Source organism: Astatotilapia calliptera, chromosome 14, assembly GCF_964374335.1.
Source record: "Astatotilapia calliptera chromosome 14, fAstCal68.1, whole genome shotgun sequence".
Classification (NCBI taxonomy): Eukaryota; Metazoa; Chordata; class Actinopteri; order Cichliformes; family Cichlidae; genus Astatotilapia; species Astatotilapia calliptera.
Genome location: NC_137435.1, coordinates 33601571 through 33673659, shown reverse-complemented (window position 1 = coordinate 33673659; position 72089 = coordinate 33601571). Strand labels below are relative to the sequence as shown.

Below are 72089 nucleotides of genomic sequence, written 5' to 3'. Positions count from 1 at the left end.
AGGCTCGAGCTCTTGGACATGTTTGGGCTTATGTCACTGTTGGACCTGGTGAGGAACGTGGTATGGTATGATGTCGCACATCCCTATGGTTTCGCACCATTACAACATCACCTGCTCATCTGGTCTTGCCAAGATTTTCCTGCAAAACAATGTAATTTGAGACAGAAGAAGTGGGTAGATAATATCTCTGAATGGATCGTACTCTAGCTGAGCGAGATGCTACAAATAGCTAAAGATCAGGAGGGACGGAGAGCAGTGGTTTATTAAAGATTTCTAATGCTTATCTTTTGTTCACAAAGCTGCCACTGAAACTACATGAATGATATCCAAGCATTGGTGAAACTTTTTATGGGACCCAAGTGTTTGGCTCACCACCAGACGTCCTAAGATGGACGTTTCTGCAGCGCAAGCATGAGCACACACAAAGTAGGACAAAGAAAGGAAATCAATTATGAAGCAGAGAACATTTCAAAACATCTACGGACCCTGGAGGGAACATAATCAGTGTTTTCCTCCTACCGTTCAGCAAAAGTTCATAAAAACAAATTGGGATCAAAGCAGCATGGTTGGCTATTTCCCATCACGAAATCATCCAATTAGCACCAAAGACTTGGTGATCATGACAACAGGAGGAATATACATGTTGGGGATGGGGGCTGGAACAATGGAAATAAAGCTGTGTAATGAGAAAAGACAAGAATTGTTAACTGTGTAAATACAGCAATGGAAACCTGTCAGCAGATGAAGTTAGATCAGATGTGGCACAATGGGAGAAAGAAATCGAATGAGAGAGACGATCAATAGAGAGAGAAGCTGCCAGATTAGGGAAGAGACGGAATCAGGGGAGGAGGGAATTCAGCAAGGTCAACGAAGACGAGGGAGAGAGAGTGAGCTACAGACTGAGAGAGAAATAGAAAGAGGGTGGGCGAGCAAAGAGTATCAGCCAAAAAACGAAATCTGTACTTTCAGATATGAGGACAGAAAAAAAAAGAAATTCACTATTGGTTTTTACTGCAAAAGAAAATTGAAGCGGCAACTATTGGGGTCTATCAATTACAGATTCCATCATGACTTGACAAGGTTGAGGCACCCCAGGCGCTTCAACATACTAACACACACTCACACTGTACGCTGGCTGGATGAGCTTGACACCTTACCGCTGCCGCCCTCTGCCCCGTCACACTAATAAACCTGTTGATCCCAGCTGAATAGATACGTGTTCATAAACCCATCATACTGTGTCATGTGATTACAGAGGAACTTAACCTCCTGAGCCATGACTAAATCAAGCCTCACAGGTCTGTGGAAAATATGCGGACAAAACATTTGAAGCCCTTCCTTCCGGTCTCCATGACTACGCAGTTAAACTGATACCACGGCACTCTTTGGTAGTTTTTGTACATCCTGTAACTCATGCGGACATGTCTCAGTGACTGTAACCATTAAACGTCGTCACTTAAAACTGCGTTCACCACAGTGCATTAGCACGGCTTGTGGTGGGTTAACACCCGGCGCTGTGGCATTAAGTGTCGATGAGAGATCATACGACTAATACGTGTTTATATTCTGTCGGCCAGCTTGCTCTGTGAAAGAGAGCGAATGGGAGGGGCGTGAAAGTGCTCCATCAAAACTATGTCAACTATTTAATTCCGCGCATTTGAGAGCTGCGGCAGCTGTCAAACAGAGACTTCAGCTGTCCTCTGCTTCTCAGGCTCTCCCAGAGTCCCCATCTGTGGCTCTCTGTATGCTGTCAGAGCTGCAGTTAGGCAGTATCCCCTTACTCAGTAACACATTAGACTAATGAGGGTTTTTTTGTTTTCTTTTTTTTTTTTTTTGATTAATTAAGTATTTGAAAGTCATTAACTGCACTTACAAACCTTGGTATTGCCTTTCTTTTACATGTTCATGGTTTTAGACCAGGAAAGGGGTATTAGTGTTGATACTGCTTCCCTTAAACCAGGGGTGTCCAACTCCAGGCCTCAAGGGCTGGTGTCCTGCAGGATTTAGATGTGTCCTTGATCCAACACGGCTGATTTAAATGGCTAAATCAACTTGTCTTGAAGTTATCCAGGGGCCTGGTGATGAAGTAATCATGTCATTCAGGTTTGTTGACCCTGGATGATATCTAAAATCTGCAGGACACTGGCCCTTCAGTCCTGGAGTTGGACACCCCTGCCATAAACCAACCTTACCCCGTCCCAAATGCCTCCTCTTGTGACCATCTTGTGTTGTTCGAGGCCATGATGGTCTAAGTTGCTATTTCCCTTTAAAAGATGTTCATTTACAACTAAGACGTCATAATTAATGTAATGTTAAAAAAAATATCATTGGTTAACTCCAATTAAGTTTAACTCATTCTTTTTGCTTCTTGGCAGAGAAGAACTGGGCAAAACGTCTGCCAGAGAATCACGAATGAATTTGCCAAAGCCAACGTAAGCTTAAACAGACAAACATCTCTGTCCAGAAGAGCGCAGTCCTGGGAACAGCTAAGATACTGCGCAGGACCCTCAAGCTCCCAGGCCTCTGGTAGAGGACCCAAGCTTGAAGTATAAACCACCAGCAGGGGCGTGCTGGGTGTTTTATATATATATATATATATATATATATATATAAAATGTGGTTTAAAACATTATCAGTATGTAAGCAGGAGGTCACAAGATATATAGAATAATACACTTGTATGTAAAACATGACACATGCTCTTACAGGGTTTGGAGATCCAAGCATACTCCCAATGCAGCAAAATCATACTGGGATAGAAAAATAGAGTGAAACCCTATCATTCATGTATTGGTATCCCCAGTATTTCCAAGGATGCTTGTCCACGTTTCAAGTCACTGCAACTCTTTCCCAAATGAGGGGTGGCTCGAGACTTTTGCACAGAAATGTATGAGTTAATATAAGAGATTTAAATCATGAAGCTTTATCATGAGTAATACATTTCCCATTCCACAGAGAAACAGGCATTAAGTAAATAAAGATTTCTCCAGGAAACATGGTTCTGGTTCATATTCCCCATGTTAGTGTCAAAAATGTGCAACACCACATATCTACATGTACAGCATGCTGATAGTGTGCACATGTACAGTGTTAATCTAGGGTGGCCATCTAAATGACCATAATTCCTTCAAGTCAGCTAAGTTTACACAGAGATCAAATCATGTCATGTTTCCATTGTCAGGGCAACATGTGCGCAGTATTAACTCCTCTGTGTTTGGACGTTTACGTTCAACATCACCTTCCTATACGCTTAATTCACCCCTAATGTTACTGATGTGTGTATATCTGTGTTAATGGTGTTATGTCGAATATCGGTGATTTGTTATGATGGGGGCTGTAAACCAGACGAGGACAGAACGGGAGGAGGGAAGTGGAAGCAGGGTGTTGAGAGAGGCTTTGAGCATGTGCTGAGAAAAATCTGCCTATGTGTGTGCAGTCTGTGACCAGAGTGACAGGCGGATGACTCACCATCAGGACACAACGGGGTCAGGACACATCTACCGGGAGATGATGACTTCATTACCTCTTGAAAGATAGATAGAAACATCCCTCCATTTCCCCTCAAGCCACTCGGAGTGTAAACTACTCAGAGGAGCCAACGGAGGAAGAACTATTGAATCATACTAATCATAATACAGCAGTTCTTTTTGGTTTTTTTGGGGCTTGACCTATGCTGGGGGCTCCACGGGATGTGCTTTGTTTGCAATAGCCATTGATCTACTCTCATTGTTTCAACAAACTCCCACCCCTTTTAGCAGGGAAAGGGAAAAACAAGAGCAATGGATTTGTAATAATAGTTCAAAACAGTGCTATAGATTTATGCTGTAAAGCCATGCTCACTAGCAGAATTGAGACTTATTGATCTTACACCCATGGCGCTTCTTATCGGCAGAAAAGAGCATCAGAATTTATTTGGTAGCGGGAGGGGGGGGGGGGGGGGGGGGGGGCAAGCCATGCAGAGCAGTGCCATTATTTCATATTTTTAATTCTCATTTTTCCTTTCTTTCCATGTGCCTCCTTTTCTTTTTGACATTTGCTTCTCTACGCATAAATTACCCTGACATTTCTATCTGGACAAATTAAAACTGGTGTAATGCTTTTTTTCCTTATTCCTAACAGAGAAATATTACTGATTGTAATTCTATTAAATTAATAGCACTTTCCATGGAAAACACGGGTATATTCTACATTCAGTTCAATTCAATGTAATTTTATTAAGATAGAGCCAAATCCCAAAAACAGCTGACTCGAGGCCTGTTATGTTGTGGAGGGCTTTAGGGTTTTTTCCTACTATATTACAGAGAAAACCTCAAGAATGAGCAAGCACTTGTTGGCAACAGTTGGAAGAAAAAACTCCCTTTTAACCGGAAGAAACAGCCGGTGGAACCAAGCTCAGGGAGGGGCAGCCATCTGCCGCAACCAGTTTAGACTATGGAGAGGAAGACTGCATAAGATAAGATAAGAAACACCGTGCAAGCCAGAGTTTAATCATTAAATGCAAAGTGGTGTATAACCACATAGAGAGTAAGCATTTTTGCCATCATCATCTTAGTCTTTTGAAAGTGTGGCACTGACATAGGTTGCATTGCACTATGTAGGCTACATCAGCTTGATAAGAACGATCTAAAATCCTCATTATCTACCAATCTGTAGCACTTCGTGACAAAAGAAGCTAAAACCCATGTGCCCCTTTGATGCTAGCATACCTAACAAGACATGCACGCCAAGCACATAAAATCTGTGAGAATATTTCCATGCATTAAAAATATTTTATGAACTCACCTATTAATGAAGCACATTTTTTGAGGACGAAAATGAACCAAAAAGGCAACATTTTTGGTATTTCTATACGTTACATGACAAGTCTGCATCTGAAAAAAATCACAATTTTGTGTCAATGTGTAATGGCCCTAGAAGTCTAAATCGTAGGTAATAGTAAAGGGCTTAATCCTAGCCTTATAAACACACATCATAGATCAAAAACCTGATGGAACAAAACAATACAATGTTGTACACACCCTGACTTGCTAACACATTAGCCATTAGCTCACCAAGCAGTTCACAAACCAGCCCCGAAGTCACGATATCACAAAACTTTGAGAAACATACATTTCATGATGACCTGCAGAGTTTTTTCTTTTTTTTGTCTCTTCACCAATATGATTCATCTTCCCTTGTTGTCATATGACTGAAGCAATGATTGTTACTCAAGCTTCATAAAGCACAGAAACAGAATAAATTGAGGAATTGAGACAGAGACAATAAACAGTGATTACATCGCCTGAGTTCAAGGTGAGTCTCACACAGCTGAACTATCAAGCATGTAGCTCGGAAATGATTTTAGAGTGAAGGGGCTGTTGTCTCTTGGTGAGTGGCAGACTCATTAAAGCGCTGTCTCTCTTTTGTTTAGTCAAGACTGAAATAGTTTGGGCCCCATTAGCCTGCTGGTTTGACGGGAGATTATTGCTTTGGAGTTTTCACTTTGTTCTCTCTTTTATTTGACCTTGAATTGATTTTTACTTACCTAATTCTCCTTTTTCATTTGCGCCTTTCTATTTAAGCGTTACACTATTTAGCAATTTGATGCAAAAAGCTAAACAAAATTACAGACGTTGGATAAAAATGCAGATATCAAAGTCTAACAGTTCATCTTCACTACCACCTCCCTTTCTTGTTCCAATGCAGTAATCTTGGTCTTCTGAGGCTTTGTTACACTGCTGATGCATTCATCCTCCTCACTCCACCCACAGTGGTAGAAGTGAACTTTTGTTTCAGTGCGCTGCTGGTGAGAAAGCCATCTGCGGGGAGGCTGTTCCTCACCAGGGTGGGAGTTCTTCTGATGTGTTTTTGTAAGGCCACGTCGGTGTGAAAATACCACAGTAGCCTCATGTGTCACAGTCTCTGTTCTTTGTATTTTGAATGCTTAAAAGGCATACTGTGATTGAAACAAAGTGTTATTAAATCACATCTGAAAGCAAACATGTCTTCTGCTGTTAGGCGTGGAAAGTCTGTTGTCTGTTATATTTGTAGAAGTTGGATAAAGATGGACATTAATTTTAAAAACATAAACTGTATATAAAAGATTTTTGAGTGTCCAGCTATCAGCTAGTGTGAGCTGACTTAGTTAGAAAGCTGTATCCACAGTTATGCACTGTTACACTTTCACAGTTGTTGATACAATGAAACATACAATGAAATAAATAATTAATCACTGCCTTTTTTGGGTACCTGTTGAAATCCAGGCTCTGGCTGCTGAGCTGGGGTCGCCATTCACTCAGCTTTAACATGACTCCGGGTTCTTGGCTAGCTTTGTGTTAGCATGTTGTTGTTTCTGTCCTACCTGCGGTTTGCATTACACCAGCAACATCCAGCTGTAGGATGCTCCACCATTTATCTCCTCGCACACACGAAATGAAATTATTACAGTAACATGTTCACATAAGTGAAAATAGCGCATTACTTTGGAAGCTCTTAGAGACTTTTACCCACACACAAAGAGAAGATGTTGTATTCTTTTCCCAGATTAAATATAAATTAATTAATTTCCATGTAACACGTGGATAATATCTAATAACCCACGAGAGTCCGTTCAGAATTGACCAGCTCCTCTGGGCCACCTTCTATAATCATATACAAGGTCAGAAAGTATGAGGCTCCTTGCTCCCCCCTGTCTCTTGGATCTCTCTCCCTGCTTGTCACCGGCTGGCTGCATGAGAATGAAATCACGGTGGCTGTATTGGCTTTCTGGAACATTCCTCAGCTCTGAATGGGAAGGTCACCCACAGCGCGGACAAGAGAGATTCAATTTAAAATCTGTGCAGCTCGCCTGTGCAAATGTGTGTGTGTGTGAGAGGGGGAGATACTGACATGAATCCTTCCCCACGACAAAGTGATTGCCACCTCACACCAAAATATAACACCACTGTTGAATTTCTGCTATTACACCAGCAGGAGTGCAAATAATGTTAGCAAGAGTTCTATTTCAGGCCACAGAAAACAAACTGCAACTTCCTTTTTGCACCATTTTAACAAACACACACACACACCCTTCCACCAGCCCCACAGTGGCGCCATCCAGGGCCGTGGCAGAACAGGTAGTGTCACCCAAGGGCTGCATGCTCAATTCGCCAGGGGCCAGTGGGGAGATTGTCCCTCTCGGCCAGGAACCTGCCCACAAAGACAGGAAGTGGAACTCTTCCACCTGATACCGCAGCACCGCAGGGCCCTGCGGGAGAGAAACTTTTCAGCGTGACGGCCGTGATGGATTAACTGATATTCACAAAACGTGTTTACCTAGGCACATACAGACGGTACGCAGCACGCTGCTGTGCATACAATGGAGACAAACAAGGCAGAGTGTAGCAGAAGCAGTACGGCAAATAAAGCCACGCATCAGGAAAAAAGAAAAAAAGTGAAACAGCGTGAAGGTATGGAGGGGAGTGGGAGGCTTTGGAGTCATTACTCATTGTTGAGTGTTGTCAAATGATATTAACCCTTTCATCTGTTCAAGCCAAGCAGCCGCGGAGCAGTTCTCACTTCAGTGACAGCCTGGCTCGTTTTCCTTTCTTCTCTCTCTTTTCTTTGATGCAGTTCCAGTCCACCAAACAAACTCGCCCGCGTCCTTTCATCAGGCGAGCAGCATACCATAAAAAATGACTGGCGCGGCCTGAACAGCAGCCGGCAGAACCGCATTCAGCATCGCGGGTCAGAGTCTAACGCGAGGCTCTTTTAGTCACAGGTCAAAACCAACTTCCTCCTCGTCCCGTCAGACCCGTCATTCAGAAATTTAATGACAACACATGAATGAAAAAGAACTGTGGTGTGATCTTGAAGCTAAAAGCTAAGGTTGTCTTTTTTAAAAAATACTGTCCAGCAGATAAAGAAGCAGGTACACTGCTTTAGTAAGAACAGATTTCATCTTCTTGTACCTTTGCCCATGAAAGAATACCTGTCATCAAAATTAATCCAACTAATTTAAATCTGCAAGAAAGTAAAAATCACAGTGGTCATTAAAATGTGTTCAGAATTTGCAAACTGATAATAATTAACCTTATAACTCATTATATAAGCTGCCTTTATATGTTAAAAGTATTGATATCAATATTAGTATCGGCAATAATGCCCTGCCCTTGGTATTGGATTGATACCCAGATGTACAGTATCACACAGTCACCTGACATCTCCACCATCCCCGCTTCCCACGACTATACAACTGCCAAAAAGGTGAAAACTGAGAGTTTGCTGAAAAATCACACAGCCAGTGCACAGTGAATACAGCAAAGCTGCAGTTCATCAGCTTTCAGTCATTTGAAACCTCCTGCTTCGCCTCATCAAAATGACTGAGTGCTTTCCTGTGTTAACGTCCTTAACCTGAGTCCTGCGAGGGTGCCACTTCTGAATTGAAGTACTTTGTTTTCCTGGGAAGACGTTGTTCTTGGTGTAAACGGAAATCTCAGAGATCTCAACGTGCACAACAGATAAACAGAATCACTTTAGCCTATAGCGCTATAGGAAGGCACGTAAGAACATATTTTTGTGTGATTTGAGTGAACTGCAACTTTCATATCTGAGCTCATCTCTGTTTCCATGTCTGTTTTTCTGTGATCCTTCTACTTCTCCCTCCCCTCCTGCCGTCTCTCCTCTCGGCAGCATGTTGTACAGTCTGGGTCTCTCTCTCGGGGTTGCACACTGTGTGTATGTGCCTGGTATGGCAGACAGGCCTGACCCATTTTACTGAACGCTTTTATCCCCACCATCCCATCCCCTCCTCCTCCTTCACTCTGTCTCTGAGTCCCTCGCCGTTGACTTGCTGTATATTTGTATGCGTGTCTATCACTCGACTGTGTTTGGTGGTCATTCGTCTGCCTGTCTCATTTCCCTTCTCTTCCTGCTTTTCTTTCTTGAAAGATGCAGAGGGGGGTTGTTAGCCATTTACATTCGAGAGGGTGTTTCCAGGGATCTTAGACACACACATGTAGTTCACGATTTTTTTGGCCTCATGGTAACATAATGCATTGCTTCATAACTAAAAGTCTAACCCCACACCTAACCTACACCTGACTTTAACCTGAACTGTAAAATGCGAGCATGACCTTGAAATTTTTTGTCTCTAAAAGCACTAAAACACAGAGTACTTTCCAAAAAGTCCCATCATACGAGAGCTGTACCAATAGACTGTATATAAAAGATGGAAGTTGTTACTGTGACATCACATTGGTTTCTGAAAGTCTGAAGAATACTGAAGTTGGAACTAAGAGTTTTAGTCGCTGCTGTGGTAGGTTTTTTTTTAGCACTATAACTGGAAAAGAAGGGGGAGTGTTTAGTTAGCAGCTAATGCTAGCAAACTTGGTTAGGCAAACTTCCACGTTCACCTTGGCTGGAGATTGCTGCCTATCACCTGCTGAAATTGTACACATAAAGTGTGCCAACCCAAAAATCTCCTTGTAAAAGCTTTGGTTGCTAGCAGATTAACCCAGTCACCTATAGTCTGCATGAAAGATGCTGCTTTGTCTGCAAACACCTGTCTTCAAATTGAAAGCTGTGCCTTACTGCTCGTTTTTAAAAATTGTGTCACATTTTTCAGTTTCACTACCATTTGGTGAGCAGTTTGCAAATCTTTGCAGACAAATCAGCATGTGCCATGTAAACTACCGCAGCAACCTGCTAGCGAACAATGCAATCGCAAGGAGGTTTTTGGTAGAGCACGGTATCAACCACTTGCCAACCAGTTGTGGAATACACTTTTCTCCAGCAACCTGCAGTTCCCAGTATCTATGACATGTCTTTAGGCCTGAGTAAATGAAGGTTTCATAGTCAGCGACAGGAGTGACAGCTGCCTCCAGCAACCACTCACCAACTGATGAGAGAAATCACGTTTTGGCCTACTGGTTGTGCCTGGACTAAATCTCAAATTGGTCGTTATAGAAAAAGAAATACTACACCTACCCTCCACACACAAACACACACACAATGACCTGGTTTGAGTAACAGCTAACAGTGGAAGACGATACAGACAAATACAGGAGAAGATAATAAAGTTGCAAACATCACAGACGGGCAAATGATGTCAGCATGGACATCAGGGGAAGACTAGCGCGAAGACAAACTGCTCATGCGGAAGCCGAGAACACTTTAGACATGCTCAAAGAATGTGTGTAGAGAGAGAAAATGTAAAAAAGCACAAATTACTCTAAAGTGTGCGTAACTGATGAATGATTGACTGAATGAGCCTCGATGGAGGAGCGAGACAGTGATGAGCAAACTCGGTTAGCCGGGCTGTGTGCGCCAGTGTGGGGATCAGCCTCCGGCCTGTCGCTTACAGCGCAGAGAGACTCATAAATCCTGATTATTTTAGCTAATGAGAACTCGCTCCCATCTCAATAAATCACAAACAGGTAAAGTGCACACACAAGGAGCATAAAATACAACGTGCATTTAAACTGTACAAAGACTACACACACTCCCCTCCCATGGACAAATACTTGGTCGCTGTGTTGTTTGCGTATCTAAAGGGCGTAACACAGCCTCCCATCTGAGAAAACATGGAGGTGGCACAGTCTAGACAGTGACAGACAAACCACACAGACTGCAAATTAGCTAACTTTTAGCCCAACACACAAACTCTTTTCACCTTACCAATAATACCTTTTATACTCTGCACAATGCTGTAATTTTCTTTGTGTGTATTTTATGAAGAATTTAAAAGGAATATAATTTCTCTTCGCCAGGAGATATAGCTCCCTAACACTTATCTTAGATTAGCACAAAGACTATAAATCCTGTGTTTACTGTGCAACTTTTGCTAGCTTAGTGGGTATGCATAGCATCAATATAACTTAAAAGGGGGTGAGGATTTCCACAAGAAATCCTTCAATTCCAAGATCTATTTTTTTTACAAGAAAGGTTGCTGCTTGACTGCAAAACCCTTTTTTTTTAGAAAACCCTTTAATATTCTCTTTTCTCAGTGGCTTTAACATGCTGATAGTGTGGAGTTTGACTAGCTTGTACATTAGCACACTACACTACGTTATAAAACTACCACCTTATGTAGCGTACCTCATAATAACCATTAAGAGATTATTTAGATGTTTGGGGAAATCTATTCACTTCCTTTAAAAGAGTTATATTGTTTTCAAACCAAATCGTGCTAGAGTTTTTGGACCCTAACCCCCAAGAGAAAGCGGAGTATAACCTCAACCTGAAGTAACAGCAACATGGTAAATTGACTAATTTGTATATAGCACTTTTCTACTCTCTCAGAGTACTCGAAGCACTCTATACAACATGACATAGTCACCCAATCACTGTGTTCTATGTTTCGTAGTGCTTCCTAACTACCATTCATACTCCAATGGACGCATCAGAGAGCAATTTGGAGTTAGGATCCTGCCCAAGGATACTTGCAGACTGGAGGAGCCAGGGATCGAACCACTAACCTTCCATCAGCAGGGGTGGGCAACTCCAGGCCTCGAGGGCCGGTGTCCCTGCAGGTTTTAGATGTGTCCTTGAACCACCACAGCTGATTTAAATGGCTAAATTAGCTCCTCAACATGTCCTGAAGTTCTCCAGAGGCCTGGGGCCCGTTCTTCGTACGTCGCTTACTACATCCAAGATCAAATGACACATCCAAGATCAAATCATCGCGCTAACCGTGAGCTCGCTAATCCGGTTCCCCGAACACACCTGCTGTTGACGATTACTACAGCTGGACGCAGGAATGTGACATCACTGGGTGTCGTAAAAGGGGCTACGCATCGATAGTAGAAACATTGATCGGCAACCCGCTGATTGGTCGGCGAAAATGTCGAAGGGGCGTGCTCGGTATTTTCCGGCAGCAGAGCAAGAACTCATGAGTGAGGGATTTCAGGAGTTTCAGAGTTTAATTAAAACGCAAGAGAACACTGCAAAGGCTGCAAAAGCAAGGAGAGAGGGCTGGCAGAAAGTTGCTGACAAATCAAACTCGTAGGTAATTTAATAATAATAATAATAATAATGGATTGGATTTATATAGCGCTTTCCAAGGCACCCAAAGCGCTTTACGATACCACTATTCATTCACTCTCACATTCACACACTGGTGGAGGCAGCTACGGTTGTAGCCAGGCTGCCATATCGCGCCATCGGCCCCTCTGGCCAACACCAGTAGGCGGTAGGGTAGATCTATCATATGACACTATATTGTCCAATATCATATGGCATTATATTATATTATAATATGTTATATTATATCCCCTTTCACATTAGAGCCACAACAGGACCCACAAGAACATGGGAACAAGTAAAAGTGGAATACAGGAGTATTCTACAGAATGGTAATATTTATCTCTTAGATTGCTTTGCGTCTCTTGGCAAGGTAATACTGGCCTGTAATACTCTGTTAGTTTGTTCATAACAGCAACCAAGAAAAGGGCAGAGGAAAAAAAGACAGGTGGTGGTCCTGCACCCCCTCGTCAACAAGTTGGTTAAGTAAATAGTAAATAATACCCTCACGGGAATATCGATATCTCTCTATGAGCACACTGTCGCGCTGAGCTAAAGGATCCTGTCTGTCCCGCAATATACGCTGAATTCTGAGGACTCTCCTTATCAATCTTGCACCTTCCGCAATGGGTTGGTCGCGTATACGGACAGGACATGGCTGCGACAGGCTTCCCAAATCCACCTTCGCTTTTATAGCCGTGGTCTCTCATCTTGATTACACGAAGTAATTTACAATTACTACTCTGAAATATGAATTACATCTGTAATAATCACATACATGTAATAGAATGTTAATAGTTCATTTCCCTTTTTTAGGAAATGACCTGTATGTATCTGTGTGACATCAATAAAAGGATCAAGTGCTGCATTATCTTTAGTTACATTGATAATATTTATTTATGGTGAAACAGTGGAAAAATATCGCTGTTGCTTTCGTATAAATGAAGCGGACATACCTGCGTGGCCGCGATCTAATCCTGTTTACATAAAGCAGGTTTACGCTTACGGCTCTGTTGCTATGACAGCAAGTCCCGGATGAGCTTCGGGGAACCGACTGATCCAGGATCACGCGAAATCGTCAACAATCTAATCCGGCTAACCTACTTAGCGAGGTACGAAGAACGGGCCCCTGGTAAAGAACTAATCATGTGATTCAGATATGTTGACCCAAGGTGAGATCTAAAACCTGCAGGACACCGGCCCTCGGGGCCTGGAATTGCCCACCCCTGCATCAGTAGCTCACTGCGCTATCTCCTGAGCTACAGCCACCCCAACACGTTAGCACAACTTAGGACATCCTATAGTTTCTTTTTTTCCTCCAGCTGCCTATAGAGAGAAAGCTAGCAGCCAATTTCCCAGTGTGTCTTTTTTCCTGTCTTCCTTGATTCAGCCCCCAGCCAGTTGCAGCAGATGGCAGTCCCTCCCCGAGCCTGGTTCTGCTGCAGGGTTTCTTCCTGTTAAAATGCAGTTTCTTCTTCCTACTGTTGCCAAGTGCTTGGTCACAGGCGGTCATTAGATTATTGGGGTTTTCGCTATATATATAGTGACTTGAGGTTGTTGTCTTGTGCTATATAAATTTAAATCAGCTGAACTGAGTTGAATTTCTGATTGCTAGTGTTGTTAGAAAAATCAACCGTTTATGAAAGAATCTCCCCCTGTTAGACTTTCTAAGTAACCTTGCCACATAAAACTCCACTTTCTGGTTGTTCTGAACAAACTGTTAGAGTAAAAAGCTCAATACTGCTCTTAGTCATTTCTTTACAGAAAAAGCTACAACTACAGTGGGGCAAAAAAGTATTTAGTCAGCCACCGATTGTGCAAGTTCCCCCACCTAAAATGATGACAGAGGTCAGTAATTTGCACCAGAGGTACACTTCAACTGTGAGAGACAGAATGTGAAAAAAAAATCCATGAATCCACATGGTAGGATTTGTAAAGAATTTATTCGTAAATCAGGGTGGAAAATAAGTATTTGGTCAATAACAAAAATACAACTCAATACTTTGTAACATAACCTTTGTTGGCAATAACAGAGGTCAAACGTTTACTATAGGTCTTTACCAGGTTTGCACACACAGTAGCTGGTATTTTGGCCCATTCCTCCATGCAGATCTTCTCGAGAGCAGTGATGTTTTGGGGCTGTCGCCGAGCAACACGGACTTTCAACTCCCGCCACAGATTTTCTATGGGGTTGAGGTCTGGAGACTGGCTAGGCCACTCCAGGACTTTCAAATGCTTCTTACGGAGCCACTCCTTTGTTGCCCGGGCGGTGTGTTTTGGATCATTGTCATGTTGGAAGACCCAGCCTCGTTTCATCTTCAAAGTTCTCACTGATGGAAGGAGGTTTTGGCTCAAAATCTCACGATACATGGCCCCATTCATTCTGTCCTTAACACGGATCAGTCGTCCTGTCCCCTTGGCAGAAAAACAGCCCCATAGCATGATGTTTCCACCCCCATGCTTCACAGTAGGTATGGTGTTCTTGGGATGCAACTCAGTATTCTTCTTCCTCCAAACACGACGAGTTGAGTTTATACCAAAAAGTTCTACTTTGGTTTCATCTGACCACATGACATTCTCCCAATCCTCTGCTGTATCATCCATGTGCTCTCTGGCAAACTTCAGACGGGCCTGGACATGCACTGGCTTCAGCAGCGGAACACGTCTGGCACTGCGGGATTTGATTCCCTGCCGTTGTAGTGTGTTACTGATGGTGACCTTTCTTACTTTGGTCCCAGCTCTCTGCAGGTCATTCACCAGGTCCCCCCGTGTGGTTCTGGGATCTTTGCTCACCGTTCTCATCATCATTTTGACCCCACGGGATGAGATCTTGCGTGGAGCCCCAGATGGAGGGAGATTATCAGTGGTCTTGTATGTCTTCCATTTTCTGATGATTGCTCCCACAGTTGATTTTTTCACACCAAGCTGCTTGCCTATTGTAGATTCACTCTTCCCAGTCTGGTGCAGGTCTACAATACTTTTCCTGGTGTCCTTCGAAAGCTCTTTGGTCTTGGCCATGGCGGAGTTTGGAGTCTGACTGTTTGAGGCTGTGGACAGGTGTCTTTTTATACAGATGATGAGTTCAAACAGGTGCCATTCATACAGGTAACGAGTGGGCGACAGAAAAGCTTCTTACAGAAGACGTTACAGGTCTGTGAGAGCCAGAGATTTTCCTTGTTTGAGGTGACCAAATACTTATTTTCCACCCTAATTTACGAATAAATTCTTTACAAATCCTACCATGTGAATTCATGGATTTTTTTTTCACATTCTGTCTCTCACAGTTGAAGTGTACCTCTGGTGCAAATTACTGACCTCTGTCATCATTTTAAGTGGGGGAACTTGCACAATCGGTGGCTGACTAAATACTTTTTTGCCCCACTGTAGGAGATAGCTTGCTTAGCATAGCACACAGGCAAACAGCAAGCTGGCTCTGGCCATATATTATAAAGCATAGCTGTAGCCAGCATGGTATCATCCACTAATAAGTGAAGTCCTGTTGTAAACCTTTGATATGAGCATTTTTGCCATTGCTATATTCGTGTTTTGAAACCAGATATTAACCTAAAGACGCTGCACACTCATTTGTTTACCCAATTCCTTTCTGACGCTAATAAGGACCATCACTGAAAAAAATTATGTTTTCATCAGTATGGCCTTATCCATAAACTCATCAGTTAAATGTCCACCAACATCACAGAGAAACTGAAAAGTTACCCCATTTAAAAAAATGCACATTTAAGGCACTCTACTTTTATAACACATACCAGCGACTCCAAAAATGTAGCCTGGGTTTGGGTGAGGGGGGTTTACAGTAACGGAGCACTTTGTAAAATGTCAGACTTTTCTTTTGAAAAGTCTTTATCTCAGCATCAGGACAGTATAGCATCACAGCTTCCCAAATCACAATCTCCCCCCGATTTACAGTAAATTGTTAAACTGTCCACAATGAAACATGTAAAGATAATATCCTTGAGAGCATGGGACATTTATTTCTCTTATGTATTCTTAGTGGCTCATTTCTTATGAGTTACAGTGAATGAAACCGTGGGAAGACAGAGGAAGTTGCTCCCTTCGGTCTGCACTAGGCCTCCTTCAGCCCTGAGCCTGGTAGCTGTTGTTCCCGCTCTGAAACCTCTTCACAACATGAAATTTAATATCTCTCTTTAATTCCTCCAACCAGTGGCTGGTAAACTGTGGTTTTGGGAGCGAGCAGAGTCCGGGGATAATTCCATGAGGTTAATATCTAACCATGACCACAGCCTCTCCCTCTCTTCCATCTTCCCTTCTCCTTGGCGTTGACCGCAATGCTCCTCTCCTACTGTCTGAGCTGTCAGTCAGCTGCTTTGCCCTCATCTATCCAAAACAACACACACACATCCCAGTTTTCAGCAGCCTCTGTTACTGTTCTGGGTCTGTTTGGAAATCTATACAGCAGCTTTTGTGTCAAGTGGACATTGTTGGTAGGTCAACACACACAAGGTTGGAACTGAGATACATTCACCGTGATCTGTCTTTACCCTCCTATGCGTGCGTGCGCGCACACACACACACACACACACACACACACACACACAGAAGGGTGATAGACACCGGTGTATAACCCAAAGCCGGAGGCGGCGTAGCAACATCAAAGATTAAGCAAGTTGTGGCAGGAGGAAATTGCTGCTCCACCTCGCTGTGGCAGGATGACATCAGTGGCGTGGGTGGCAGAGGGGTGTCAGGGCCTGGAGGGAAAGGCGTCGGTGAGAGAGGGCAGGACAAAAGAGGGAGGAATCAAGCCGTCCAGAGGAGGTTAGCTCCTATCATTAACAGCCCTGACGTCATGGTATAAAATGGGAAATGGCCTCGGAGGCTTGGGGAAAAGTTTGGGAATAAATTTGCATAGACTTTTGCAGTTTGCCTGAACTTTGGGATTGAGACACGAAGTGCCAGGATGCAACTCGAGTGATTTTTAATCCGGCGTTGCTGTTCAAATGCCGGAGTGACTCCTGTCTGACAATAAGATTCAGCGACTCAATGAAACTGTTCAATACGCTTTGAGAAACTCAGCACAAACTCGCACGGCTCCTGAAAACGACAGCAAGCCCTCCTCCCCTCAGACTGCAGCGTGGCTAAATAAAAAACTCCTGCTAGAGCACATGACATTTGTAATCTGTCCTCAGCATCAATTGTGCACGCTTTTATTCACTACCAAATAGCCCTCTACCGCCAGGACAAATATCACATCCATATACTGCAAATGTAATTTACCGACTCATTCATGTTATTGCATTTTTCCAGTCAATACTCTCCTGATTCAGAGGATTCGGAAAAGACTAAAAAAAACACAGCGAACAAGCTGAGGCACTTTTGAAAATGAGCTGTACAATAGATACCTTGTCATCAATGTATTATGCTCCTAATGATGATGACACATGACTCGTCCGGTGGTGAGGAATAGGCACACATTTATATAAATGGATTGCCTCTGTGGTGTGGCCCTGCAGCTCTGCTGACAAAGTGGATAACTGATAGCAGCAGATGGGTCAGACTGCATAGGTATGCATGGTCTGTGGAGCTAATACGCCACCTAGTGGTGTAATTTTACTGTCTATGCAGTACAACCCGCTCTTATCACTTCAGTACTGAGCAAATTAGGCACAGAGTGAAGGAAAGCACCTTCAGTTCAGTTACTTTTCCTACATGTGAAAGTGTTTACTCCAGATTTCTCTGACGGTAGTAATTTCAACTTTATAAAGCAACAAGGTTACAGGGCAGATATTTTCAAACTAAAGCCACCCAAAAGTATCTAAAATAGCTATAATTAGCACTTGTAATTCAGTACAGATATGTAGGAAACCAACAGAGCCACACATAGAGGGAGATAAGAAGAATTTAAACAAGACAGCAGATCAGTCAAGACACACTTTTTACACGACTTTAGGTTCAAAACAATAATAATCAGGTTTTATAGGTTAGGCGTGAATGATAGAAAACTTCCTTATTTCTCTTTTGATATCCATGAGGTCGTCACCCATGTAGGGATGGAACTGGGTTTTATTTTAGCTTCATGTTGTAGAGGCACACCTTCACTCCATCCATCCATCTTCTTCTGCTTATCCGAGGCCGGGTTGCAGGCGCAGCCCAAGCAGAGAAGCCCAGACCTCCCTCTCCCCAGCTACCTCCTCCAGCTTGTCCGGGGGAACAACAAGGCGTTCCCAGGACAGCCGAGAAATAGAATCTCTCTTCACACTTTACATTTCAATACATTCATACATTTATTTTGCCTTTATTGTTAGTTTATTTTGTCAAAAGCCTTTTCATGTGGGAGTTACAAATAGGAAACTCTGTAAGTGGTTGAAGATTAAGCCAAAATAAAACCCAATCCCAACCCTAGATGGGCAACTTGTGACCTGGTGAATGTCAAATATAGCGACTGTTGTCTCTTCACTGTCAGTGTGGGGCATAATCGTGCCAAGATCCAAAGCATTATCTAATGTTTGTAGATGTTCATGTCTGACAAGCAATTTTAGAAGATCTAATACAGACTGTCCATCCCAGAATCAAAGGGAAACTCCTGGAACTGTCTTTATCTAAACGTGTAGAAAGAAAGAGGTTTGAGCTTTGTGAACTGTGTGCCATCCACACACATTCATGCTCCATAAAGACTTTAAAGCAACAATTTGCCTTTTGGGAGGATCTACTCTCACAGATGAAACAAAGCCGTTTGGCTTCATTAACACAGGACACATTTGGCAGCTTGAAGCATATGCTTGAAGATAATTCAAGTTATCAGTCAGAAAGTTGGACCTGAGGGAGCCATTTCAACAGAATAATGATCCTAAACAACAGAAAATCCACCAAGTAATGGGCCGAGAAGTGGAAATCCAGGGTGTTGAAATGGCTTAGTCAAAATCAGAGACAGTATTTTTTTTTTTTTTAAAAAGAGTGAGTTGAAATGGAAGATGGTGGTAGAAGGATCAGCTAACACCTAAAGCAAGACATTTTTACAAGGGTGACAAAACAGGTGTATGAAACGACATCTGTTGATATTCTTGCAGAAATGTTTTTAACGACTTTTAATATAACTGGGTACATTTTAGATGCAATGATTTTATATCATCGCTTTACAAAAAATCACCAGTAAGACAAAGTAAGATTAGAAACAGCTTTTATTTGTTTATTCAGTATTTAAAATCCAAACCAAATGGGTCATAGCTGAAAAAAAAAACAAAAACACTAAGAACAGAGCATTAAAACATGACGGCATTTATTTTACTGTTTTACAGTAACGTACGTCTGTTCGGAAAAACGTTTATTAGACTCAGTAGAAAGACCAAAATGAGAAGAGGGGCGTGATTACTAATAGCACCAAACTGTCACTATTAGAGTATCGCAAACAATTTGAATGAAGCCAAGAATAAAAAGACACACGGCAACGTGTGAGAATGTTACTGCTAAAAACAAAGCCTGCTGCAAAGATTAAATGTTAAAACAAAACTTGGTCATCTTGAGTTCTACAGCTCAAACTGGCCCAAAGTTTTGACTGAAATACATTATTATACACAAAATATTCCCATCATAGTATTTCCAGCTTCAATATTCCTCTTTCTTACAGGCATTTGGAAATAATGAAATGTTGCAGTTTCAAGTTGTCATGGAATGTTGGAATAAAGTGGCTGAGTGCTGTTCAACTTCCCTTGAATTGTTTGTGTTGTACAGATAGAGTCGAGAACAGATCTTTATAAAATGATCGTACGCTTGTAGAAAGGTTATAAAGTGAAGGTCATGTTGTGTGTGATTGTGTCACACTTCATGCTCAGAAATGTAAAAGGACTATGTTATAAAATGTGGAGACACTACGAGCAGAGTAAGAGTACACCGTCTTCAAAAACATTCTAAATGAAAGTACAACCATCTGCCATCAAGCTTTACTCAGTCGCCCTCCTCTCAGTCTGTCAACCAGGGCGCCTGTAGCAGGCCTCCTTGTAGGAGGTGGCATTGACAACGCTGAACATGTCTCTCCTAACAAAAGACAGGAAATTTTTCAGAGGGCAGAGAGGCTGGCTGACGTGGCGGTCGTGTGGGCGACAGAAGGAGGTGTGAAATGTCACGTCCTCGCCGTTGTACAGCACCCGGATGAATGTTTCGCCGTATTTGGCCTTTGACTTCTCACCTTTTCCACCTCTCTTTTTTACTTGGCCTTGTATCATCGAGGGACTTTTCCACAGTTCAAAGACAATTCTTGCTGCAAACCTTGGGAACCGGGCTTCTTCGAGACCCAGGGCACTTAGCAATGGAGCCACTGTGACATCATGGGCTGAAGAGAGAGTGAAGACCTCCTCGCCCCCGGAACGAGGCTCACGACCAGCCTCGATGCTCTTAGCGATCCGCTCCATCTTGGCGGCGGTTCGGTTGAGGTAGGGATACATCGCCAGGATGGCGTATTTGTGGTACAGCCCCGCTCTCCTCCGGTGCACCTCATCGTCCAGCTGCTGCCGTCGGATCACGGCAAACTGTTCCATAGTCAGGCATCCGCCGGCGCCACTATCCCCTATGGGAACACATGGGAACGAAAGGCCATGGCACAGGTGGCACAGCAGGGAGTCTATGGGGTTTGCAGCTCGGAGCTGCCGAGTGGGAAGACCCAAAGTTCGTGCCATATCCATGTAAGTTCTCTCCAGTTCAGTATCGGCCGCTCTGAGCTGATACTGCCTCCTCTGCTCCTCCTCCAGGTACCTGTTCCTGGCAGGGCAGTCGCAGGCCGAGCTGCAGAACAGCGTGCTCCACTGGTGACGCACGGTCAGCTTCGTCCAATCAAAGTCCGGAAGGAAACCGTAGAGGAAGGCCAGCCCGCTCTGAAGAGTGCGACTCTTCCCTGTGGTCTCCACCCAGATCTGACGGGGCGCCCAATCAGAAGGGAAGAGACTGTGTTGTTTGTAGGCGTGGTGGAGGAGCTGCCCATTGCGAAGGTGCTGCACCACACCTGGACAACGATGGGAAAATGAAACGTGGCATGAATGATGTAGAATAAATTATGTGAGTACTCAACACATAACAATGTCTGTAAGAGTTCGGTTCAACTGCTCTTGTCACCTGTCTGCGTGAGTTCTCCCATCTCACAGGCACTGTGGCTGGGCAGACGAGGAACCGAGCCCAGAGGTGACTCCCAGTGGCCGCGACCCCCCAGGCCCATGTGATGGATGAAGGGGTCCAGCAGGGGGTGGGAGGGTTTCCTGAGGGTTAGTAGAAAAGACAAGAGGAGTTAAAGATGTAATCCATGGTCTCATGTTCACATAACACAGACTTAAGCCTCCGTTGCTGCTCAGGTGGATGTGGTTTCCCCACACAGCTGAAATACGTGACAGTTTAAAAGCTGCTCTTTGTTTCTGAACGGAGATCAGCTTTTTGATCTTAAAGACATCGTTAAATTGATCAGAAGTGTCACAGTTGACAAATGATGATAAATGAGTTTAAATCATTTAAAATGACTTAAAAAGTCCAATTACAATATTTCAAACTAATCATAATATTTTCAATCATAAGTGACTTCAATGTAACATCTAAATAACCAAGCAGAGCTTCATTCTCAGCAACTCTACACAATACCCGAATCAAGTTCAGTAAAGGGTGACAAACAGAGTATTTGAATGCGATTAATTGTTTCAAATAGTTCTGTTTATAGGTACTTTCGGCTGCTGCCACAAGGGGTCGCCACAGTGGGCAGTGCTGCATGTTTGGATGCCCTTCCTGACACAGCCCCACAGGGGATTTGTGTCTCCAGCTGGAACTGAACCAACAACCTTCCACTTACCAAGCAAATGTGTACAGCAATATTTGTGAGGACAGATTAATTAAACTGTGCTCAATCTTAAACATTTACTCAGCATTTTCTTACTAAAGCTGCTTTAAAAAAAAAAAAAGTCATCCAGTAGATCCACACATGGAATAACCTTTAGCTCATGTCATTACACCATATAACGCAGCATTGCAAAGGCAAACATTAACTCTCTAAACTGCTTCTAACCTTTCAACAGAACTTCCTGTTCATATTTCAGCTTTAACCATTGGCAGGCAGCTGTGTGACCCCTGAGTGTCTAACCTTTTTGCTAACATGATGCTTGCTCATTTTAATCCTGCTTATGTTTGTTGTCCACTCAAAAAGATTTTAAATGCATAAAAACTAATACAAATACTCCCTTTTAAATCTTAATGGAAAATCTGACTTACATAATGAATTGTTTATAAAATCCTCAAGGTTAATAAATTAGTAGGAATAATACAATAACTAAAGAAAGGTATTAATATAATAATGCTTTTTCCCCCTCAAAACATGAAACACTCGTAAAGCTGAAACATCCATCATTGTTCTCCTTATCAAATTCACAGTCACAGGGTCTCCCTCAGGTGTCATGGGACAAAAAGTTAAGTACACTCTGGACAGGTTGCCAGTCTACCACAGGACCAACACACATCTACGGCTAATTTAGAATCACCAGTTAACCTAACGCGTCTTTGGACTGTGGGAGTCTCCCTGTGGACCGGAGAGAACCAAAGCTGCCATAAGGAGAACATGCAGACTCCACACAGATGGTCCCAGAGGGCCAGTGAATTCAGACCATGGACCTTCTTGGTGTGCAGTAAAGCTAAAACAGCAAGCCAATGCATCACTTAAGTCTATGTATTGAGGCTTTGCAGTAATTTTTATGAAGCCTGCTAGTATTATCCATCCTCTTACACTTATTCAAGTCAGATCCACACCATGGACAGACTCCCACACAGGGCCAACAGAGAGACAGACAACCATTCACACTCACATTCACACCTAACCCCACTAACTGCATGTTAGGAACCTAGAGTACCCGGAGAGAGCCCACTCAGAAACGGGGAACAAATGCAAACTCCACACAGAAAGGATGGTGGATTCAAACCAGGCCCTTCTCACTGCCTTGCCAGTATTATGTTTGCATTATATTTAAAAAATAAATAAATAAATAAAATGTACAGCGCGCTTCCAAAATGTGAGGATGTTTTTGTATTATACAATTTACATAATCTTATAACATCACACTGGGGTATGAAAAAATTATGAAATTGTCATTTGCCATCTTAGAAATCTTAACAAAGCTGATAAGATAACCTGTAATGAAAATAATCATCAGTCGCAGCATGTGGTGCCACTCCCCACATTCACCACCAGGTGTCTCTCCAGCACAACACTGCTCTGCAGCAGCAGCACTGTTCAATATGTGTGGGAGGCAATACGGGAAATGGAGATATAAAAAGATGAAAGAATTTGTTGCCTTGGGAGAAATGCACACATGTACACACGCACAAAGCCTAACACCCACTCGAGCACGCATACAAGCACGCACAAACACGTAGGGATGAGGGCAGCGAGAGGAGCAATCCAAGTTGTAGTAGATTAGAGATGATTGAAGATTACAGTTCAATATAACAAATCTGAGGGAGCTGCAGTTCAGCTCACTCAGATTAAAACGGGTCATGCGCACATACACAGTTTCCATAGTGATTACATACTGGTTCGGGAATGAGCCGTTTTAGAAAAAAACAAAAAAACAACACGCACACAGAGCCGTCATTACCCTTAAATCATGCCTGTGATTGTTGTGACGCAGCTCTACAGCTAGCAGCTACATTACAAAGGACAATTGCATGATGACAATGGGTAGTTTGTGCTTTTTATGCCAAAACAAAGGCTTCACAGCACTAAACTCTTAGTTTTTTAATCATTATTGCCTTTTCCTATCATGCTGCATCAGCAGCTGTTGTCACCATTTAACCAAACCTTTCTCTGCATTATCACAAGTTAATACTCCCTTAAACGACACTGAATATGTGCTATTCAGTGCCCACAAGTGCTCCAGTTCGGTGCCATCAACTGATGACTTTGCTTTAGGGAGTTTGAGACAATTCACATTTTAATTGGCTACACTGGGAGACTGGATGTCAGCGGATGGGGACACTAGTGCAGACAAAGAGCCAGCCAGGCTGTCTATTAGGCTGATTGTTGCTAACCAAAGATTACACAGCCCAATTACATTAAGCAGGGATTATTATCACTGAATGGGATGGGGGGAAAGATTAGTGTGGCGGGAGGAAGGGATGGAGAGATGAGGAAAGAAGAGGTAGCATGAGTGGAGGGGGTGGGGTAAATAAAAAAGGGAAAGAGATGGTGTGGTCAAAGCTGGGATGAAAGCAAATCGGATGACTGGTTCAGGGAGACAAAAACCTGGACAAAGACTGCATTGGTAGAAGAAGAAAAAGCAGAAGAAGAAGAGAAGAGATGTTCCCCGATGAAAGAGCTCAGTTAACCACAGACGGAGACAGTGGGTCGACAAGCTGGTGCCAGGGTACACACACAGAGGCGCACACACACAAGGACACACACTGCTGAGCTCTCTGTAAGGATCCTGCCCAGGGCATATGCTAGTTGAGATCCCTGTAATTACATGCTGGTCTAAATAAAAACAGAACTACCTATGTTATTACCAGAATAAACCAAGACATACAACAGACTCACCAAAGCAAGACAAATGCATTTCAGCTAGGTTATGAATCTTTCTGAGATCTACACCTGAAAAGAATTTTGAAGTGGTGACCAAGCAAGCAGCAATGTTTGGGACCGAAGCCAACAAGGAAGTGTCCAACCCCCCTTGAAACAAAGCTGAAGTTTGCTTCACAAGTGGATCATCCCCATGACCTCTTAGGTTAAAAATGCCAAAATTCAGCCATAAAAATGTCATGTTTACAACGTGGTTTTAATTTAAACCATGTTGTAAACGTGAGAAAATGTTAGCGTGACTATGAGTGCGAATGGTTTTCTGTGTCTACGTGTTAGCCCTGCGACAGACTGGCGACCTGTACCCCGCCTCTGGCCCTAAGACAGCTGGGATAGGCTCCAGCGCACCCCGCGACCCTGAAAAGGATAAGCAAATGGATGGATGGAGTATTTATTCATAAATCTTTAACAGATGAGATATTTCAGTTGGGACTAAATAGACTGAGGACTGACACTGAAAACATGGCCATCAAAAATGAAACACACTGTCATGATGGTCATTTAGTTACAGCCAAAAATGAAAAGAGGTGAGTGTTTACACAGAATATTAACGGGGAGATGCAAAATGTGTGGCGACAGAAGAGCAAGTTGATGGTTCAGCTAAATATATATAAGCATTAAAATGCCCCTTATAATGCTGAACTTTGCACAGAACGAGCTATTTCCCCACAAACTAATCCTGCATAAATAAAACTGAGGAAACTCATATTATTGTAGCATTTTAGTGTCTAGACCTTTTAAATAATGCCCACTCTCAATCAAAGGGTTGTTATCAGCAAACTCAGCATGGTTAGGAAACCTGTCCATTCTCAGCTTATCAGGTTTCACATGCTGGACTTTATCATATTTTGTGGTGTTCCTGGGCAGCCTGAGCGGCACCGTGGAATTATGGTCATAAGAGAGAAGCACTGCATCCATAAGAAGTTGTTCCTGGGCCTGTAAAGTGTTGTCACTGGCTGCTATATCACACTGGGCGAAGATAAGAACCAGGCAGTTTTGTGCAGGCTTCTCTGTACATAACTTTACATTTAAAGAGCTTCTATCTCAGTCTGCTGGTATGTATACATGTGTGCATGAAGCTTTTTCTGCTTTTTAGTTGCTCCTCTGTGAATATGTATTTGCAAAGTAGCTTTGATGATTCCGTAGCAAAGAACCAGTCGTCCTGCTTAGAGTGGTCGTGCAGCTCACAGCAGCTCACAAGATCAGAAGGACTAACCATCTGCAATCCAAGACGGTGGAGGTGGAGAAAAATCAAGAGAGATCCACTCAGAGGGGTGTAACTGAATGATACAGAGGGCCTCAAAACAGCAAAACGCACAGCACTGCAGCCAGCAGGGAGAATGTGATGTGATGTAATGAGACGGGAAGAGTCAGGATTAGTCAGGACCAGTTGGTCAGCAGCAAAACAAGAAGAGTGGGGATGCTCTCAGACCGATAAACACGAAGATAATGGGACACTTCTGTGTTGGTAGTAGTATTATAGTACATGACTGAGTATTGAGACTTTTTACACAATACGCAGTCTTTTGCACATTTCTAATTACACTGTTGTGACTGCACTGTCTTGTGTCTGTATCGCTCTGTTCTGTCTGATGTTGCACCATCTTTGGGGGTTTTTTTGCAATTTTTGAACATTGCACTTTATGTAGTCCTGTGTTGACTGTCTGTTATATGTCATGTGTAGCACCATGGTCACTGTGTACTGTACCACTGCAGACGGTTGGACTAACAATGAACGGAAGTTAGGGTAGTGGTGCAACTTGAGATATTTAGCAAGTTGAGTCTTGAATACAAATAACACTAAATTCTTCCACAGTGAAGGCAGTTCAACACCAAACAACAAGACAACGCATCAAATCCAAAATCTGCTGCTATATGCTAGCTTTGCTATGGGCATGGCCATATTACTAAGATGATGTGACAGTGCTTTTTAAATATATTTTTACTTTTCTGTCACAACTAGTCATGGAATACTGTTTATGCTCTGCCCGACTCTGCTTAGATCAGCTGGTTGTTGATTTTGTAGAGTTGCCAACAGGGAAGTCCTGCCTCTGAAGAACAAACTCCAATAACCTGGTGGAAGGTGTTTCCTCCATCTCTTCTTTACTCATTTTAAATTTCACTTTAGACACAAATATATAATCAAATAACAAACATTGGCTCATATATGTGGATCTACATATCTTTGTGAATGAATTTATGTGGTAAAAATACAATCCAAGTAGAGAACTACTTAATTAAAGACAAAACAAAAATCTTTGAAAGTCAATATTCAGTAATAAGCACTAAAAACAAATTGCCACTCCGCCTGATGGGAACGCTGTTATTCTGTATCTCATTGTACAACCGTATAGTCACAATAAAGGCATTCTATTCTATTCTATTCTATTCCTGCAGGTACTTGATCATAAACCGCCTAAACCAGAGCGACGCTTTATATTTAATAATCAAATGTTCATTGCATATCAGCTGCAACTAACTAATCTGAAATGCAACCCTTTGTTTCAGCCTGAGAGATTGGCATGTGGCCTGCACTGTCCAGATGTGCAGAGCTGATGTTGCTGCTTTAAAGCTTGGTGCAGAATTAAGTTAAGAAGTGACTGAATCTGAAGCCAGGTACACAGCCCAAACACACGACCGGTCACAGAGAATTTATTGACCATATGGTCCAAAATCCCACAGAGTGTGAGTGCACAAAACCCATCTGACCGAATAACAAGAAAAACTGCCATAGCAACGTGCATTTGCAATAACTGAAGTGAACACAACCACACAGAAGCAGACCTCTTCTGAAGCTCAAGCACAGGGGAAAGCTGGCTTTTAATAACTTCCTATCAGGAAGCCTTGTCTAGCCCCCTCTTGACTGAGCTGCAGAGCCGGGAAGAGCAGACGCACTGTAAAGTCTGGAGAATGGAGCATAATGAATAAAGGAAGATAACAATATTAATTTCTGCGTGTGTGTGTGTGTGTGTGTGTGTGTGTGCTTCCACGCATTTCTATAGGGAGTTTCTGTCCTGCCGCCTGCAATCGCTGGAAAACCAAGCGACTGTCTGGGGTATTCATATGTTTAATGCTTATACAGGTCCTGATTTACCAACTGTGATGCAAATTAATTGCTGTGAGGCTCTTGAACATCACACAAAAAAAAAATCTAAAGCTGCTTTCTCATTGAGCTCATTTTCTGACAGCTGTTATCTAGCCAGCAGTTTTTGTAGGAGGATATCAAAGCCTGGTTCAGTAATTGGTGTCTCACTCTCACCCACTTCCCATCAGGTCTTCCTGCCAACCATTAGACAAAGGGGGCCAGAGTTCATAGCTGGGAGATTACTGCTAAGGAAGCACTATTCTCCAATCTGGTTTAATTAAAACAGTGGGCACAAAGCCTTCATTTTCACACTGTAGAAACCACTGTAACACTTTAGTTATGCCACTCATGCTCTTGCCCTTCTGTTAAAAGAGTAAAACACCACACTAATCAGCTTCCGCTACACTTTTAGATCAGTCCAGAAAACATTTCTTGAGGTTTATTGTAGCATCATGTTAGAATAAGAATGTGATTAATAAAAAATGCTGCAGGTTGTATTTGTTCATCTAATGGGAAACGTGAGTGTACCTGCTAGTGGACAGGGTGCAGTCAATGGCGGGTCGCTTGGTCCTGGGAATGGAATAAAGCGGATAGCGATCACCATGGCGAATCATCACATGGACAGACAGCAGCTTGTAGTCAGCAGGACTGTGACCTGTCAGAGGAGACCATCTTCAGCAATTTTCCAATGCATGCGGTGGAAAAAGGCACCATTATTCGCCATTATTCTCCCTTTTGTTAGCAGATATCAGATTACTTATCCAAGCATCAAGACTGTGGTTAGATTAGGATGTAGCAGGCATATGATGATAAGAAATTAGAGCAGGTATGTTCATTTCTTTCTATCAACAATTCAATCACTTTACAAAGTGTGACTCTTAGCGACAAGTACATCGAATTATCTCCCGTAGAGTTTCTGGCAATCTCCACAGAGCTGTTTCCCCAACTATCACTGTTGTTTTTGTTACATAGTCCAACATGTACTCATTCTGACACACAAGGGAGAAATATTTTCAGTTTTAAAGTTCTCATAAATTCACTGTTTTAACCTAGTACCAAATGGAAGGCAGAGATAGTTAGCATATAGTGCACTATACAAAAAATATCACAAGATTTGAGACAATTTGAAGCAAAAGTGCTCTGCTCGGGGCATCAACTAAGGCTGGAGTTGGCAGCAACATGAGACACATCAAAGAAATTGGAGCACTGTCTGTGAGTGTATGACTGTGAGTGTAAGTGAGTTATTTAAAAGTCAAATCAGAAGATAGGAGATGCAGGGAAATGAGTGTGTGTCCTTGGGAACATTTCACCACCTTAAAACAAAAAAAACACCACTGCGCATGTCAATAACTTTGGATGCACAGTGTCTGTCAAATCTAGCTTTATGCCACAGATGCTATAAATCAACACAAGTATAAGTAGCAAAAATACTTTTTATGTTTCCGTAATGGTTGATCCACAAGTATGTGTGGAAAAAAGAAAAATATAAAAAAGAACATTAATTTTTGATTAAGATGCAAAATGACACTTATTTACTTGCATAGCCAAACAGGAAAATCAGTATTTAGTGATTTATTGTCCAGTGTCTGAAACTGTCTAAAAAAATATATGATTATTTATTATTTCTTGTTCTTATGACAGGTGGTCTAATAAATCTAAATGATGAACGTGATTTATTTTCCTCCGGTGAGAGAAACTACCACGCAGTGAATTAGCGGTTGCTTGTGTAACTCATCTCAAACAGTGCAGGATATTTGTATGGTTGCCTCAGGCTAGAAACAGAGCTGTGCTGTAGTGAGATGGAGCTGCAGCATTACAGATGATGCAGTCCAGGAGAAGTGACGTCTCCAAAATTAACACATCCCTCGTGCCCTGACACACTAAAGCTGACATTATTACTAAATTAAGCATTTTTTGTGCTGTCCATCAAATCTGCTTCTGACTCGTGCAAAGAGAGAGCCGGCCTCAACAATATGTCTCTCACATAACCAAACTCACAATCACACACAGCATTAAGGTTTTTTTCAGATTTTGCTTAAATCAGATTTTGTGTCACTGTGCAGGTCTCACCCTCCCAGGCCTGTTCAGTGCGGTTGGGAATGTTGCAGTACCCATAAGCCTCAAATATGGGGTTGGGCTCCTGGGTGTGAGGCTGTGGGAACACTCGCTTTCTGCTCTTCCCCACAGCCACCCCGATACCTCCATCCGCAGCATGGAAAGGGCGCTCCTCCACTATCGGTGTGGTGGGGATCAGGTTCACTGTGGAGAAACAAAGTGGCATGAGAACAGGTAGAAATACAGTATATATATGTTTTTTAAGTTAAAAGTAAAGGTAGAAAGAGAAATGAAAGAATTAGGAAAACTGAAAAACATCAATCTAAAGCATCATAGTGAGCAGCTTCACTGGCTTAGAACTCTAAATAGTACTGTTTTGTCTTCTGCCCAGGGATCAACATGGGACTTTACTATTTCATTAATCTGTGTACAACATTTAAAGTGTTTTCCATAAAACTGGATTCTATTTTTGGCAGTAGCTTACGTGGGTCCCTGCAGGATGTTGTAAAGCCAACTTTATGATATCAATTATGCTCACAACAGTAACCTGGTCCTGCCAGCTGACAGGGAAATATATAGTGCTGAACATGGTGCCATCATGGTACCTTCTTATAATAGTAATAATAATAAGATGGAGTCTAAAACCTGGCAGCACGAGTTTCAAAGGGTTTTCATCTAATGGTAAATAGAGGAGAAAAGTAAAACCACAAAATAATGGAGTAGCAAGACACAGACATCTGAGAAAACCATTTCCATCTCAGTTCATCTCCATGTCAACAGCTCTGTATCCTAAAACCCCCTCACTGCCACCACAGTGTTGCCTAGGCACTGGCTGACCTGTGAACCCGAGGAGAAATGGTCCAAAGAGAGTGGAGCGGCAGTGGGAACTGGAAGGATCATTTAAACGGATCCAACCCTGAAGAAAAAGAGGCTGAACACACACACACACAAAATCCAGGCTGGCAAGTCAACTGTGTAAACATTACATCCTGCTGCAGAGAAGAAAAAGAGAGGCCCACTGTCTGCCTCATCATAAAAGACCTAATGAGTTTTCATTTCTCAGAGTGAAATGACTGAAAACAACAACAGAGTGTAAATAATGTTACACAGCGCCGTGTCTCCAGCGGGGCTCATCAAGACCGTACAGTTTGCTCAAATATTTACTTCTGTTTGTACTTCACACTAGTATTTACACCTTTTTTATACAGTAACTTCAGATTGCCTTATGCCTGCTTTATATTTTACCATAATGCCTTTAAACCCTGAGAAAGCCCTCTGAATTTCCACTTTATTGAAATGTACTACACAAATGAACTGCCTTGCAGTTTTGCTCCAAGGATCGTGTTTTCCATTTGTTTAACTGTCACATGCATTGTGAGCTGTCTGTGAAAGACTCCATACTTTCTAATGTCCCGCTCTGAAAGGACATTAAATATCCTCATGGCCCATCAATGTAACCATTGTGCATATGTGCAAAATTAAATCTTGCCTATTACCTTAACCCGATTTAAATAATCCTTTAAAGGCATTTATCAATTGGAAAGACCCAGACTGTTGCTGCTTCCAGCTATTCAAATGTGAGCTTTGGCTGCTGTTTTTAAAGCGCATGAGCTTTTGCTTTTAGGATCCTTGGTTTTAGAACAAACTGACTCGCAACATCAGTATCTTTTAAATCCCTTTTTTTCTGTTTTACTTTGGTGCATGTGCATTATGAGTTTTCCACTCAGTTAGGTTTAGAAGTAAATATTATCAAAAGGAAAACACAATAGTTCACTCAATAAATATTTAAAAAGTGAGACAAACAGCTCTGCTTTTAGTAAAAGTAGCTGAATGGAGCCATATCTCACATCTCCCTCAGCAGCACAACAATATTATCACACACAATCTGTGCAGCTGATGTACGTAAAGCACAACCTGTCACAGGTGTTTGTCAATGCTTCTTAACAGGTTTGTCATGATAATCCTCGTCTAAGAATTGTAGTACACAAATACTAGAAAAGCTGGTAGACTTTTAGAACATAGAACAAGCAAGAACATCTAAGAACAGTTATTTACCAAGACAAAGCCTGATGTCTTTGTCTTGGTAAATAAAAAATGAAAGTCTTCATGAAAAGTTTTGAATTTGGACATAAACTCACCACAAATGAGAAAAACGACAAGCTCAGCGACACGAGTGGAGAGCATTTTGACGACCGTTCAGTAGCTCGAGGTCTGACTGCACACACTGGAGCTCATTCATTACCATAACTTGTCCTCCTCCACTCACTGTGCCCCATACACTGCTACCCCCCACCACCACCACCTCCCAGCAACACACACACACACACACACACACACACACACACACACACAGTCTGCCTGGACAAACCAAACGTTTGGAGGCCAGTTCAGTCACAGTTGCCTCCACAATGGGGCTTTTGTTACTCCCTGCCCGACACTGTCACGTGCATACACAGAAACGGCAAACAGAGCATTACGCACACGGGACACAACAAATTCATGCAGACATGCTAAATGTGGCTCGATTAACATGCCTTCCAAGTATCCTTCCACCTCCGTCAGACCTGAGAAGAGGGCTACCTGAGTGTTTTCAGCAAAGGTGACAGCATGCAAACATACACGCATCCTGACTCACAAACTCAAAGCTAAACAGTCTGCCCTGTTAATTCTCCCACCTCTGAGTATGTGTGAGGCCATCATTATAAACACGCAGCCTGATTTTTACCTCAAGGCAAACAGGCGGCTCTGCCTCAGAAATGCACACAAACACATCTGTGTCAAGTAGAGCACCGCTGTGATTATGGAAGTATAAAGATACTCAGAGAATGTGGCTTGGCCTCAAATCAAGAAGGTGGGTGCCCACTTATAGTACCCAATTTGAGAGCACACTGTACTGTCAGCACTGCTGTAACCAAAGCCCAGTGGAAAAGATGGAGCAAATATTGACTCATAGTACAGACATAATGAGCAGCTGGAGGCAGCCAGGACTTGTTGCATCCTCACCTTATGTCTAGTGAACGTGAATGGAACAACTCGTGACAGAAAAGCTCATCAAGAATGAAATCATTCACAGCTGGAGGAGGCAGCGCTATGGGGCTTTACAAACAATCCACAGGGACGAAACAGATTAACATCCTCGTGGTTCGCATTTCATTAATCACTAATGGTCAGTGTTACAGCAAAAGCACCCATAAGCTCCTGATTGCCCCCGATATAGATCTGAGTCTTTTAATACCCGGTATCTGGTCGGATTTATTTTGTCATTAGGGTGGCAAAGCAGCTCTTTGGTTAGAATTATTATATAAATGTTAGTGGAAACTGAACCATCTGGAGAAAACAAACAGAAAACATGGAAATGCTAAATCATCGTTAAATGCAAATATGAGTGTTGGGTTTCTACTCCACCTACGGTCTGGTTTAGCTGGCCTTGGGGATGCAAGACCCCAAGGCCAATTATCAAAATCATCAGGATACCTCATTTGATCTCTTACATCCAGCTCTGTCAGCTAAGTCCTAGAAAGAGTTCAGGGCTGCAGGACAAAATGCATGTCCATGTCTACAGCATCTATATTAAACATCAATACCAACAACCTAATCAGCTTAGTTTTGTACTTAGGTTATGCCATTATCATGCCATGCACAGCTGCCATGTCCTAGCAACTGAACCACACTGATGATTTGCATGACCGTCACAGTTCAAAAGCTCTAAATGAATCTGTATGGTTAAAAGATTTACCAGAAAAAAAATTAGGCTATGCATGCACAAGACTCTGATTTTTCTGTATTTACAATTTATGATAAAACTCACATGTAATCTATACTACTCACTGAGATTGGACTACTTTGACTTCACAGGACAATAACTGCAGCACCTGTGGCAATTTTTACTCTTCCTTGCTTGACTAAGTGTGTTAACGCTGGGCCAAACAAACAACACCACATGGGCAAAAAGCCCCACAGGTCATAAACCATATGAAACACACAGGTAATGTAAAGCGTGGTAGTCTGTCAGTGTGTTACGCCTATGACAGACTGGCACCGTTCCAGAAGCCTGCATTTGGCAAAATGCATGCTGGGATGCATTTCAGCTCATACATCCTGGCATAAAGTAAGCACTAGAGAAAGCTGATGGATAGAGTGAGGGAATATTCTCAATCTATATTCCAGCTAATATGTCTGAACAGTGCAGACAGTTAGTCTACAACAGGCCACTTTAATAATTAGTGAAGCCATTTAATTTAGTATGCTTGACAGTTGAATAGCTTTGCATTAAAAATGTAGGCCGCACCACAATTTGTCTTTAATGCATATCTATACTACACTAGGTCTATTCGTATCGTGCTCTGCAGTATTTTGAGCTGTTTTGTTGAGGATGAGTAATAGCATCGAAATGTTGGCAGGAAAGGCTGAACATCTTCTCTAAAGTCATATTTTCAATACCCGTCTAAATGTTGTTTGTCATGCATTTGCAGCAAGCTGACTCTTACTCTGAAATCCAATCTCATCAAAATACATCAGCCTGTTTTACTTCAAGCGACTAAACAGCCCCACAGCAAACACTCACAAACACCACATCCGTATGTTCCGTATTTTCTATCCACCCAATGTAATGAATGTTTTTTAAGAGCAACACCTGTATTTGATGGGCTCTTACTATCAGTAAAGGCTAGTCTCAGTTGAGCCTTGTGAGATTATTATATTATCTTATGCCACATTATACCCCTAATTAAAGATTGTGAAATCGTTATGTAGTTTTACGTTGCATTTAACTCTTGACTTAGAAGAAGGTGACAACTATTAGATTTATTAGACCGATTTGTATTACGTTAGACTGCTGATTTATTGTGAATGAATTGCACTGTTTTATGATGCATTACACTGCTGATTTATAAGAAATACTGTTTTCAGAGAATAATGGCCTTATTTGTCTGATTAGAAAAGAACAGAACATACTACACAGGAAGCCATGGTCATAACTTAGGCTCACTGAGAGAGAAAGAATGTGGATGTTTAGGTTTTATGACTTTGGAGGGAGGCTGAAGCTATAAGAATGTGAGAAACTGTCAGACATTTCAAGATCTGGCGGACCCTCCTGTTCGGACGCTTTATGCTCAAAGTGTTGTATGGAATAAAGAGATTGTTGATTGAGTATTTAGACACCGAGTGTTGTTCTTCCTTCAGCCCAAAGATGAAAGAATTGGGGTATTTAACAGCCTATAGAAGAGGGGAGTCAAACGTAAGGCCTGGGGGCCAGAATTGGCCTGACAAGACTGGACTGCTTTGAAAAATGTGAAGGAGGCTCAGATGACCATACTACACCAAAGTAATTAATAAACAATTAAATGACATAAAAGTTCCTGTTTTTTCAGTCTATATTTTATAACACGTATATACTACTATGTTATATTAACACATCACTAGGATTAAATTGCAGAGAAACCTCTGTAGAATGACAGAAAGGGAAGTTTCACTGGGCTGACCCACTTAAGATTAAAGTGGGTAACGTAAAAGCAGTTTGACATTCCTGCTACAGAGGGATGATGCCTACTCTGTCCACGGTCTACCAATGCTGGGAGTTTTGGACACTCGGGTAGGATACACTCTAAGATAGAGTGACTTTTGCTGTAACAATTTTTGTACTTTGGCATAAAAAGTCAGCGTCTATATGCCCCCAGACGTCTATAGATACGTTCAGTTACGCACCTTGTGGTCATGTCCGATGACTTCTTTAGAATACATGTTGAAAGCCTATAACCAATTGACAATAATGAATATAAAGGGCAGGTGAACAAGCTGTTATAAAAGGGAAAACTATTCAAAGAGGCCAAAATGTTTCATATACCAGTCTGTTAACTTGCTTTTATTTTTTCTTCTGCGTTAGCTTCATTTTTCAGCTCTGTAGGGCGTCATTTATTGTAAACCAATAACAGAACTGTGTCTAGAATAAGTAGAAGAAAAGTGTGGAATGTGTGTCTTCAGAGATGCCCGTACTGTAAGATATCATCATGTGGATGCAAATGATATGGTCCGAGACTTTAGCTGCATTGTGTTCAGTCATAGTGTAACGTGAATGTGATATCACAGAGATGGTATCGCTATACAGGCTTCATTCATAAAATGTGTGCAAAAATAGCAGGTGAAGAGAAACTATGGGCAGCTTCTTTACATGATAATAAAAATGACAATGTTGCTAACAGCTGTCTTTGGTCTACTAATAAAAGTGCCAGCTTTACAGATGCTGCTGTTAGTAATGTACAATTACTGACTCCATTACTGATGTTTGTTTTGTTTTTTGTTTTTTTGGGGGGGGGTTGCATTTCAATTATGATTTCCAGCAGAAGAAAGACTTTTACTTGTTTGCACAGCTTTTCTTACACCACAAAAGTAATGCAACTGTATTCATACAGCCATGACTTCCACTCTATTTGTTCTGTTTTCCTTTTCAGGGAAGGGAATGATGATCAGCAGGTTACCATAGCAAAAGGGCAACGCTTTTATATAGTGCAAGAAAAACAGAAGACCACGAACAGAGCCTTGAGCCTCACCATATTTAACCTTAAATAATAAAACTGTAGACTAGCAGTTCTAACATTTCTAAACGAGAGCCAGACCACATATGTTCCAGATGGTTTCCAGCTAAGAGGATACCAAGATTGATGGTGTTGAAAACCACACTAAGACTCATGAACGATGGAGTCATAGTTCACTGTTTCCTGCTTTGGTGAGCTTTGCTCCAGCAACTCTGGAAATGGACTGAAATGACACGATTCTTGTTGCACATTTGGGCTAATAATGGCTGGAAAATAATTATTTGGAGAATAAATATAAAAAGAACAAAAAGATAGACAATGCTTTAATTATAGACGCTGGATGAAGGCGTGGTTTCTTAAGTGGAACTTCAATGGCCACAGAAATTATAGAGCAGAATCAGCTGTTCAGAAATGTTCAGAAAGCCAAGTGGGCCGTTGAGTACAATCCCTTCCACAAGATTTTTTTTCCATAGCATTTTCACTGCATGTACTGGTAGCTCAAAAGCATATCCAGATTTTGCTCAGACACCATCACTGTCGCTGGTAGTGACTGCAAGGGAAGGAATGTGAGAAATGTGGAGAGAGGAATTTGACATGTGCTTGGAGGTATGCCTATTAAACACTTAAGGACACTCATTGGTAGATTATCATTTCCAAAGTAAAAAAAAAAAAAAAAGTCAAGTGATGCCCATGCCTGTTAAAACACTGAAAAGAAGCTTTCAGTCTTTTTTGATCCGTCCAAACAGCACTTTGTTTGAAGGGTATACTTATGGGACTTTCTTTTATCGTTGTGTAAACCTCACAGACAACCTGCCTTTCTTCTTCTTTTATATCCTCCCATGGCAGTCCTCTCTCACAGAATCTGACACTCTAGAAGTGCTTGACTCTCACAAAGTTCTGCATCACCTTTACTTTTGCTGCTTACATCTCAAAATAGATTACTCCGAGTTCTCTGGAGTGCCCCAGAACACTGTCATCATCGTCCTCTGGGAGTTCCCTGTCAGTCCCTTCCCCTACCTTTGCCTGCCGTGCTCTAAAGCATGTAATGGTTTTTTTAATTTGAGGTAGTCTGGAGCCAGACAGGCTCATTTACTCCGCCCTCAATAATCCTCAGTCACTCTGTCTCTCACCGTAATGATCAACAAACAACAATAAAAATAAGGATGGGCTTTTTCTTAAAAGCAGGCTGGGGGTAAGAAGGAAGAGCAGCACTGGAGCAGATGAACCGAGCAATAGCAGAAAAGTGGAACAAAAACAGAAGCTGACCATCTATTAAACATGAGGAGAAAATCCCTCATGCTTTCGTACCATGCTTTTTCTGGATAATGGCTCAATTCTTTTTCTATTTGTGATGAATAAATGATGACAGCAGCTTTTCTTCAGCAGTATTACTGATCAAAAAAAGGTTTGTGAGGGCAGTTTTAAACATAAACAGTGCTCTTGGGAGGATTGCTACTTGTGAGCTTAACTACAGGTCTTTTTTTCCAGACTGTGTTTTGCTGCACTCCTCCCAACTACAACGCTGCTGTAATTTGTGCTTTGTCTATCTTTGTCTTGGTGGTTGTCTTTCCTCTGGTCTCCATGGCATGCTTTGTTCTTTCCCGGTAATCTGGCACATCTGCACAAGCACCATAGCACTGTATAGTTTACAAATTCAACCATTCATTTGACTGCTATAAGACTAAGCCATGGATATGTTGGTAAACCAGTTAGCCTGACATACTTTAGACTGCTGATTGATCTTAATAGTTCTAGTTAGCTATCTGAGGAGCTTGTGGATTTAAGTTGCTGACTTGACCTTCAGTGAGACTCCTCCAGTGAGTCCATGTTTGTATTCCTTCATGTTCAGATCTTTGAAGGTAGCAAGAATGTATCAAAAAGCAGAGACCTGATACTCATGTGTGCCAAGTGTTGTCCAGGACGAATGTCGATTTACCTCTGCACTGCTTCTGGCCAGCTGTTCTGCACCAGTAGGGGGGTAACGTTGGGCTGAACATTATTAGATCAATGTAGCTGGGTGTAGGAATTGCCTGCATTGACTGACTGAATTGTGGGTCAAATCTCCAATCCCACACTGAAATACAAGTCCTGATAAGCCACAAGAACTCTCTCTTTGCTAAGAAACCAGAGAATTTAATACTGTTAATGAAAAGGACGATATCAAGTAATGAGGATGCCATGAATGTGAAATTCTGGGCTGATCCCAATATTAAATGTACACTGTGTAAAATCTTAGTTACACTTGGTGCATAAAGTATCATACGATGTGAGAATGTGGTCAAACTGTTTATCAGAAGATACGTGTGATTTTAGGACACTCAAGCCTAATATTAGCTGGCGTCATGTTAGCCTATAAGCAGTTGTTATTGTTGTTTAGCTGGCTTGTTGTCAGGCGTCCGGAGACAGGAGGGCCACATGTCTAATCTGCTGACCGTATGTAATTATGACAAAATAAGCAAGCATGTTGATGCATGTTTTCATGTGTTAAGAGTTCTGAGTTCAGTTCAAGACATGAAGCTTGAGGTGGAGAGGATGAATTGGACATGAGGAAGGAGAGAAAGCAGTGGAGGCGGCAGATGATGAGGACATGGAGAAAGACATGATGAGAAAATTATACATGTACAAATATTAAACCTTTGAATTAATTAAAAGGCGTATTATGCATGTGCCCGGTCTCTAACTACATAAATAAAACCAGATTAGGGGGAACTTTGATATCCAACTGAGTTACTGTATTCCAGATGGTCGAGCAACATGGTGGTTTCCACAAACTGGTGACCGCTCCTATATATTTTCAATAGAATAATTCTAAGTTAATAAGAATGCATCAGTTTGTAGGAAGACACATTTATCAATGTATATTTATACTTACAACATTCTTTTTGTCTATCAAAGAACCTCAGCAAATTATTCACTGTACCTTTAAAAAGAAAAAAAAAAGTGTCTTTTTGCTTGTTTATTTTTGTTTTCTACTGTTTTTTGTGGGAAAACAAAATGAAATGACCATTATGACCAAAATGAAATGACCCAAATCAACACCGGCAAGACAAAGGATCATAGACTTCAGGAGGAAGTCACCCCCTACAACACCGGTGAACATCCAAGGGAAAGACATTGAGATAGTGGACTCTTATAAGCACCTGGGTGTTCACCTCAACAATAAACTGGACTGGACTACAAATACAGACGTCCTGTATAAGAAGGGCCAGAGTCGACTCCACCTGCTGAGGAGACTGAGGTCCTTCGGAGTCTGCAGGACTCTGTTAAGGACATTCTATGACACTGTGGTAGCATCTGCCCTTTTCTATGCAGTGGCCTGCTGGGGGAGTGGATGCACGGACAGGGACAGGAGCAGGATTGACAAACTGGTGCGGAGGTCTAGCTCTGTGCTGGGATGTCCCCTGGAGTCTGTGGAGGTGGTTGGTGAGGGGAGGATGTTAGTAAAGCTGACATCCATCATGAACAACCCACATCACCCACTGCATGAGTATGTGAGTGGGCTGAGCAGCTCCTTTAGTCAGAGACTGAAACACCCTCGCTGCAGGAAGGAGCGCTTTCACAGATCATTCATCCCAACAGCAGTTAGACTCTATAACTCCTCAATCACGATGTCATAAGTCACTGGACACTGTGAACATCCACGGTCACCACTTCATGCATAATGGACCTTCCATGACCTTCCAAGCTATATAGTTTATGTCTTCCATATTTCCAACTATATCCATAATCACATACTGTGTATGCTACCATTGTATATAGTGTATTATCTTACTTTTTTTCATTGATTGTACTTAATTGTATTTTTGTATTTCCTTCCTATATCTGTACCTGAGCTGGGGTGATGCAAAAATTTCCCCGTTGTGGGATCAATAAAGTCTTATCTTATCTTATTATAAAAATATTCAGCTAAACACTAAATGTCATATCATTTGCTAACACACAGTCAACAAAGCTGATATTGGCTGATATATTAGTCCATCTCCACTTTATAACATTTTTAAATACACTGAGTTATAGAGGGGTATCTGGCACTTTTACAAACAAGAAAATTGCAGTCTAGGAGACAAGCATGAGACTGATAGCATGGCACTAATATTAACTTACACAGCAGCTTCCTCCAACATGCTCAACCACTTCTTATTATGTGCGAGAAGGGGAGAGAGCCAGAGAAAAACAGTCTGGATTTAAGGTCCCAAAGTGCAATAACTAGATGAGCAAGAGTCACAGCCAGCTTGCTCTTGCATTATTTTCCAAAAGATTAAACTCCAAATTTGTGTCATTCAAGGCAAAATATGAGGAATAATAAAGGAGCAGTAAATGCAGTCATTTCAGCACCCGATCTTACACTTGACTTTTTTTTTTTTATACGAGGACAAAATGTTAAAACAGCTGATGAAGGACAGCTCAGGAGATTTTAAAGTCCAAAATACCAGCATAATCCTGTGAGTGTGATTTATGGCAGTCTAATCCTATACGCGCGTCCAGACACAAGCTTGCGGTCGCTATTAACACTTGTGCTGCTTCGGGGGTATTCATGAAGCCAGCGCAAAACAGCTTTGCAATTTGTTCACCACACCCCATCTGCTTCATCAAGCAGCAATATTCCCTTTCTCACCAGCACGACTTGCAAATCACATCCAGAGCGGGGCAAGCTTGTCTCCTTTTACAGAGCGGTGGTTTCCTTGCATTCACTGCGGCCGGCCGGGATATGCTATCTAGACAATACCTGAAGGGGATGCTGAACAATGACTTGATTGAGAAAAGACACAATTGAGTTCACCTAGACATTCCACAGCAGATGTGAGGGCGACAGAGTATCGACAGAGGGCCACTGGTGCTGCTGGTTATTAATAGACAGTCAATGGGGGATTCTGCTTTGTTTAGATACAAATGGGGTCTCCTGAATGGGACAGCAATGACAGGATATGCATGTGTGAAGACAAAACCACAAGCAGAAGAAAAAAATAACAGAAGCAACTTAAGAGGAAATAGCAGAAAAAACACACTAGTTTATACCTCAGTGTTTCTTTAATAGCAACAAGAGTTCAAAATAAAAAATAAAATAAATGGTCCATGATCCCGACCCCTCCAAAAAAAACAAATCACTCACTTCACTCATTACATGAATGATCTTTAAAAATCGGACATCACACTTCAAACACACCGTACTTACAGAACTGGAGGCTCAGGCTGAGGATGGCCAGCGCTGCTCCACCTACCACCACCAGGAGGAGGAAGCGGTTACGAGCCAGCATCTTGTCATTTGATCATGTGATTGGTCTGCTGCGCCCCTGTCCATCAGCCATCCAGACCAAGTCCAATACCCTGCAGTCTGGACACAGAGCCAGGGAATCCATGTCAAACAGTATCTTTACCTTTGCCTGACACCCCTGAAAGTTTCATGCAATAAACTTGTTTCTCCTTGTGCTTCACAACATTTCAAATATTTCAAACATATCAGCAGATAAAGGTTTTCAACCCTTTATGTCATGAAGTTCACTGATATAATACATTTGCCCATATGAAACAAATGCTGATGAATGGACACCTCACGAAAGCACAGCTGAGCCATTCTGGCACAAGCTCCGGACTGTTTCAGGAGAATCAATTTGAGCGTGCATCAGATGTGTTGTCTCTGCTGGAAATACTCCAAGCGGTTCGGGCTAACTGGACAGCGTGTGCAGGCGCTGAAAACGCCACGTCCACTCGCTTGATGTGAATTTACACCAGACAACCACATTTGTCTGTCACATAGATGTAGTACTAAGACACTTTTCTGAAATCGTCATCTAATGTGATCATTTTTCAACTCATCGACTGGAGATGTGACAGAATGAAAACACATTTAACTGTCCAGCGTTCTTGATGTCATGATGCATCTAGTGCTGGTTTGTCATTAATAAATCAGACTTTGGTTGCTGCAGCAGAAAAAAAAGACAAAATTTCATCGCACAAATCAGTGGTGCAGATTTACACTTTGCCTGAAACAGAGCAAAAGTGCAAATTGGTTTGCAAATGCAGGGCATCATTGTCACTTAGAAAGTGTATGAATCAGAATCAGAATACTTTATTAATCCCGAAGGAAATATGCTTATGCATATTTGCTCTCTAAATTGCTTAATGAATATTAAGCTAGTGATGAGTTATATTAATGAGCCTCCCAAGCCATCAGTCCTCTGGCTTATTGCTAGTTACCAGCCAGCGAGCTTGTGTACTTTATTATTTCAGCATATTGAAGATTGCTGTTCTTATTCTGGTCACACTTGGCTTCATTATTTGTTTACAGCACAGCTACAGTTCCAGGTGACTTCAAGTCAAATGGATGTTACATGTCACTGGCCAGCAGCAGCCTTTATTCAGTTTGAATTTTGCTGTAAATGAATATGGATCAGTCAGTATGGAGTAATGCTGCTTTAAATTCTTGACGATTTGGTGGACTACCTCTACTGCATGTGGTTAGGAGACTGAAACGGTGTCTGGTAAACATAGCTGATCCTTTGCCCTGGGTTCAATAACTAAAGAGTCCACCATAAAGCCAATGTATTATACTGAAATCTGTGATTATTCATTCTGAATTATACTTAAAAACTGCAACAGGTCATTCAACTAATGAGACTGTTTTAAGGCAAGACTGTAATGTGTAACCACCTAAATTACGGTTTGCAAATTTAAAAATGGTCGACTACCTTTGCAAACAGGATATTCAATTAATATTACTGCAAGGCACTTTTACGCATGGGCATTATGATCAGAGGCTGAGCCCACCTAAAGGTTTCCTGGAATCGACCCTTTTTTAGGTGGTCTTAAAAACAGAAGTATGACTGCATTTTAGGGTTGGGGGGGGGGTACTGGATGTTTCGGCATACATACACTTATGTTAAGCCCGGGTTGTTTTTTCAGAAGCCCGGGGTCTTTTGGGGTGTGATTTTTTCATAGTTAGATGCCTGGCTGATAACTGTATAAAACAAAAACTACACACAATATTCGAAGCACATAGTGCACACTGTGGGAATTTACGACTGTGCGTAAATCCCCCCTAATATTGGTATGATCCGAGCTCAGACACTGAGCGAGGGGGCGGGGGGAGCTGCTGCCTGCGAGTGTGCTGTTGGAGAAGCGCAGCCAGGCAAACAGAGGAGAACTGAAGATACCAAAGCAAATCATTCATACTGTCAATAATGTCAATATGACAGTGTATCACAAAAGAAATGGATCACTTAACCCATATTACGTTTCTTGCTCTTCAAGTGAATCAACAAATGGCGAAATGAAAAGCCGAACAACAACAATGCTGTTTCTTTAGAGAGTCTTAGCTTACATGTGTTTATTTCATAGTTTCAGTTGTTTCCCTCCATGGCTAAATAAATCTGTTTCAGTAATGCACTGATATACAAGAATGGGCATAAGGGGCTTCTTTCAAAGAAAAAACTCAGGTAGATGTTATTTTATATATTATGCTTTGTATGTTGTTCAGTATATTTCTATGCAAAACAAGAGGAATTTCAATACACAGCAGTATATTCACAGTTGAAACCAGATATTTACATACACTTTATGGAAAACACAAAAACATTTTTTCACTGTACAACATTAATTTAGAGTAAACTTGTTTTGTTTTATGTAAATAAATATTGAAATCCATCCATCCATTCGCTTCCGCTTATCCTTTTCAGGGTCGCGGGGGGCGCTGGAGCCTATCCCAGCTGTCATAGGGCGAGAGGCGGGGTACACCCTGGACAGGTCGCCAGTCTGTCGCAGGGCCAACACACAGGGACAGACAACCATTCGCACTCACATTCACTCGCACATTCACACAATGGCAATTTGGATTTTCCAATTAACCTATCCCCTCAAGCTGCATGTCTTTGGACGGTGGGAGGAAGCCGGAGTACCCGGAGGGAACCCACGCAAACACGGGGAGAACATGCAAACTCCACACAGAAAGACCCCGGCCTGATGTTGGAATTGAACTCAGGACCTTCTTGCTGTGCGGCAACAGTGCTAACCACCGTGCTGCCCCCCTAAATATTGAAATATCTTTTGAATTACTTAAATGTCAGAATAAAGAGACCGAGCTGTCTATTTTTATCACTTTCATCAAATTTAGGAGTACATATACACTAAGTTTATTGTTAATTAATAAGAAAACTCCAGACGATTCTGTTCTGAGCTGAAGAAGCTTCTGATAGGTTAGTAGAGTCCATGTGAGTAAATTGGTGGCACAGCTGTGGATGCATATAAGGCAAAACACAGAGCCCGTTTCTTTAAAATGGGAAACCAAAACACCAGGAAAAGAATTGTGGAGCTCCATAAGTGTGGCTCAATTTTGAATACAATTTGGTGCCATTTATAATTAAGAAATACAGATAGAAAGTTAACAAATATGTTTTTTATATTTATCAATCTAAAAAAAATAAACATTTAGTCTGATTTGATGTTACAGTTAAAAAAGTGTTTGTGATTTTATCTGAAGAGTATGTAAATATCTGGTTTCAACTGTATATTTGATTATGTTGGTGTTTGGCTTGATTGTCAGCACAAAGAGGGAGAGAGAGGAACAGAGAGGGAAAGGGAGAGAGAATGAGGACAGAGCAGATGGAACAAGAGCAGGTGAGAAACACATGTTAGTCAAATGGTTGTTTACCAAAAGTATCACCGTATCATAGGTACTCGTGTATCTCATACCTAGTGTTTCTTTTTAGGTTTGTTATTTTTTCAAATTCTGTATTTATTAAGTTATGCAGACTTGTTTGCACAACAAGGCTAAATAATTATATAAACTTTTCTAAATAGTGGACTTTGGTACAATTAAAAAATAAGTGTAGTGCAGCTCTATGATGATTTTTAGTGCTACTATCATCTAGTTCTGATTCTGGTTCTGTCTTGATTAAGTCCTAAGTAGTCCTGATTTTGAACTGTTGTAGTCCTGCTTTAATTCCGGATCAGTTCTGGGTCTGGTTGAATTGGGGTTTAGTCCACGTGTCTTGATACAGCCCTGATTCTGTTCTGCCTTGCTGCCTAGTTAAAAACCTAGTTTAAGGTGTCCTGCATATGTGATATATATTTTTCGCTATATGAAGTCATTCTTTTTTTAACAAAACTCAAAAAAATCTTTCAGCCATTTCTAACCCCCCCCCCATCCCACATGCATACTACCCTTTAGGGCTAAACCCCGGGTGTATCAAATGCCTGCCTCCGCCTCTGATTTAATCCATATGCTTGTTATCTTTTTTTTTTTTTTTTAATGAACAAGGGAGGCCTATTTTAAGTTAACGGGGTGCTACTTTGCACAATGCTTTCACGTGGAACTCAAAGAATCCAAAATAAAGGAGTCAAATAACATTGAGTTATCTAGAGTCACGCTTTAACTAACAGAAAAAAACGGAAGTACTTGAGAGATGCGGGACAGAAGGGTCTGTTAGCGTTAGTTAACTAGTTAGCTAACATTTAGCTAGCTGGCGTTCATTAATCTTTCATGTTGCCTCAGCAGTCCCGCTGACTGACAGCTTTATGGACAATACAGTACTGTTGCCAGTGTTATCAGGGTTACTGTGACTCGACTTCCTTTCACTTTATTCGTCTATACCTGTTGCTTCAAAGCGCTGGAAAAAGGGCAAGTTATTATGTTAAAGCGTAGCTTTGTGTTACCAAGCATGAATACATTAAGTTGCCACATCAACAATCCGACTCGCTCCAAAAAAAGACGAACAAGGAAACACTAGTTGCACACTTTCGAACAGCTACAATCATCAGCAAATGAATATTTTATTTTTTGTTTTCCTTACCTGGAAGAACTGACGCTGTCTGAGCCACGGACAACAGGGTCAAGCACTTGAATCCAGCGCTTCTGTGTCCGCGACACGACTGACTGTGGACAGTGTGAAGAGACCGGCGTCGAGTCAGAGATGATGTACAGCACGACTTCCTGTCGCAATTTTCAAAATAAAAATGACCATGGCAAATATCCTGCCACATTTCGCACATGAACGAGGGCATCAATTGTGTGCCTTATTTTTAGATATGCAGTTTTTTTCTAATTCGCGAATTTAAGCAGGATAATAACTACCGTGAATATAAATTATGAAAGAGTGAAGTACGACAAAACAAAAATAGTTCTCTTTTGGGTTTCCGGCTTTAATTTAGCACTCTTTCTCTAACTTAACAAATGTGTAAAGTCAGTCAAAAGCGTAGCGCGACGGCTCCATCTACTGGACTCTTTCTTTCATTCTTTCTCCCTGTCCTATCCCCCAGTCATGTCTGTCCCGTTTGTAGGAACTGAAAATAAAATAAATTCATAATTATAATAAAGGTCAATCAAATGGACCAATATGGCAAGGCCATGATGATCCACTTGGTAAAATAAATCCGCTTGGCATCTTTCTTGGCCTTAAGACAACAATTCTGATGGCTAAAGATCCAAACGGGACACAAAAAAAGAAAAAAGAAAAAAAAATACATGTATATTAATAGTTTTTACATTTAACTGCAGTTAAATGTAAAACCTATTAATATACATGTATATTAATAGGTTTTACAGGTTTCCCAACAGATAAAGACCTCTATCGTAAATATACTTCACCAAAGTAATTAAGTAGTAGATAAATCACAATAATGTTCAAGTTATTTAAAATTACAGAAAGATTTATAGAAGAACTCCTATAAAATCTTTCTGTAATTTTACAGAAATTATTTATAGAAATGTTTTTTCACAGAGAGGAACTTTTTTTTTTTTTTTTACAATTTAAGGCCAAAAAGTCATGCTTAGAGCACTATTTCTTTATCACATGGAAATCCAGACATGCTGTTGAAATTGCTCTTTCCTTTCTAATATAAAGATATCTCTGGCATTAAATGCACAGTTCATCTTCTTTACAATGACAGAAGGGAGCGCTTCACTGGTCCTTTAAGATCAAAGTGGGATGTATGTGGTCCGGTATTTAAATGAGTTTGACAGCCCTGCCCTAGAATATCAATAGTTCCCACTGTGTCTGCGTGGGTTCTTTCTGTTTACTCTAGTTTCCTCCCACAGCTCACAAGAAAAAATAAATATCATTAAAATTTGCAGTCCTGTGTGACCTTCTAATGATAGAGACAAGTCCAACTTAATTTCTTTGTCTTTCACAATCACTGTTCAAATGTAACTTTCAAAAGTAGTTTTAAGTATTTCACAGGAAAAGAGACACTCCTTTCCTTAAACATACTTGCAAGTTAGGCAAAATTAAGTTTCATAATACAGCCTCCACGCTGAAAAGTACAGTGTACTTATAATGTAAAATGGAGAAATATTGTTTGTTTTGTGCAAAATTACCTAGAAATTATGCAGTACTTAAAATTACTTATGGAGTACTTAATTTACTAACAGCATATTTATTTGTTTCCTGTAGAAACCAGATTTGTTACCCCCTTACTCTAGCTTGCATACAATTAAGTATCTGTAGTTAAATATAATTAATATGTAATATCAAATAAAAGAGAGCAACATAATACATAAGACACTCACAATAATCTGATTAAGTGTAAATAACATAAATAATTTAACTAAATGTTGAATGTTATTGTTCAGCACACAAGACTGACAGCACACAATGTGCTTTGAGGTCATTGAAATTCCTTTTAATTACAGGGGAATTACAGCCTTAATCATAGGCTATAATATGAGGGGTTACTTTGTAAAGGTAAGCCTGAAGCATGCTAAGAATAAGCATGAATGGTCCAAAAGTCAACATGCAGAGATAGTTAATGACATTCAGAAATTAATTTAAGTTACTTCAGCCGTTATAAAATCACCAGCACCAATGACATTAACTCAAACTTTAAATTCTTCTTATGTAGGAAACAACAGCAGCCACAGTTTAAACTAAATGAAAGCACAAAGATTCCACTGTTATGCGTTATTTTCAGACTTCTATTGAGAAATATCAAAATTTAAACATTATTTTTATTGTGTGTTTTCTTTTGTTTTGGTTTTATTTTGCCAAAGTCAGACATATTTGATGCCGTTCTAAAAGTGCCATAACACTTCCTTTATGATTTAAATGAAAATGTCACCACTGAAAAGTTTTGAAAAATGACACGATTGGTTCAAAGTTAATGGTCCGTTTCTTTCTAGACTACTGCTGCCAGTGTCCTGCAGCGCTGCCGTCTGGCTGCCACTAATCAGTGTCATCCTGCCTGCAGCACACCACTGTCTGCTCATGTGGTTAACGAATTCTGCAATGACTTAACTCGCATTCAGCCTCGGCCGAGGCAAGACGCTGAGACTTTTGCTGATAACAACATCTTATTTCAGGACGCATTTTCAGTCTGCTTACCTGCTTAACTCACAGCTCCATTGTTTATTTCAGTGTTTTCAGCCTTTGTCTACCAAGACAAACACACTAGTCAGTTCATCGCTGAATGTGATGTGGATTTAGTGGATACATCGATATGTTTTAAGAGTGAAAAGTTACATTTTGCCGCAATCGAATTTATATTCATCAAATATCTGTACAGAAGATAAAGAATATAAGAAAGTGAGTATAAAAAAATATATTCTCGACAAGGGAGAACTCCCACTCTTGGTCTTACTAGGCGGTGATCATGAGATAGTCAAGAATGAAAGGGATCCTAGAGATCTTTAAATAAAGTTAAGTTAAATTAAAAGTCAAAAATAATCACACTTTTATCTCGTGGTTGAGAGAACAATAAGTTTCATTCAAAAGTTTTTTCATCAAAAGTTTTATTTTTAGATCATCTGCAGTGGTTTGGCTGCCGGAAAATACCTTTGTGGAAGTTTTAGGGACATTCCAGTGTCAACATCCCCTTTATGGCATTCACTTGTGGTCAATGTTTCTTACAGATCTGTTATTGTTTTAATCTTCTGCTCTTAATGTTTAGTGTAGTTGTCATTTTTTACTGATCAAGGGACATGTCTTGTCATAAATCCTTAATCAACCAATTAGCATAAGTTAGCCAAAATGCCAATTTTGCAATCAATATCTTTCTTGATCTTTCTGAAACTAAAATACAGTGGCATTGTTTTTTGTCTGGAAGCAGGTTTTTAGCTCCATTCACTCCTATTCAATGAGGATTTCTTGTAACTAGAGCCAAACCACAATTTAAAATTCTGCTATTCTGGTTCCGGCAAGGGGCTCACAGTTGCTAGGCGAAATCAGTCACAAAGGAGTTGCCACGCTAAAAACCACCTTGTGATTGCTTTGGATACCCTGATCGCCAATAGTTTGCATGGAAGATGCCAAATTATATGCAAGCACTCACTCACTAACTAGTAGCTGAGTCGTAATAAAACTTGAAGAAACACAAACCATAAGAGGCGAATATTCACCAGGCAGAACCATCTTCTTTTCCAATTTGTGTTGCATGTTTCACAGTCTTCTTAGTTTGTATACAAGTCAAATAGAAACTGCCAGAGCAACCTCCTAGCAACCAAAACAATTGCAAGGAGAGAAAAAACTGAGGTGACCCTTGCACAGCTAATATGTAGATGTAAGAAGGCACTTCCTTGACCTCACTTCAGTGTGTTTGTTAATACAACAGATGAGTAACCCCAAATTCGGTTACACCATTGTTCAATAACCCTTTCCTTTGAAAACGTTTTCATGGAACAAGCTGAAACGACTGTTAGCCACTGGATCAGCATTCTTGGAGGAAGCTCTCAGGCCCTCAGTGGCTCATTGTCTGTAACTTCCTCCTGCTTCTTCTGCAGTAATATCTGAAGGTACGGCAGTCATATGAGCAGAGCTGTTGAACGTGCAACCACTTAACTTGAACAGTTTCCTTCCCACTCTACTCTGCACCAATGGAAGTCATGGGATGGGGATGACAGGGATTATGCGGGTGATTGGGAATATCATGTCTGTGCTCATGTGTGCGCATTTGTGTTGCCACGTGAAAACCTTTAAGAAGTTAACTGAGCAAATGTGTACTATGTTTGAGTGTGTCTTTTTTTACAGTAATGCTAAGGCTGTGCTAATATGATTTTATAAGAATTCAAATCAGGCTTGGGGATCAGATGTGTGTGTGTGTGTGTGTGTGTGTGTGTGTGTGTGTGTGTGTGTGTGTGTGTGTGTGTGTGTGTGTGTGTGAACATCATGAGATATGGGTTGGCAAGAGACACACTGAGTCTGAGAGACTGCAGTGTGTGTGAATTCCTGACATCCCAGATTGATTTTCAGTGAATCACGGGTTTCATTCCTTGCTATGTGAATGGAGGAGATTATATAACACTGTCTCTCTTGTTTTCTTTTCCCCCCAATTAAACTAGATAAAAGTAGGACTTTTATCTAGTCCCACTAGTAGAACCAAATTTGAAAAGGTTAGCAGGTTAAAACACACACTTAAGACTGTGAACACGATAAACACTGAAACTATGTGTTAGCATTGAAAATTATTTACTTGTTAACATATTGATGTTAGAGTGCCGAGCATAATTGCACCTGGAATACTTTTATGATAATTGAACGGCTGATTTGGGCAGCATTAGCATGAATGCTAATGCTAATGTTTTAGCTAATGCTTAGCTAAAGCCTTGAACATATAGTTACTTTAAATTTACATAATAAATTTATGTTCAGTAGTAAAGTTAAATATGTTTAAGTCAACATGACTACATCATTTGTCATGGCTGTCAATTTAAAAAAAAAAACAGTACAATATTAATATATTATCAGTAATTTGATGTTGAAATCGCCCCAGACAACTGAACCGAATTTCTGGGATTTCCTTACCTGGATGATTGAGCATGTATCAAAAAAATGTCACACAAAGGGAGGTGGAGCTTGACTTGAGTTTCAAATGGAAAACAAGCCTTTATTATGGAAAATTACAAGAAACCGAAAACAAAGCACCAAGGACAGTGGCAAAAACTAAACTAGAACCTAAACTGGGAAAACTATGAGGACTGTGGTAACTATGAATCAACTATGACAACTATGACAAGACATGGAGGAAGGTAACACAGATGACCCGACAAAGACAGAATGAAAACACACAGACTAAATACACACAGGAGGTGATCAGGAGAAGTGGAAACACATGGGAAAACAGCTAACACAAATGAATATCATGACAGCACAGGGAAAAATAACACTAAGCACAATGAACATAGAAACAAGACTTTCAAAATAAAACAGGAAACATAACGAGATGCTGACATGACACGAGCGTGACAACATGAAACACATGACAGACTAAGACTAACATGGTGGACTGACGAAGAGAGCGAACACTGTAGAACAACCAGAGGGAAAAGGGAAGTGGAGATGAAACATTGAGCACAAAGAGAGACTTATAAATTAGAAGTTATAGGAAACGAAACTAGAATAAAACTCAACTGAATCCTAACTAGTAATGCTAACACAAGAACTTAACATATGAACATGACAAGATGCAGACATGACACGAACTGGGTAACGTGAACCACACAGACATGAAACAGGACAGGTTAGACACACGAACCAACAAAGGAGACTAAAGCACCGGGGGTGAAGACACAAAAGGATCTAATAAGGAGGAACTATAACTGAGGATCTAGGAGCTAACGATGATTAAATGGACCAAAACATAAACAATGAAAAACCAAATACAATGAAACTCAAAACACTGGGTGACACAACCCAGGACCATGACAAATAAGTTAGTATTTTGCACTTCCTGTACCCTTTTCTCAAACTCATTTGTTGTTTTGAATGTGATTTCAGGTACATGAATGACATTTTCACATCTTGTTTTACCACATAAAACACACAAGTAAATATCCCAGTTATACAATGAAACTTGTATAATGTGTTATAACTTGTAACTTGTGTATATAACTTGTAACATGCGTCTTGGTCATTGTGTCCTTGGGCAAGACACCCGTTGCCTACTGGTGGTGGTCAGAGGGCCCGGTGGCGCCAGTGTCCAGCAGCCTCGCCTCTGTCAGTGCGCTCCAGGGCAGCTGTGGCTACAATGTAGCTTGCCACCACCAGTGTGTGAATGTGTGTGTGAATGGGTGGATGACTGAATGTAGTGCAAAGTCCATAGGGACTAGTAAAGCGCTATACAAATACAGGCCATTTACCATTTAAATCAAACTTGAAATTGCGTGGGATATTCAAAGTCATGATGTTGAATTCAGGGAATTAGTGGTGTCGATGTTATATAACTGTACTATACTCAGTGTTTTATCTCCTTTGACTGTATTCACTCTCCAGAAATCATAAACTTGGAGTAAGTTTGTGGAAAATATCTTGTTGAATAAAGCATGTATGTGTCGTAACTTTTTATTTCTTAAAGCATAAGAGAATAACCAATTAGCCCTTTGTCAAACAAACCAGGACAATGCTAACTTTGAGGCCGACCTATGAAAACCATGATCCCTACACTTCTTTGTAGCAGAGAGGATCCCATTGTTAAAAACAATGAAAACTGTTGGTTTTCTTCTGCTTTTTCGATTGCATTTTGCTTTCAGACTACTTTGTCATGTTAGTCACCGTTTCGGTTTCTTCCTTTCCTGTTCAAGCCAACTTTTCAACCACATACCTACCTACCCATAAATCAGCAGTGAGCTAAGTGGAGTTTGGGTATTTGGATGGCTTCTCCATTGTAGCCTCTTCCTAGGTTGAATTCCTACAATCGATATAATCGGAACAATAAAATTAGCAACAACAACAACAACAAAAAAAGATGCCAGCCATCCTGGAGTTTAATCAGGGCTTAAAGATGCCAGGCAGCACGTGAGTACAGCGTGGTTATCTCTGTAATGAGTGACTATGCGAGTGTCACATGTGCTCCACACATAAACCCAGTGCCCTGGAAATGGTTAAACTTTAACTGGCATTACCCTAATAAATTTCACTCGTGTACAAAAGAAAACATCTATCTTATCTCCACAAAACAAAACACACGATTTTAGGCCGTATAATCCCTGTGAACTGTGTTCTTGGAAATACTGCAGGTAAACTGTATAAGTGGTAAAGGCATGTCTGTCCGTATGTCATTTGTCTTAATTATAGAAGTTGAGCTGCCCAGGTGATCAAACAGTTGTTTGATCATTCATGTGTTTACTGAGCATGTGCGTTCCCGATGTGTTTTAAGCACAGCAGTGGTGTGAAAGGTCTGCTTTTCTTCTTCTTCTGCAAAAAAAGAGTCAGTATTCAGAGTAAAATACACATATTTTCTGTAGTAAACACATCATTTATTGCTCTTGTGGTGGCCAAAGAACTGCACATTACTGCACAGTCATACACAAATACCTGTATTTCCTATATACAGCATATAAACTAGTCTCCTTATATGGTGCACAGACCTTGCCAGGGATTACTTCAGAGAGGGTTTCCCCAAATCAATTTTCTTTATAAGGGAGCACCCTAATATGGCCTCCGCCAAGCTACACAGTCACTGTCTCCCTAATACAGTGGGTGCAGGAACCTCTGGCGTCAACTCAGGGGGGCAGTGACCTTTTCTCTTCCTTTAAATTACTGCAGTTGGATAGATATAAGAGCTAAAGATATCCTATATACCCTAAAAGTGAGCCCCTGGTTGTTTAAACAAAGACAACAACACTTTTGCTGAACCAAAGCAATCATGTGCCAACATGCCATATAGTTAAATAACGTCATATAGTGATTGGACAGGAAAAGTATTATTCAATGTATCGAAATAGTTAGCTTAAGTTGGCTAAAATCAGCTACCATCACAAAAGGGGACACACAAGAGCAATATTAAGAAACCGAGTAAATCCTGATAATTGCAGTAGGTTTAATCCCCAGTCTGCATATAAAATAACCGACTGGCCACAGGATTGCTTTGCACGCTCTGTACGCGATTTGTCATTTTTTTCAAGACGTTTTTGTTGTTCTTGTTATCGTGTTTGTGCTCAGAGGTTAACCAAGAGGCACAAAAAAAGTTTGCTCTCAAAGGTCAGACTAACTTTGTATTTGACTATTTCCAGACAAACCAGCAGGAAGACACCCACCGAACGCTGTTTGCCTCTGCACTGACAGCCAACACAAACACACCAAAAATACATTTCCTCACAAACAGACAGCAAAGAAAAAAATCTATACTCAGCTTGTGCGAAGGGTTGGCCTGTCTAGTTTGAAGAGTTTGTGCAGAGTCAAAACTTACTGCTGTAGAGACAGACTTTTGGGAGACAGGTCTTCCTACTATGCAAAAGATCGTGTTAAGAGGCAAATCGCATTTACTTTTGTAAATAGTAATGGACATAGTAAATGCACAACCTTGCAAAGATGTCCCAATAAAGAAGCAGTCTGTGGGAGCAGGACAGATCACATAAAGGTAGTAATAAGGACCCACGCGGAGTGAATCATGGTTTAATTACCTTACTGTGTATCATTAGAGCAGTACAGTAGATAGTTAAATAGGTTGCAGACAGTATTGGTTAGACTGAGTTATCATGAAATTGAGGGAGCTGGAGGCAGGGCAACTTACTATAGCCGGATGGCTTCAGGGAGATCAACATAGGTTAGATCAACACTAGTTTCACCAAAACTAAAATACACAATATGGAGAAGAAAAATTGGACCCCACTGCATAATCGTTGAATTCAAGTGTTTTCAGTGTCACAAAATCAAACACTTGCTCATGGAGTTTGTAATTTTTTGTTAAAGAAAGAGTCATTGTAAAGGGCTCACTGGATTTAAGCTAGCATTGCGACAAGTCAGTTTGTGAAATTTCTTCTCTCCTAGATATTCCATGATCAGCTTTAAGTGGTATTCATTACAGAATGGAAGTGTTTGGGAATCACAGCAACTCAGCCACAAAGCTTCAGACCACATAAAGTTACAGAGTGAAGTGCTGAGGCACCTCTGGCATTAATATCGGCACAAAAGCTATGCACTGGGAGCTTCATTGCATGGGTTTGCATGGCTGATCACCACGTGCAAGTTTGCCTGATGCATGTCACAATAAAAATCCCTTTTCTAAATTGCATAAAATGACAAATGTTTGTCCGATCACAAATTCATGGTAGCTGCCGCACTTTGAGAACATCAGGAAAATGATATATTTACATAACATTAAGTTCTTCTTGAGTAAAGACCATAATTATATTCCAACACATGTAACACCAGCAACTGTAAAAACTTGCCACTGTTAGCACGCTAGTTAGCACTAAGCTCGCTGTCTCTACTGACAAAGTATCCTCCTCTAACATAGCTGTTACATAGCCACGAGTGTGACCACTGTGAATGAAGGCGTAAAGCATTCCACACTTAAGACTGTGAGTTCTTCAACTTTCGATAAGTCACTTGTCACTTCCTGAGTTATATATATATATTATATATATAGGTTCTGCAGCATCCGGTCCCGTACCAGCAGACTGAGAGACAGCTTTTTCCATCAGGCCATCAGACTGCTGAACACGTCATAGACACCTCAGCTTCACTACTGGAACTTCAACATTATGCACTCCACACTGTATATAAATGCCACTTGTTTTGCACATATTCAACTCTGTATATTTTATATATTTTATTTATTTATTTATTTTTTTTATTTATTTATTTTTTTACTATTTAATTTGTAAAAATGTGTATACACACACACACACACACACACACACACACACACACACACGTAGGAAAATATTTAGTATACACATCCAGAAATGCATACACTATTATATATTGTACATATATTTATTAGTTTCAGGTTGGCCATTCTTGTATTTTGCTCGTTTGTGTTGTTGTGTTTGCACATCCCTGTTGCTTGTGGGGCTCGCACACAAGAATTTCACTCGCATGTGCTGTGCCAGTGTGCCTGCACATGTGATGTGACAATAAAAGTGATTTGATTTGATTTGATTTGATTTGATATATTTTGAGAGTTGACATAAGACGCAGCCTCACAAAACCATTAGTGTGGCTGTAGCTATACTGACTTATCAGATCGTACCGTAAACTGCAAATTAAAGAGCAGATAAATAATAAGATTAAAAGAAGTGAATGTAATCTTTTTTTCAGCTAATACTCAGTGAACATCAGCTCTACACATAGTTTTTTAGTTTTTTCCCTTTTAACAACATATAAGATTTGGTTTTAGATTTTATACTAATAAAAATCTCATAAAGGCTGCCAGGGCAAATTGCCCTACAAAGGTTTCTGTGGTTTTACGTCATATATTGTCATGTACATGACAACTGAGTTATGACAAAAATGCTATATGAGTAGTGCAGTTCTGATAGAGGGCTCCTCTGTGTCCAGAAGATGTAAGAAAACTAACTGCTTTTGTTCCCACCCTCCCTCCCTTTTAACAGTCAGACAGTAACATGATTACACGAGAAACTTGGACACATGATCTGACCTTAAGTTCAGCTTCAACTCTAATTATGAAATTAAGTGGCGTATGGATTTTATTCTGCTGCCCAAATTGGAAAACCTCATTTTAGTCTCTGGCGAGAGTTTATCTATTTCTTTCCCCCCTACACTCACACACACAGTTGCCCATAGTAAATGCACAAAGAAACTCTGTATGAAATATTTGGGTTGCACATGGATCCAAACTGGATTGAGATCCAATGAGCCCATAGTGGAGCAACATTTTCCCCGCGTCTGCATTCATCATATCAAACATGTCATACATCAGTGGCAACAGAAGGCCCTTTCTTTTAAAGACTGCAGGATCCAGTCTAGTAGTTGCATTACATAGCCACTGCATTACAGCCACAAGACGCAAACCACCTTTAGCAGCCTCTAAACCCTCCTGAATGGGAACCTGTCTAACTACCTACACCTAGAAGGGGCCTATCTTGTGGGTTTGGGGGCATCTTACATAAGGAATATATGTTAAAGAAACAGTTTCTAAACTTAAACAAACATATATATCTATATATATATATATATATATATATATATATATATATATATATATATATATATATATATATGGTGGTCCCCGTGGTAATCGGAGCACTAGGTGCGGTGACTCCCAAGCTAGGCGAGTGGCTCCAGCAGATCCCGGGAACAACATCGGAGATCTCTGTCCAGAAGAGCGCAGTCCTGGGAACAGCTAAGATACTGCGCAGGACCCTCAAGCTCCCAGGCCTCTGGTAGAGGACCCGAGCTTGAAGGATAAACCGCCCGCAGGGGCGTGCTGGGTGTTTTTTTTTTTATATATATATACACATATATATACACATATATATAGTGATATACTGTAGGTTTTGTTGTTGTTGTTGTTTTTTGTTTGTTTGTTTGTTTTTTTAAATTTAATCACCACTGGTAGCAGCACTGAGCATCTGTGTATGTGAAAATAATAACCTGTCATGTAACACACATGACATACTGGCACTCTGCTACAAGCATAATGATTAAACCAAAAACATGATTACTGGAATGCGGCTTGACAAGTTATATTTTTCAGAATTCTTTGCTTGTTCGATACAATGAAGTGTCACGTAACAGCTGCTTCCCAGCAGTAAATGCTTGATAGGCATAGTAAGTGTCAAAACAGGTCATTGTAACGTGATTTCACTTATCCAAAAAGGTTTGGATCATGGCTACCTTTTATTTGACAAGCCACTAAATTATCAACATGTTGTGTCCTCAGTCATGACAACTGACCTTTAGAAGATAAATTATTGAAATTAAATAATGATATTCAGTGAGTTTAATTATTTTAAAATGTAACACAAGTACATTGTAAGTAACTGTAATTAAAATACCTAAAAATGAACAGTAATCAGTTACTCTACTTTTTCAGTGGAAAAGTAATTTAATTACAGTAATGCGTTACTTAGTAACGCGTTACACCCAACACTGCTTCTGAGGTATCTGGAACACAGCATTAAAAAGCAATTGCTGAGGTTATTGTGGTTACTTAACATATTTTATATACAGTCTGTGATCACAACACTAACAAAATGACTGCATAGATGGTTGCGTTAAAAAAATGGGAGGCAGGAAAATAATAAATCCTTGTAACTACAAAACTACTCTAGGTGTTATTGCATTTTTAGGGAGCTTCGCTTTTAGAAGTTGAACTACAGATTTGATGGAGAATTAAATACGTTGAAGCCACCATGACCAGAGCCCGGATAGCTCAGTCGGTAGAGCATCAGACTTTTAATCTGAGGGTCCAGGGTTCAAGTCCCTGTTCGGGCGGCGGAAGTTTTAAATATCGAGACTAAACACTGAGCATAAACAAAACCCAAACTGGAACTACATGATATAAATTTTAGGAGTCGTGATTATGTAGTTCTCCAACTAAATGCTGTGGCTTGTATTCAGCCATTGTATTCGTTTATATGAGTGCTATATCCTGGTGTCCTACTGTAACCTGAACGAATACAAATAAAAGCTTTAGATCAACCTCGTTTCGTGTCTCTTCTACGTTACATCAGCCCAGCTCGTTTCTCTGAGTCCAGTGACGATCTCTGCCCTCAAACGACATCACGTGAAAGAATAGTGACAGGGCGGGCTCGCGGGATCCCTCAGCCAATCGGCTCCTCTGTTTTGCGGCTTCCCATTCGACGATAAACATTGCGACGTGACCCGCAGAGCTCCTCAGTGAGGCAATAGCACGTCAGCGGGAGGGAGGTCGAGTGTAGTCCATAGTTGATCTTATTACCACAAGACTGGAATTACCCGACAACATTAAAGACACGCACACTTTTACGGTGAAGCAGTGTCCCGTTCAGAAAGGAGAAGACGCTGTCCTGTCGCTCTGACGTCTGCCATTACCAACGCACTCCCGCTAGCCGTGGCAGCTAGCGCGAGCTAGCTAAGTTAGCTGTTACATACCCTCGCTTTTAGCACGCAGCTGACCTCCACCACAACACAGACCTGCTGAGTAACATTTGCTTGCTACGACGGGGTCGACATTCCCCCGTCTCTTCACTTACGTTCCCGTTGCCCCCTGTGTGGTGCCCCGTGGACGCTTCCCGAATATGATCCACAATGAGTCAAAGAGATACCTTAGTTCATCTGTTTGCTGGAGGGTGAGTATATTCCTCGTCTTCCTGTCGTCAGAGCGGGGCTAGCTAGCCACACACTGTGAGTTAATTGCAATCGCTATAGACGCTGTAGCTGTCCATTATGCGATATCCGTATTGATGTTTTGTGTATTTTGGCTTTGGGTAGTTGCGTAAAGGTAACCCAGAGATAACTTTTTGCATCACTGTCAGATGTCAGCTAATCTTGTCCTCACGTATGCGCACTCGCAGTTTTCTCAATGACATTTCAATGTATGAATGAAATGGCTTTTTACGAACACTGGGAAGTCTTCGTCAGAGTTGTGTATTATCATATATTATTTATAGCTACGACCAGGAAAATTTTGGCTTTAGAAAGCCGGCGTCTTTAAACGTCTGTGCGCCTTGTGTGCAGCAAAACAAATGTGGGCAGACTCCCAGTAAAGGTCACTCGAAATAGTGACATCTCAACTATGTCAGCGTATCTTAACTATAGGCTTGTATCAAACTCGTTTTCCAAAGCATATTCGGTATATAGCACGTTCAACTATGATTGAATCACAGCCTGGGACTGTTACGAAAGGGTGTGAATCAGCAATCCTGTATTTTTGCAGATCCGTGAATTTTGCAGAAACGTTCATCTTCCGTCTGAAAGACTGACCTGGTACACAGTGAAACACAATACTAGTGTTTCAGCACTAGAAATGGGCAAAGGGATCATTTATCAGCTTAAATGAGCTCTTTGCTTCTCTTTAACAACATGCAGCAGTTTATTACACTGGCATACTAAACCATATTTAAGAAAAGCACGGATAAGAGTTCTGCTTTTGTAGGCCTGAACATGTTGAGTGGGTGTTATCTTGTTAAAGGAGTCAGTTTTTGCATATTAAGCTGTAGTCGTATGATGTCTCTGATGTCCTGCTTTCCCTTTATATACAGTAATTATCTGACTCTTGATTACTTCACCTCTGCTAAAAACTGTGTTTTGGGGACTTGCTTTCCCTGTTTATCTGTGTGTGTGTGTGTGTCTCTCTCTCTCTAACACACAGACACACACACTCTCTGTTTTGGTATCAGTTGAAAATTAACTTTAAGTGTAGATAACTGCTGTTTACAATTCTTTTGCTATTGCCTAGCCTAAACTAAACCTAACAGGACCTGACCAATACAGTCCTGTTAGGCTCAGTTTATTTATCGAGTTCATGTAGATAATATTCTTGTGCTTTGTCGATGCAGTTTGTTTTACTTTTCGTACCTGACTGTACGTTGTACCTGCTGTTTGAATATTTGTAAAAACTGTAAAAAAATAAATAATAACAGTATGTTTACAAGATATGTTAGCCACCATATCTATTGTACCTCATGCTTAAAAAAAGTCTGTCTTAAAAATTCAAAATTAGCAATGCATGGGAGCCCCGAATATTGCAATGAACATGGTGTAGGCATTAAGATCATTTAGAGCATCAATGATATATTAGTTTTCTTTTCACATTCAGTTTCATTACAATTATACTAAAAGTGATACATTTAACTTGTACATCCCCATGATCTAAGACTGCAGCGTTAGCTTTGTACACATAAAATGAGGTAGCCTTTAGTTTCTGTGAAACATAATTAGCTGCCATTGGTTGAAATAACCAAGCTTTATTACTACATTTACACTGTTCTAAGAATCCTCTTCTAACCATGATGATCTAAACCAAGGTTCCAATGTTTTCTGCACTTAGCTTTCTGATATTAATGGCCACTCAAGTGGCCATTAATATCAGAAAGTATAGAGATTTATTTTTATATTTGAATCTGCCTGACAAAATCCCCTTGTTGTAATTCTAAATGTTTAGTTGCTGCAAACTGGCTACTCTTGGCAGTTTCCCTTCTCAGCTTCCTTTCTGGCAGGCTAACCAGGTCAGTCTTCAGTGCTGATCCTACTGTGATCTTGAGATCCAATAAGCTTGCGAGTCATTCCAATCAGAACTGGCAGCTAGGGGAGAACTGGTTCACATGGCACTACAGCAATGTAATTGATTCTGCAGAGGAGAACAAGGGGTATAACTGAAAAGCTCGCTGGAGAGGCAGCTGATTAGGAAGAATTTATAGTATTCCAAACATATACGATTACTTATGCTTCAGAGAAACTAATGATACATCTTTGTCCTGATGTATGACATGATGAATACAAAGTGGGGCTGGCTGCACCTGACTTTGAAGCCTGCTAAAAACAGAAGTATTTTTATTTGTTTCCTAGTTTATTAAAATCCACATATCTAGGAATTTTAATATGGTGTGGTGCTAAATGGGAGCATGCTGTTACTTCCCAAGAAACACAAAGCATTCCTGGCTGGCTTTCTATCCCAACACTGTGCTTTTTCTTGTCTACATGCCTGGGATCTTTAGAATTCCACTCACCACACCGGGTGATTCGTTTAGGCAACGCTTTGCGGATCTTTTGGTAAAGAATACAGGAACTGTGTGCCGATTTTATCTGTTGTGCTTTGCTGGCTCACATCAGCCTTCTCTGTTTTTGTACCAGATGTGGGGGCACCGTAGGAGCCATATTGACTTGTCCACTGGAAGTAGTGAAGACCCGTCTCCAGTCATCCTCCATCACCCTCTATGTGTCTGAGGTTCAGCTCAGCACTGTCAATGGGGCCAGCGTGGCCCGTGTGTCTCCACCGGGCCCCCTGCACTGTCTCAAGTGGGTATCTTTTAACATGTCACACACATACACACAGAGCATATTTTGACATTGTACATAATGTTAGCATTGCTTTGAATTAGCAGCTTACAGTTATTTGAGCTAAAATGAGTGGAGCTGTTCACATGTGTATTCAGTTGTCTGTACTCTCCCCGAGAGGTGGTTTAATCTGGCCAGTGCCCCCCTGGCAAAACCACTCTCTCCCTGAAATACAACTCCTCAATAGCAGCCTTTGGGAGAGGTACACACAGGAGAACACACTAGTTGCTTTAGTCAAAGAGGACATTTCACAGCAAATCCAACTGTTACCATTTATTTATCTGTGATTTTATTTGTGAAACTAATCATCAGTCACAGTATCTGTTATGACAGTCACAGCAATACCATACAGATTTAGGCAGAGGGTGTAGTGGTTTACACATTGGACTAACACGTTAATGATCCCTGGTTCAGTCCCAGAATGAGACACAAATCCCAAATGTAGGGTTTCATTAGCATCCGATGTAAAAACCAAACCCATTGTGGCAACCCAAAAGCAGCATGGCAACTTTAGAAGAGGAGCGAATGCTACTCTGAAAAAAGTGTGTTCGATGGCAGAGTGCCACCTTTCCAGTTTAGTCATATGGGAGTTGCCAGCTGCAGCTTTGCTCTGCAGGATGTAGTGTATTCCTAACTTATTCATGTTTTATATGTTCTCCAGCTGCTGCTGAGTACAGACATTGTTGACATGTTGCAGGCTGTAGATGAAGGGGTGCAGTCAGCAGGCCTGTGTGAAAACACCTGGCTACCCCTGCTAACTAAAGCTGAAACTGCACACCAGTATTTAGACCTGATTCATGACTGGAGACTGAAACTCTTCAGCTTTTGGAAGCTGTTGCCAAAGACTGAGAAATGAGCAAAATCATATCACAATTTCTGGCTCTAGTTTAATTATTACTACTTGTAAATCTCATGTTGATTTGGGTGAAAACAACCTGCAGCATAGCACATTGGGTGCTGCCACTCTTTAAAGTGGTGGAGTGCTCCTAATCCTTGGGAACAAACTGAGACATTGTGTTTTATTGTGTGTCCCCCTAGACCTTGCGGTGTTCATTACACACGACAATCCAAGTGTTGGAGTGACAGTTTTTGCTATTCTTAGATTGCCTGCTTGTTTTAGGGCTTTGAAACTAGGTTAAGGTTCCACACAGAGGGTCTGGGTTGGTGATGTGGTGAGGGGGGCATAACAAAACTGTAATGACTATAAATAGGGCTGGCACTCTGGGATTGTCTGACTGGCATCATATTTAGGAAAAGACTTTCTGTCAGATAACCTTTGAGTTTTGTGCAATACGTTGCTTCTAATCCACATATTTCTGTGTGTGTGTGTGTGTGTGTGTGTGTGTGTGTGTGTGTGTGTGTGTGTGTGTGTGTGTGTGTGTGTGTGTGTGTGTGTGTGTGTGTGTGTGTGTGTGTGTGTGTGTGTGTGTGTGTGTGTGTGTGTGTGTGTGTGTGTGTTTCAGATTGATATTGCAGAAAGAGGGACCTCGATCTCTCTTCAGAGGCTTGGGGCCAAATTTGGTGGGTGTGGCACCTTCCAGGTAAGTTATGTGATACGTTGTGTTTTTCTTACTGTTAGCATTACGTACAAAAGCACGACCTGATATACCCGTGTTGGTTTTGTTAATGCGTCATCATAACATAGGACCAGGATCAGTATTACAACTAAATCACGTTGTCTGAGCATTCAGTTTGCATTAGAAGTTAGCTAACAGCAAACTTAACTTGATAATATAATTTATTATATTGGCATATATTTATATAATATGGTTATATATTGGCATATAATATATTTATTATATTATAGAGCCATTTCTTGTTCATTGCAAAGCTATGACATCCCAACAGTATGACTGGTCAGTTGCCATATTGATCCTGGAACATCAAACCGTGCTTTTATCTATATCCAAGCACTTTTAGCTAACATCACAAACACTCACACTCTGATGCAGTTGGGTCAACTCGGGATGGTAGACGACCAGTTCTACCACCTGAACCACAGCCGGCAAATGAGGGGCAGAAAGAGACTGTTAGCCAAGTACTAGTTTAATAGTTATAGTTAATTCTATCATCATTATTTGTTATCAGTTTCAAAACATTGTGGAGTCAAGCTGAACAGATAAAATGGTTTGCTCTGATGGTTTTATTCTTATCTTTTTTCTCACTGTCTTCCTGCATTATTATTTTGACCATCCATAATCCTCCATTTCATCTTTCTGAGTCATTCCTAGATGATGATTATCCCGCTATGTTCAGCTTCCAATTTTGGAACATGTGTCCAAATGTTTACTGGTTATTAAGATTCCGTATTCGTGGGTGAATTAATGACTGTTAGACAAGAAAATTTCCACCACCTTGTTTTAGTTGGTGTGAGGTAATTCTTTTGAACAGGTGTCATTGATCTACTCCAAAAAAATTTATTGTTACTGTGGCCAAGTAATTGGCCTCTGTTCCTTTTTGACACCAAAGGCCTTTCTTGGCATCATTTCTATGCAGGTCAAATTTGTACAGCCATGTTCTGATTGTAGATTGATCCATGTGCACACAGTAAGCTACAGGAGTGCAGGCGTATTTAATCATCTTCTGCACTCCTTGCTGCTGTTGTAGATATTTTTGTCTATATTGTTACATAGTTTGATATCATAAGCTCATATAGTTTTTGACAACCTTGAAGAATCAAGAGCACTAAAAATACTGTGTGCTTTAGAGAAATGTTGATTTAAGTATCTGGTAAAAAGTCTACAGCTCCATAGCCTGTGAAAAACAGTTGTGCTCTGTAACTACTACAACGTTTGCTGAGGTTACTTGGTGACGAAGAAGAATCAGGGATCCACACTCATTAAGGAGCCATTCATTGTCATGGCATTCTCAGCAGTTTGTGCACCACTGACTTCATGGCGACGTGTTCACATAGTCTAAGCCTGGGGAAAACTTCTAACCAACTGCCATAATAGTTTCATTTCATTAACCGCTCTGACTGGTAATGAGAGAAGCAAAGTGGTGACTAATGGCAGTGGGCAGCAGCTAGTGCTGCGGAAGCAGGTGCCAGTGCTAAGCATACACTAAGTGTTTTGTTAGTGTTATATGAACAAATGGTTAGGTAGAGGAAAGGAAGGAAAAGAGGACTCCTGAGTACAGATGGAGATTTAATGAAAAGCAAGCAAAGATTCGCACTACAATGTGACGGATGAACTCCAAACATCATTAAAAGTCTGACTAAGCACATTTGACAAACCGGTGTACAAATGAACCAGATGGCGCACAGCGTAGTGCCATTACTGGAATAAAAGCAAAAGCAGCGCTCCTATTTAGACACAAGTGTGAACATGATCATTATGACCATTTTAATTAGTGAAAACAACTAAAGATAATTACTGCAAATAAATGAAGGCATGCTTTTTTTGCTGAAAGCCTTATTTGTCCAACTAGGCTGATTTGCTGAGAATATTAGTTCTGCTCTTGGCTTTACACCTAATGAATTTTTAAACCCCATTAAACTGAACCAGACACGAGGGCAGTTGTACACTTGTTAATGCAGTGTAATTGATGAGCTGTATTGCTACTGGAGGCAGTGGCTCAGACTAATTAGTTGTGCACTGAAATACAAAAACATGGCATATATAACTTGTTTTGCCTCATTCCAGTTTAACACATGCTGACCCCCTTTTTTTGTCCTCCTTTTCTGCTAATAGAGCAATCTACTTTGGTGCTTACTCCACTGCCAAAGAGAAACTGAACGGCGTGTTGGAACCTGACTCCACACAGGTGCACATGGTGTCGGCTGGAATAGCAGGTAACTACATGTCTGCAAAAAAGTCTTTTTTAAAGTCAAAGTTAAATTAGTTGCATAAAACACTCTCAAGTCTTTTTCTTACAGTCTTCTTCTATGGATTTAAGATTTTAACTTCCTTGCCTTAAACTTAAAGAATCCCCACAGTGGTGGTACAAAAGACTACTAGTACCTACTCTACTCAACTCAACTTTACTGTACTCGGTTTCAGTCATTTTTTTCATGATAATTGAGTACCACTTAATATGCATAGGGTCGTTATAGCAACGCGCCCGAAAGTCCACGGCGTCATTTCTATCCAACAAACAACATGACAGCAGGGGATAGTGATGCAATACCTGCTGCTCAGTGTATGGCTTTTTCAGACTCCGGGACCACCGTGTTGTTTTTGTGTAGCCGTTTCCCTCGTTGCTGGATTTCAAAAATGGCGTTTCTGATTTTTGTAAGAGAGTGGCTCTCATGAGTCATCGAGTTACGCCATTGACTGGCCAATCAGTGTCATGCACTGATTGGCACATGTTGCACATGTTGCACATGTTGATGTCACATTTCCAGAACCATAAGTCAGTTTATTTGTACATTTGAACACTGGAGTCTGTGAAGAATGACTCACTTTTGGAACCAGCCTCAAGTGGCCAATGTGGGAACTGCAGGTTTTGGCACGTGTGTGTTTTTTGTTTGTTTTTTGTTTTGTTTTTAAATTAGCTTTTGTTTTTTGTGCTTTCTTTTTTTCTTTATCCAGCACAAATATAATCTCTTCATTCTTAAACTAATTTGGTGGTGCAATAAAGGTCAGACTGCAAATATGAAATGCACATCCATATCGTTTCCTTAAAAACTATAGAGTTTTAAATCTATAAAGTCTTTTTCATTGCAGTAAATGGCTATGTCAAAAGAAGAAGAAGGAGAAAACTAGAGGTGTTTTATGCAACTAGTCCCCAAGGCATCAGACAGACATGCATCATCGTGTCCTGCTTTTTAGAAACTAAAATAGCAGTTGTTTCTAATGTTGTGAGCATATTGATCTTGACTCTTCAGTGTTGGTGAGCTTCCACAAATAGTCATGTTACATGAAAGTTAAAGTGGTAAAACTAATATTGTATCAAATTTGATTAAAATCCAGTTCCATACAAGTTGTGACGTGTGTACAATGTAAATGACAACAGAATACAATGAGTTGTAAATCTCATCAACCCAAATACTGTTCCCAGTAAAACATAAAAAAAAGTCATGAAATGTTCAAATCTAGACATTTTACTTTTTATCAAACATATTAGCTCATGTTGAATTTGATGGCAGCAACATGCCCCAGAAAGTTGGGTGAAGACAGCAGAAGGCTATAAAAGTCAATTGGACTAAAAAGAAACATTTGGAGGAACATTTTGCAACTAAATAGGTTACCTGGCAACAGGTCAGTAACATGATTGGAGCATGATGATGAAGAGCATTTTAGAGGGACAGCCTTTCACCAGTTTCCAGGAAACGGTGTCTATAAATTTCATCATACTGTTAATCAGACATTAAATATCTCATCATCTACAGTATATAAAATCACTAAAAGAGCTCTAAAAGAAATCCCTGTGCACATTCTGGATGTACAGACAGAACTTCAGTAAAAACAGGAATGATTCTGTCATGGAAATCAGTGCATATTTCTGAGATTTTCAAATGCATTGCATTCAGTTTTATTTCGATTTTACTGCGTCCCAACTTCTATGGAATAGGGGTTGTAGGAAAATCCTACAGGCATCACTTGTGTTTCTTTACTAGTTGCTGTGTGTGTGTATGGCTCCCTTTGCAATGCTGATTAAAATAAATGTGTTATGAGGTCAGATTTAAATACCACTCCACAATTCTCTGATGCCTTGCATGTCAGGGGTGGGTTATCTGCTCTCAAGTGGCTGATTGTTTTGGGAATAATAAACCTGTATGATATGGGTCAGTCAGACTGCTTCACTGAGTTTCTGGGTGAATCCAAAGTTCACAGTAACACCACTTGTAGCACACCATGACTTAGACCTTTCAGCAAACCAGTCAAGGTCAGCGTCACTACATTTCCCTCCAGCAGCAACCAACAGAGCTGCCTGAGCTGAAGTGACAGGTGACGAGGTGTTAACAGTCATCTCATCTTTACGTGACACACATAGCAGAGGCTAGAGCAGTTTTCTGCTGTTGATAGCAGGAAGAGTAAGCGTAGATGCTAGTCTTTCAGCCTCAGGATGGTTGTGCATTCGATGATTCCTCGTTTATACTATTCCCACAGTATTTTAATTTATTTAATAAAATATCAATATCTGGTCTCCATGTATCGATATAATATCACCATGCAAAAGATTGCGATACTATGCTGTATTCTTTTTTTCCCTTCCCTACCACTAACATTTAAATACAAATATTAAGTAATATTAAGATGTATGGAATATAGATTGCATAACCTAGTAAAAATCCGAATCGCAGGTGAAAGATGACATTAAGAGGCTCTATATAGGAGCGTAAAGTATAATAGACAGTGCAGAGTGTTTCCAGTTTTAGGGTTTGAAATAAATTGTTAACAGATGATTCTCTGCTTGACACACTTGGATATGATGGTTGAGGAGCTGCAGAAAGGCTCAGTAAAAATAAAAAGATAATGCAGAGCTTTTCTAGTAGAGCTGAAAATGAGCATAACCGTCCCTATTATCCCTTAATCCCTCAGAACTGCAGGTATCCATGCGGCATTGTAGTTTTGCAGTACTCTTGCATTAAACTGTTATTTTTATGTAAGTTTATTTCAATCAATGAACAGCTGTTCTCTCCCGTCATATCCATTCTGCTGTCTTTGTGTGTGTGTGTGTGTGAGTGTGAGTGAGTGAGTGAGATTTCACATGACGTTGTGCATTATGTTAAATCCTGCGGGGTGATGGTGGGAATGGGATCTTGAATGGTTGCATGCCGGGTCTTTTCGCAAACACACAAGCCCTGTGTCTGTTTTAGGCTTTTACTCTACCGTAGCTCTCCTCTCGCAAGGGCATGAGACCCCCGCACCACCAGGGGTCTCTAGCTGCATCTGTGAGGAGTTACTTGGGTCTGCGTGAGTACTCGCCACAGATCTGTGCTTCTTCTTATGTCTGGTTCTTCTTTCTCTAACTCTCACCTAGCTCATTGGATAAGATGGAGTTTTTCTCTCTTTCTTACAGCTGTTAGCATGACATACAAATCTTATAACATGCAGTTTCCCCTCTACTTGGGGCTACCTGCTTTTGTGGCTTTGATATTTTTTTAATTTAATTTAATTTATTTTTTTTTACTAAAAGAACCTGTTTATTCTTACTTTACTGTTAGCATCTTGAGAATTAGCTTATCATATTTCTTAATTTTGTAGAAGAGTAACCTTGTTGTGTTTTTTTTACCCTCTTTAGGTTTTACAGCCATCACCGCAACCAATCCAATATGGCTCATAAAGACGCGTCTACAGCTGGATGCAAGGTGAACAGTTCATGTAGCTTTCTTTTTCTTTTTTGTCTGTTGCTCTGATATGCGTCACCACACAGATATTCGCTGTCATTGAAGAACATGTTGCTATCTTTATTTCTGAATCCTCCTTCATAGTTTAAACCAGTTCTACTGAACGAGCGCTGCTTTTGTTTGGACCTTGTGCAGCTCGCCTGGCTGGGTGTGGTCTGTCTTTCATAACCATAAAGCTTCAGGCTTTGACTTTCCTTTATTTTACATGTACAGTAGGTTTCAGAAGTACTTGTAAATCTGACTCTGAAACACTAAGAACAAGGAGCTGTCTGTTTAGATATTGGTTGAATTTAAAGAGATCACACTCAATGCTCTGCATTTAGCTTTAAGTGTTTTCGTGCCCTTCCCACGAGGCTTGCTATGCAAAACGTTGCCAAACTGACTAAAGGTTAATTGGCATGCGCTTCGGTGATCATAGAACAGTTTTCACTTTACACACTCGAATGTGTTTTCAGTGTAAATTTAAACAGTGAACTGGAGACAAATCCTGTGCTTTTGTATTTTCTGCAGTGTAATCGAGGAGTCCATCTTTGCAGGAGCCTTGCTTTGTTCTGTAAACGGGTGGCTTTGTTTGTTTTGTTGAGTAATGTTACCCGGACAAAGGTTAAATTTCATTTGTGTGGAAGTCAGGTGGCTCAGCTCCCTGTTTTATGTTTTATATTCTTAGTAACTGTGTGCAGTTTTCTTTCGTTTAGGGGTTTGGGGGGGGTTCTGTTTGTATTTTTTTGGGGGGGGGGGTTACCCCTGAGCCATGAAAAGCTGATGTGGCATTGTCATCACCTCGCTGGACAGATGGCTGGGCGGCGTGAACACCCAAGTTTGTGACTTGAGAACGAGTCACTCTAGCATTTTCAAATTGATACCACAGGTGTGTCTACTGAGGATCTCTGAGGTTGAATCTCAGTGATCTCGACCTCAATATCAAGGTCAGAGGTCAGGTTTTCTGAAAGTCATCCAGGATTCTGAGCTTGATATCATAGGTGTAACTAATAAGAGGCTGAGTGGCTGCTGGAATTGTTAATTATTTTACATACTGTGCTCTGTAAATGCAACTTCTGTACAATATCTCTTCATCCCTCCTTAAAGTCTCTGAAGAAGAGCAGTTTTTTCTCCAAATCCACAGTGAGAGGAAGCAGTATGCTACACAGCTTGTAATCCCTCCATTTTTCTTGTGTTTTCAGGAATCGAGGCGAGCGAAGGATGAGCGCTTTCGAGTGCGTGCGTCAGGTGTATCAGACAGACGGCTTTCGGGGCTTCTACAGAGGGATGTCGGCATCCTACGCCGGCATCTCAGAGACTGTGATCCACTTTGTGATCTATGAAAACATTAAACGGCGCCTCCTGGAGGCCAAGGCACCACAGAATATGGACGAGGAGGAGGATTTGACAAAAGATGCTTCAGACTTTGTGGGGATGATGCTTGCTGCTGCCACCTCCAAGACTTGTGCCACATCTATTGCTTACCCTCATGGTGAGAGGCTGTTACTAGCTGTTCTCATCTGGATGTCTGATCACCCCCCATTATGTTCTCTTACCCACCCTCTCTCTTGTTCAAATTTGCAGAAGTGATTCGCACGCGACTACGCGAAGAAGGCAACAAGTACCGCTCTTTCTTCCAGACGCTAACGACAGTGCCCAAAGAGGAGGGCTTCCGCGCCCTGTACCGCGGTCTCACCACCCACCTGGTACGCCAGATACCCAACACGGGCATCATGATGTGCACCTACGAGCTGGTAGTCTACCTCCTGAACGGTTAAAGCCTCCCCACCCCCCTCCCTCCTCTATTTGGAGAAAGGAGACCCAGAGCACCTGCACACCAGCTAGCACAGCTAACAGCCTGCTTCCAGAGACAGCACCTCAACTGCTGTCTTGGTGACACAAGACAACACAAGCGGTCGTTCATAAAAAAAGTCTGGAGTTTTGTTGTATAGACGAAGAAGGAGTGTGAGAAAGATCTTTGCGTTGGTTTGGGCATCGAGGTTTAGCAGTGGCAAAGAAGTAGATCCCCTATTTTCACTTTTATTCCATCCTTTTCTCCATTCTGACGTAAACTTTCTTCCTTATGAAGAAAGAAGCTAACTTCCAGTATATTCTATCTCTTAACATTACCGTACTAATAATGAAGCTCCGTAATACCAAGTGAGCATAGAACCATCTTAAGTAAAAAGCTTAGATCCAATCCTCATGATCACTTTCTTTTAAAAACAGTTTAGCTCTAGTGCATAGTCCTCCACATATCCCTCAGAGAACCAGCAGAAATCCAGAATACAAAGGCCCCGAAGTCGATAGCTCATCTCGATGTGCATCACAGAGGTCCTGAGAGCGAGGACGAATCGGGGGTTTGTGGCTCACAGAGGGGTGGAGGGAGGTGGATGGAAGAAGACGTGCCTTGTGTGAAGACCGTTGAGCAGCTGGAGATGCATCTCTGGCTGATCTAGAACAACAAAACGTCAAGTCATACACTGGTGTTGTTTGATTTCAGGTGCCCTCAGTCACCGTTTTTACATATCATGAAGGTAAATGCAGTCACCTGCTGGTTTTCAGCGTCCCTCACACTGACTCTGTTATCATCCAAATGATTCAATTCTGTAATCTCACCAAACTAAACAACAGTATAATCCACCGCTCTAAATGCTGCTGTGGTTCATGGTGTGAAGTAAAAAACAGTAGAGGTAACTAAGCTTAACAGACTGTGGCATAGATGCAGATAAATATATGAAATAACTACCTAACGTGATTGTATTTGTCGGGCCAATTTAGTCGAGATGCAGACGTGTAGTGTGTTTTCTTTACTGGAGCACTTGGTAGTTGTTACCTTTCTCTCAGAAAACGTTATTGTTTATAGCGGCTTTTCTTTCTCCATAGTGCTCATCTCATTGTACTCTAATTTTTATTCCCTTAGCTGGAAAATCCAGGCTAGTTTTCCAGGCGAGGA

General features: G+C 41.0%; 2 protein-coding genes and 1 non-coding gene across 4 annotated transcripts; 2 read left to right on the top strand and 1 right to left on the bottom strand.

Annotated features, from left to right (window-relative positions):
- Positions 1–19115: 19115 nt before the first annotated feature.
- Positions 19116–46138, bottom strand: pxylp1 (2-phosphoxylose phosphatase 1). Of its 2 annotated transcripts, XM_026192569.2 has the most exons (6): positions 46000–46138; positions 41388–41546; positions 29700–29888; positions 28158–28284; positions 21058–21197; positions 19116–20947 (listed from the first exon to the last, which is right to left on the bottom strand). In XM_026192569.2, exons 2-6 carry the CDS (start codon positions 41467–41469, stop codon positions 19920–19922), a joined length of 1566 nt encoding a protein of 521 aa, XP_026048354.2. In that variant the 5' UTR covers positions 41470–41546; positions 46000–46138; the 3' UTR covers positions 19116–19919. The 2 variants fall into 2 exon arrangements, with proteins under 2 accessions (XP_026048354.2, XP_026048355.2); XM_026192570.2 differs by lacking the exons at positions 41388–41546; positions 46000–46138 and adding an exon at positions 31823–31968.
- Positions 46139–58244: 12106 nt separating this feature from the next.
- Positions 58245–58317, top strand: trnak-uuu (transfer RNA lysine (anticodon UUU)). Its single transcript has one exon. It is a non-coding gene; the product is annotated as a tRNA-Lys (tRNA).
- Positions 58318–58702: 385 nt separating this feature from the next.
- On the top strand, positions 58703–71440 carry LOC113036071 (solute carrier family 25 member 36-A-like). The gene is made up of 7 exons (XM_026192114.2): positions 58703–59153; positions 61657–61821; positions 63324–63401; positions 65553–65653; positions 69049–69115; positions 70336–70625; positions 70718–71440. Exons 1-7 carry the CDS (start codon positions 59113–59115, stop codon positions 70909–70911), a joined length of 936 nt encoding a protein of 311 aa, XP_026047899.1. The 5' UTR covers positions 58703–59112; the 3' UTR covers positions 70912–71440.
- Positions 71441–72089: the final 649 nt, after the last annotated feature.

Excerpts from the sequence above, each read along its gene's own strand:
- pxylp1 (XM_026192569.2), bottom strand. The coding sequence starts at position 41,469 with ATGCTGGCTCGTAACCGCTTCCTCCTCCTGGTGGTGGTAGGTGGAGCA. Across the intron at positions 29,889-41,387 it reads CAGCCTGAGCCTCCAGTTCT|TGAACCTGATCCCCACCACA; the intron begins GTAAGTACGGTG and ends GTTTCTCCACAG. Across the intron at positions 21,198-28,157 it reads TGCACCCTGTCCACTAGCAG|GAAACCCTCCCACCCCCTGC; the intron begins GTACACTCACGT and ends ACTAACCCTCAG.
- LOC113036071 (XM_026192114.2), top strand. The coding sequence starts at position 59,113 with ATGAGTCAAAGAGATACCTTAGTTCATCTGTTTGCTGGAGG. Across the intron at positions 63,402-65,552 it reads GTGGGTGTGGCACCTTCCAG|AGCAATCTACTTTGGTGCTT; the intron begins GTAAGTTATGTG and ends TTCTGCTAATAG. Across the intron at positions 70,626-70,717 it reads ATCTATTGCTTACCCTCATG|AAGTGATTCGCACGCGACTA; the intron begins GTGAGAGGCTGT and ends TCAAATTTGCAG.